The sequence below is a fragment of the Dendronephthya gigantea genome, unplaced genomic scaffold (genome assembly GCF_004324835.1).
Source record: "Dendronephthya gigantea isolate DGI-Jeju-01 unplaced genomic scaffold, DenGig_1.0 000076F, whole genome shotgun sequence".
Taxonomy (NCBI): domain Eukaryota; kingdom Metazoa; phylum Cnidaria; class Anthozoa; order Malacalcyonacea; family Nephtheidae; genus Dendronephthya; species Dendronephthya gigantea.
Genome location: NW_021163086.1, coordinates 598,639 through 670,727, shown reverse-complemented (window position 1 = coordinate 670,727; position 72,089 = coordinate 598,639). Strand labels below are relative to the sequence as shown.

Genomic DNA, 72,089 nt, shown 5'->3' with positions numbered 1-72,089 from the left:
ATAAATAAACCTGATTAAAACAGGTTCTATCTTCTACTCTTCTGGATTTAACTATATTTTTGATATAAATTATGATAGCTATATTAGTCAGCACATTCAGATCCCAAACTACAAATTTGTTCTCACACTCCAAGGTGCATATAGATCAGTGTGAAAATGGGAACTAACGTATAAAAGTTGAAGGACATTGACAAAAAAATTTTCATCCCTCTTTCGTAGGAACTTTTCATATGGCCTTTTGAAATGTAATTAATGACTGTCCATATCTCCTGTAGTTCTAACAATTGACGTATTTCATGATAAGTGTGGGTCACGCAAGTTCATCTCTTCCTCTAGCCAATTATCTATATGATCCCAAAACTCGTTCTCTCAAAATTCGAATTGAACAAAATCAGTCTAAACAGGTTTTGACTACTATGCCGCTAGGTAATTTGCAGGTCATTCGAAAATGCTGCATGACATCCTCGATTAAAATTATAGTTGATAGGGTTTGGAATTAATCTTGGATGACGGATAATTTATTGCTCTTTGCATTATCAAAAGACCCAAACAAGATAAAAAATATGTAGCTAACAAGATTTGAAAGTTAATTTCGAACGTTCCTGTTGCCGGAAATTTGGGACAAGTTGGTGGCACGCACGTCAAATTAAGATCATTGGTGGTAAATTGTTGTAGGAAATAATGAATCTCCGTAATTTAAATTCTGATCGAGCAATAATACTTGTAACTGCATGCACGTGCTCCATTTTAGGTAATACCTGAATATATATATTATAGTGCAACATTTATAACTGAAAAATCCTGTATATATTACGAGGACTTCCCTAGCTTACCATAACATTGGTCTATAGAAGCGGCTTTGTTCCTACTGTTTCCTACATGCAATATTAACTATATAAAAAGTTGGTTAATGTAGGCTCATCTTTTTGCGCGACACAAATTGTCTCGCGATGTATTCTGCATGCATGCAGCAAACAACCTAGATTTGAGCCCTGTTTACACTACACTCGATTTATTGGCACGGCACGGCTAAAATGGGTACCCGTGCCCATTTCATCTGTTCTCGGCCTTTGTTTTGGTAGCCTGAACACTATTAAAATTGAGCACGGGTACCAATTTTAGCCGTGCCGTGCCGATAAATTCAGTGTAGTGTAAACGGGGCTTTGTAAGAATCCACATTTGTCTCTAAACAGATTTTACAAGTAATGCCCATTTAAATGCATAAAAATATAACCATCATAAAATATATACATTATGTACACCCAGTTCAAAAACTGTGGTTTCGGTCGGAACGGACCTTTCCATCATATGGGAAATTTCATAAGCATGTGGATTTGCCTGTGTTAGGGTCAAGAAAGCTATAGCGGGTTCGCGGCTAATATATGCAATTTGATATAGCTAAAGCGTGCATATAGGTTTCTAAAAAAAGCGAGCCGAAACCTGATGTGCGTTGACGCACTGCGTTGAAATACCGTAATTTATTACATGCACAAACGTCCGTAACGTGAAAGAAAAAGGTTTTTGTGAGAAAATCGTATATATGTGAAAACGCGAAGGACATCAGAATTTGATCATATTGCAATAGTATATCTCAGCATTCCAGAGACTGATATTAGTCTTAAACTTGAATGAACTTCAGTGGGACAAGTGAAACCAGTGCTTGATGGGATGGCCCGCTGCCCCGCTCATTTAGAAACTGATACGTAGTCGAAAGTTTCAATTTTATATTTCTCTCTCTATTCTCTCTCTATATAGTTGATTTTTCAGGTTAAAAATTCGTCTGTGTCTATTTCGCATTCTCGCAGACTAGTTTGGAGCCGTTCGCCTGTGTTTTCTTTCAAAATGTTTTTTTATTTCAGTCTTAAAATATGTAAAATATATGTAAGACATTTTCATCCATGCAGTTACAGCATGCGGGGCCTGTTTAAAAGTAAGGGGATGGGGGGGCGGCGGTTCAGAACCATGTAAAACTCAATGCCAATAATGTGCCATGAAAGTTGTACATGTCCTAAATTCTTCAATATGTTGTTTTAGGCCTGAGTCCCAAAGGGAATTACCTGGTGATTGTGTGGGGATTTATGACGTTCAAGTGGGCTCTGCTTCTATTTTTTTCCGCGAAAAGATTTCGTAGGCAGTACAGCGAAATGGAGGGAAACGAGAGGGTGATTGCTATCAACGACGATGAATAGAAAACGGCGATCTATATATATAACTGAAGGATGTAATATTTGATTAGTTAAACAATGCGGAATATACTGTTCTAAAAAGTAGATTCAATTGCATCATTAGTAGTGAGCATGATTGCCACACCCGCGAGTCTGGTCTTTTTCTGGTTTCGGTGGGATTGTGTGAACAACTTTTTGAAGCAATCTGAGAATTTGATTATTAAAAGATGCTTATGAATGTTGTTGCTCATGAGAGATGTAATAATGGCGAAAGGACTTACTCGACCGTCAGTGTGAAGGGTAGCTATATTGCTATCAGAGTGCCGTAAAAAGAAAGTAATGTTGTCACATGATGGATCCAAACGCCTTTGCAGAGACCATTACGAGATAGATACTTCAATGAATGCCATGCTGTGAATGTCATAATATAAAGAGTAGTGTGAAGAAACAGGGTTAAGCGACTTGCAGTGAGAGGGCACATGAGTCATTTCGTCCGCTATGCTGGACGAAAAAGGCGGTAAATTAAAAAAAAATTTGTTGTAATTTTCACAAGCTATCGTGTTTTTCATGCAACATGCTCATGTGACCCTCGGTGCAATTAGCATATTTTCGAGTGTATAAGTTGTAGGAAGGCTTTTCGAAAACCTCCTCTTTTCGAAAGACATTTTGTCGCAAATTTACCTTTGTAAATCCACCATGACCTGCTGACCATGTTTCATCGCTTTGCAGTTTCTATTATTATTATTGCTGGTAATATAATGTTATTGTTAGAAAAGGTTGTATATGTATTTAGTTATTTCTAAACATGTTAATGTGAAGACGTCTTTCAACAGCGTATCAAACTTGGAAAAAACAGTAATTTAACTTTTTAAATTAAATTTAATTTTTTACAGACCATTTCTTGTTAGTTTTTTCATACATTCCTTGTTTATATCATTTACGGGCCAAAAACGGTCATGAAACATTTCGACGCTAAAGGCCTTTTCGATTACTTCTATCCTTGCAAAAACCTCTAAGTTAGATAAACTCTTGTTTCATGCGAAATGTCTAAAACAGCCTTCTTTATCTTTACTGATTGTTTCAACAGCCTAAATTTTCATTCTTTATGTTACTTTCTTCCGGCATCTTTTTCAGTATTTATACAAAAAAGCAAATCGCACTTATTAAAAAATCAAAACACACGGGTATGAAAAACAAACTGTGAATTTTAGTTTGTGGGGGCGTCTGCACGGCGCACGCACGCGGTATTATCCATTCTCCAGCCTCGTACCCAGGCGCTTTAATAGTAAAAATAATGTTGCATTCAGTTATTGTTCCTCGAAAAAAAACAAGCACCCCTGCGCGCTTGCTTTTTTTCTGCTGACCTCTATATAAGACCTGAATGCAACGTTATATATTTTACTATTAAAGCGCCTGGGTACGAGGCTGTCCATTCTCACGATGACGAATGTGCCGCCATTTTTGGGTACTTTTTTATAAATTGTGAGCGCAAGATCTGTCAGCGCGGCTGTCTTTAATTTTAAGCTTAATTTTTTTTCAAATGGTCTATGGACTCTTAAAAATGCTTCTTACATTGCTATTATTGCTTAAACGCATTTAAGAAAATTGAAAGTACCCCAAAAATGGCGGATATTCGTCATCGTGAGAAGAGCTAATTCAAGTAAACCCGTAAATTAACTCGAATATTACACATAGCAACTGAAGATTATTTCCCAAGATTATTTTCTGGAATTTGATCTCATTCGAAAAAGCACACTGTACCCTGGTAAATTACACGCAATCATCTTTGTAGTTAATAAACATTTACCATTCAAAAAATTGTCATTCGCTTTGTCAACCGACAGGGCCGGACGGTAAACAAAAATTAACTCGCTTGATGATGCCAAATTACGTGACTGGGTTTGATTACACAGCAGACTGTATGTACTCGGGTAAATTATCGGCAGTTACCTTTGCAGTTATAAAGATTTACCTTTCAAATCATTGTCATTGACTTTTTATCCCCCCTGTTAACAGTCCAGTGAACTCAGAGCTCACCGGGGTGATCTGATTGGCGGGAATTTAGCGGTTTGGCGGGAAATACGGCTGTGGTTGAACTCGAGGAATTCGAATGGTTCGAAACGGTACTTTAAACATGAAATCTGTCTATGTTTTGTTCAGTCTCGTTCTAATACACTAGTTTACTTAAGATTTCATTATGGAATCGTTTGTTCAAGGCTGGGATTTCGTTGAGACTTTGGGAGAGGGAGCATTTGGCGAGTAAGTTTGCTTTAGTGAAATATTTGTACCCAAAATATATCGATCAGTGAACAATAATAGCTCGTAATCGTTGGTTGTATTGTTTGTATTTGTTGTTTGCGTGCTTTAACATTGTACCCTTTTCAACAGAGTCAAGTTGGCCATTAATCGAGCTACGCAGGAAGCTATTGCTGTTAAAATAATCAATTTGGAGCAAGTGGCATGCCCAGGAGATATTCGTAAAGAGGTTTGCTTTCCTTGTCAAGATTTTTGAAAGTTTATATACCTTGCGCATGAATCGACCCCCCAAGGTTAACAACTTTCATCGATTGAGAGTTCGATTGTCGCTTTTTAGGAAGAATTATTATAGATTGAATGTCAAAATCCAGTTGCTCTAACACTGGGTTCATTTAATCAAAGTTAAAATAACTTGTCTGGTAAAGTCTGGATGGGGTGAAATTTTTAGTGCTATAGTTTAAATAATAGAACAAACACCTAAGTTAGGTGTTGGAAATAATATGACAAAAACAGAACCATAAGCCATATTGTGAAAATGCAACTTTGGGCATGAATTGTACTGCTGTCTGCAATTTCATCAATGCACTAACACATGTACAATAATAGAATACAAGATGTAGAGATTTTTGATATGCATATCTGGAAATGGCATGTGTTTGCTCAGGTTTCTATTTACAATAAGCAGACCATAAGCTTTACCATAATAGCAGACCATAATACAGTAAGCAGACCATTATTAGCTTTCACATAATCCTAAACAAAAATAGATATGTTTTGTATGGGTACCTTCATTTGTCTGCAAGCCATATTCTGCCAATGTTACTCATCAAGTGGGGTTAAGCAACTATCAAAAAAATATATAAAACTTCTCATCATTGGATCACAGTGTTTTTGACTAGCTCAGTCAATCCTTGTGGCGATTAGATCTAAATGTCAAGTTGCAAAACAATTCAAAATTAATTTAAATTTGTCACCATGCCATTCTTGAATTTTTTGGGAAATTTGGTTGATTATTTATTTAGACTTCACCTAATATAAATATTCATGTACTGTAAATGCATATGAAGAATTGATGGTGAGTAATTATGAAATAGTGAGCCAAGATATTATTGCTTGTTTGCCCTCACATGGCCGTCCCCCTAATTGTCTACAAATCCCTATTTTACCAGTAGCCGGGATTTTGTGGATAGAGTAACTGAATATAACTATTAAATATACACTTCCATGACCTGACAGATGAATTTGCAAAAAATGCTGCTTTTTAGTCCTTCTTGAATGGATCAAACCTGTGGTTTTTCTTCTGTTCTCTTCCTAACTGACTTACAGACCCTAGTTGGTACTTCAACTGGGGTACCGGTAACCTAATTTACAAGTTTGGGTACCCTGTCAATGGAGCAATGAAGCTCTGTAGGGGTCACCAATCACATTTGACAAAGTTCGTAAATAAATAAATAAATTAAATACTGTAGGTTGCTGGTAAAAGTGATTTAAGAACAATGCAAATATCAGGTCTCTTTACAAGGCAGTTGTGGAAAATACAGCCTCAGGTCTGTGAGGAGGAAATGAATCTGCAACAAAGCAAAAAATCATCTGCTGGATGAGTAGAAAATGTGACAAAGTGTTTTACTGACCCCTGTGCAATCTTTCAGCCTTTCTTGGAAATTGAACCTGCAACCCTGTGATTCTATTTAATATAAAAATCAAAAATACTATGTCCGTATCTGTGTATAAAAAAATTGGAGTGTCAGTGATGTTAGATGGTACTTCAACAGTATATATACAGTACCAAAATTTTTAGGCCATTTTGTAGTCACAAGATAATATATTACTTATAGACAAAAGATAGTATTATTACATGTGAAATTTCCTTACTGAACACATCTCATGTAGAAATTAAAGAAGGAAAAACCTTTACCAGTAGACAATTTGGTAAAATATAAGAAAAACATGCTGCGAAAAACATCTTGTAAACTCAAGATATAAGTTAACTGAAAAACAAGACAACAATTAAGTGTAAAGTGACCTTCTTTTAGCGACATATATATATATATATATATATATATATATATATATATATATATACATATATATACATTTTTATATATACATATATACACATATACATATATACATTATATATATAATATATATATAAATGTATATATATAAATGTATATATATATGTATATGTGTATCTATTCTCACGAATCCCCCCCCCCCATGAAGACATCGTTCTCGTCCTATTCTTTGTCCACGGTTTGTATTAATGTGATCTTGCCGGGAATGGGACTTTTGTTTTTTAATCGTCAAAATTTCGCACTTTCTTTTCTTTATCCGGGTGTAGCTACTTCAGGATTCTGGATTCGCATTTAGTTTACCTAAACTGTCTGGAGACGTCTTATTGATTTCAAAAGCAATACATTTTCTCTTGAGCATTCTTGATGCTGAAACATTTCCTAACCTTACACCAAGAGAACGAGCAAATGGAATTAATAAAGCATTTCTAAAACCTCTTGAGGAATACAGATTACGATGTCCGTTACCAAATTTTCCGTTGGAAGAAACGGCAATCTTTCCAAATATATCAGAAATAAGAGTGCAAATAGTTTTATCGAAACTCCCAACAAATAGAGCTCGTGGACCCGATAGGCAACCTAATTTGGTTTCAAAGGAATACTCGTACATCCTGGCCCTCCAATCTCAATTATCCTTAACACCTCTTACCGAGAGCAACGTGTACCTACCACTTGGAAAATGGCCAACATTACACCTCTGCCAAAGGTAAAAATTGTAAATGATCAGAAGAAAGATACAAGACCTATTTCACTTACTGCCAGTATCTCTAAAGTCGCTGAAGAATTTATTGTCGTTGATTATGTGAAACCAGCAATTTTGAAAGTCGTTGATCCAAATCAGTACGGTGCGATTCCCAGAAGTTCCACTACTATTGCATTAATCAGCATGATCCATCGCTGGTCCATTACCAACGACGGCGCTGTTGTACGAACAATCATTTTCGATTATCGCAAAGCATTTGATCCGATTTATCATTCAATTTTGATCCAAAAACTATCAGAGTAAGCAATACCAAATAGCGTCATCAATTGTATATCAGATTTTCTACCTAATAGATATCAGCGGGTAAAGTTAGCAGATACCTGTTATTCAGAATGGGGCCCAACTCCATCGGGTGTGCCACAAGGAACTAAGTTAGGTCCTTGGTTATTCATTTTACTTATAAATGACCTAACAGTAACTCAAGCAGATCTTTGGAAGTACATTGATGATTCCACGGGTCGGAAATTGTCACGAAGAATTCTATTCGTAATGCCCAAAATAATACAGATGATGTATTCAGCGTCCTTAAACGTCACGGGAAGGACACATTATCAAGTTCCTGAACCTCAGAAGAACTCTGTCCACCAGTTTCATACTCAAGAACTCTGTCCACCAGTTTGATACACAAGAGGGATGCAAAATCCACATTGCCAAAGTCTTTGCAAAGCGATTTTCGCACGGATTAGGAACGCTGCTGTGAAGCCGGTTGAACCAAATAAACGAACCACTTTACTGAAGATCTTTCTTTTCGTTAACGTTAACTTCGACTCGCGTGGTGTTGTTAAAGATGCAGCAGAATAATCACAGTAGTAGATAACCCCCCCCATATAGGGATCAAAGGGTGCCGACACAATAGGTTCACGTGAACAAAAATTACGATTCACGTGAACAAAGACCATGCGTTTGCACGTGGGCATGGGTCATGGATCATGTGAACAAAGAAGTCATGATTCACGTGGACAATGACCATGAGGTACATGTGAACAGGGATCATAAATCATGTGGGATGGAGACTTTCCATCACGTGAATAGGGATCATTGAACATGTGTACAGTAGGACGCATTTAGAGTGTAAATGAGATCATTTACAATTATTTTAATATGTTATAAAATTTAAAAGATAATTCACAAATTTCTTCTGCTTTTGCCTCGTTCACGGAGATCTATACCAGCCAAGAAGTATTTTATAATTTTAATATAGTATAAACCTTTTTTTTAAAAAACCCCGACTGTTCTTACATGGAATATTTCGGTTCACAAACACGAAAAATATAGTCCAAGAAATACTCCAAACATTTTGCTAAATTAGTTCCTTTCTGCCGAGTATACGTCCATCAATTGCAAGTATGGCAGCGCGAATATTTGTTCAAATTCTGTTTTGTGGGTTTGCTGTACTTTAGCACATCATATGCTTCGCCAACTGCTTGCCAAAGCCTAGTTTTGTTTTCCTCTGCTTTTGCCTCGTTTACGCAGATCTACCGACCAAGCGATCTGGGTTCCTTCTGCTGATTTTTTCAATTTTAATTTCCTCTGTATGAAGTTTATTAATGTTAGCCATAATCTCATCTCTGGCTAAAGTCTTCACTGTTGTTAAATCAACACCGTACATTTGTTTAAATGAATGAGTCATTTTAGCATGAGTAAATTGGTGCTAATAATTAAGAAATGTAAATGAAGGGATTTCGCACGGTTGAGCACATCAAGTTAGATCCTGTTTACACTGTACCCGATTCGCATGGTCACGACATCAGTTTACGTTGTTTTACCGTATATTTGTCCCCCAGAACTTTTTTCATTTGTCAGATCATGCTAAAGTAACCATGCCACCAAACGTTTGGAGGTGAAACTCCCGTTGACATGATTAATTTTGATGTCGTTTGATTTTAATTTTGATGTCGTTTGATCAATTAATTTTGATGACCATGCGAATCGGGACTAAGAGGCCACTTGGGGATGTAAATTAGGCGCTTGCAAAATTAAATGCTTGGGAAGAGCACGTTGTGGATGTAAATGAGACCGGCTAGCAAAATGATATGCATGGAGAGAGCACGTTGTGGATGTAAATGAGGGGCGTGCGAAATTAGACAAACGTGGGTATGCTAAAGAGGAATGTGAGACCACATGAACAGAGTGTGCAAGTGGTGTGATTAACACGTCGTCCACGCAAATGAATAATCCTTGAAAGTAATATGGGTTACAATTTTGTGGAATGAGCCGATGAGCACATGAGCATAACTGCTCATAATTGCTCGTAACTGCTCATAACTGCTCATGAGAACATGCTCAACTGCTCGTAGACATTTTTAATACCAAACTATTAAATAGTATTAATATCAGATTTGGGTAGATTTTGAAGGCAAAATGGGTTGCAATTTGGTGCAATGAGCGTATGAGCATGTGCTCATAACTGCTCATAACTGCTCGTGGACACATGCTCATAGCTGCTAATAGCTGCTCATAGCTGCTCATAGCTGCTCATAACTGCTCATAACTGCTCATAGCTGCTCAAAGCTGCTCATAGCTGCTCATAGCTGCTCATAGCTGCTCATAGCTGCTTATAGCTGCTCATAGCTGCTCATAGCTATTATTAGGCCATAAAAGTAACATACTACATAGTATTAGGCCAGAAAAGTAACATACTGGTTGAACGAAATAACAAAGACAATCATTGGAATAACGATTTTAACATTTATTTTTCTGTTATAATAATTTCTTCTAAATCGTGTTTTATCTCTTTTTGTTCGTTTTTCATGGTTTCTTTATAAGAATGGTTTAGTAAATCATTATTTCTAATCATCATCATCGCTATCTGTATTTTCTTCTTCATCCTCAACCTGGTGATTGTTTAAAAGCCTTTTAATAAGAAACTTTCTCTTATCAACAGCAGCTTCTATTGCCTCTTCTGGATCAAAATCGTCATTTTCAACAAACGCATCTTTTGTGTGCATTATTTTCTTATGTACTGGATCTTTTTTTAGTTGTCTCATCCACAGAAGCCGTTCCAAATAAATATTTTCCAATTCTTTCTGGAGTATAGGCATAATATTCGAGTAAGCTTTCTCCTTAGCAGATTGCTCATCCAGGCCAGTGTATATCTTTCATTTCTTCGAAATCTGTATTACTTTTTTGCTTTGCTTCTTCTATTAGGGGTATCCATGGATCCATTTTTTCTTCAGTTTCTGAGTCAGTCGTCATCGAACTTTCAGACTTTACAGATGAAGTGGTCGAGACATCGTCCTGCAAATCCCTTTCTTGACTGTCCGAGCCTCTTCGAGACATGCCTCTTTCTTGCTGTTTTAGTGGACAATATTCCCGTTCGTGTCTGCGCAGATTGTAACCGCGTCTAAAGTGTTTCCCGCAAAACTGGCAGCTCATTCCCTTAGGACTGATTGTGTAAAAATGGTTTGTTATTGAGCAGTAACTGAATTTTATGAGCACAGAAGCCGATTAACTCATGAGCAGCTATGAGCAGCTATGAGCAGCTATGAGCAGCTATGAGCAGCTATGAGCAGCTATGAGCAGCTATGAGCAGCTATAAGCAGCTATGAGCAGCTATGAGCAGCTATGAGCAGCTATGAGCAGCTTTGAGCAGCTATGAGCAGTTATGAGCAGTTATGAGCAGCTATGAGCAGCTATGAGCAGCTATTAGCAGCTATGAGCATGTGTCCACGAGCAGTTATGAGCAGTTATGAGCACATGCTCATACGCTCATTGCACCAAATTGCAACCCATTTTGCCTTCAAAATCTACCCAAATCTGATATTAATACTATTTAATAGTTTGGTATTAAAAATGTCTACGAGCAGTTGAGCATGTTCTCATGAGCAGTTATGAGCAGTTACGAGCAATTATGAGCAGTTATGCTCATGTGCTCATCGGCTCATTCCACAAAATTGTAACCCATATTACTTTCAAGGATTATTCATTTGCGTGGACGACGTGTTAATCACACCACTTGCACACTCTGTTCATGTGGTCTCACATTCCTCTTTAGCATACCCACGTTTGTCTAATTTCGCACGCCCCTCATTTACATCCACAACGTGCTCTCTCCATGCATATCATTTTGCTAGCCGGTCTCATTTACATCCACAACGTGCTCTTCCCAAGCATTTAATTTTGCAAGCGCCTAATTTACATCCCCCAAGTGGCCTCTTAGTCCCGATTCGCATGGTCATCAAAATTAATTGATCAAACGACATCAAAATTAAAATCAAACGACATCAAAATTAATCATGTCAACGGGAGTTTCACCTCCAAACGTTTGGTGGCATGGTTACTTTAGCATGATCTGACAAATGAAAAAAGTTCTGGGGGACAAATATACGGTAAAACGTAAACTGATGTCGTGACCATGCGAATCGGGTACAGTGTAAACAGGATCTAACTTGATGTGCTCAACCGTGCGAAATCCCTTCATTTACATTTCTTAATTATTAGCACCAATTTACTCATGCTAAAATGACTCATTCATTTAAACAAATGTACGGTGTTGATTTAACAACAGTGAAGACTTTAGCCAGAGATGAGATTATGGCTAACATTAATAAACTTCATACAGAGGAAATTAAAATTGAAAAAATCAGCAGAAGGAACCCAGATCGCTTGGTCGGTAGATCTGCGTAAACGAGGCAAAAGCAGAGGAAAACAAAACTAGGCTTTGGCAAGCAGTTGGCGAAGCATATGATGTGCTAAAGTACAGCAAACCCACAAAACAGAATTTGAACAAATATTCGCGCTGCCATACTTGCAATTGATGGACGTATACTCGGCAGAAAGGAACTAATTTAGCAAAATGTTTGGAGTATTTCTTGGACTATATTTTTCGTGTTTGTGAACCGAAATATTCCATGTAAGAACAGTCGGGGTTTTTTAAAAAAAAGGTTTATACTATATTAAAATTATAAAATACTTCTTGGCTGGTATAGATCTCCGTGAACGAGGCAAAAGCAGAAGAAATTTGTGAATTATCTTTTAAATTTTATAACATATTAAAATAATTGTAAATGATCTCATTTACACTCTAAATGCGTCCTACTGTACACATGTTCAATGATCCCTATTCACGTGATGGAAAGTCTCCATCCCACATGATTTATGATCCCTGTTCACATGTACCTCATGGTCATTGTCCACGTGAATCATGACTTCTTTGTTCACATGATCCATGACCCATGCCCACGTGCAAACGCATGGTCTTTGTTCACGTGAATCGTAATTTTTGTTCACGTGAACCTATTGTGTCGGCACCCTTTGATCCCTATATGGGGGGGGTTATCTACTAATCACTCCTCCTAAACGTGAATGTGTCTTCTCCACTGCTCTTATCAGTTAACTTGCTGTTAACTTTCTGCATGTATAGTTCTTACTGAATGTAATTCTTGCTGAAGTAATAGGAGTAATTTCTAAATGAATATGTTCAGTTTCATAAACTCCGAACTTGGGTTACTTGAGAACAAAACCCTTTTGTCGAAAATTCAGGGCACGCATGAGAATTTTGTGTTGTTTCTTTTGGTCCCTGACATATAGAAGCCAAACTTTGGTACATTTAAATGAATTCAAGAAGTAGTTTCCTATACCAAAGATATTCTACGAGTCAATATATTGCGGTGTAATCTATACCGTATTTCCTTCTTTTTAGATATGCATTCACCGCATGCTGCAAGATGTGCACATCATTCGTTTCTATGGCAGCAGGACAGAAGGCGACAAGCAATATCTGTTTCTTGAATATGCATCAGGCGGGGAACTCTTCGACAAAATAGGTGGGGTTTTGTAATTATTATACGATAAACTTTTATTATCAGTGGAGGATCTAGAGATGTTGTGCGACTATTTTACCTATTTTGTTGCTTGCTTAAAGCGCAGTTAATAACGTAATAATAATCGTTTACTACAAGACAAATGTGTTAATGTAGTAAATTTTATCGAGTTAGATGGAAACTATGACTAGCACTCTATTTGGTGTTATACAGCACCTGATTTAGTGATTTATCAAAATCCTAAGGATGTTTTACCTATTTCCATTTAATATGCAGTTGTTATCAAGTTGTTACCCCAAGAGTTTGAAGTCGAGAGCCTACTGGGAAAATTTAACTTACTATTCGCCTCTTAACGAAACTCAACGATTTTTAAGTCATTCGTGATGCATAACCAATACTAGTGTAAATAGCAAACGATTTAGCTAAGATATTTCATTCCTAAATTTTGCGATTATGTGATTCAAATCCATACTCTGTCATTAAGTTACAAGTTAAATAATTTTTTTACTGTTTGATTGTTAAATTTTTTCAAATTGACACCCGAGAATTCTGCCGCCGTTTTGAATGGTGTTAAATATCATGCCCGTCTGCATTTTATTGTGGTAATATATTACGCTAAATACTTGGTGTAATTTTGACACCCTCTCTAAGGAAACGCCGTTTTTCTTCTTCTTCTTCTTCTTGCTTTTCTTTTTCTTGTTATTTTTACACCTTCAAGTTAACTGGACGCGATAAATGCATGTGCACAGATTGTATAAAATTGTAGCTAAGAGTGAAGAGACAAGCAGTATATTGATTTCAATAATCTCATTTTAAAAGCGAAATGTCTTTTGATGCTTATTTTCTAGAACCTGATATTGGCATGTCCCAAATGCAGGCCCAAAAGTACTTCAGGCATCTGTTGGATGGTGTGGTAATTAAGATAGTTTCTAGGTTTTCAAGCTTCGCTTTACGCAACAAAGATGCATAACATATACGGCCTAGAAATGTATGCATGTTTTTCTCCGCAATATTCAGTGTGATTTTTGCTGTTTATCGTAATGGTTTATTTCCCCAGGAGTATCTTCATACAAAAGGCGTGACTCATCGGGACCTGAAGCCTGAAAATTTGATACTGGATGTTAACGGTTAGATTTTAAAACAAATTGTCTTATTTTGTCCTGTTTGCGTAGCAGAAAAGATGTATGCATGCACTTATGAAGCGTTTCTTTGTTTTTAGATAACCTGAAGATAACGGATTTTGGGCTAGCAACGGTGTTTAGGCATCAAGGCAAAGAAAGGTCACTTTGTCGATGTTGTGGTACACCTCCCTATGTTGCCCCTGAGGTATATGTCAAATTTTACATTTTTCTGACCAGAGAACGTTTTCGAGACGTTAGGCTACATATAGTAAAAGAAAACCCACCAAAGCTTCTCATGGCATGCAGCTTAGCACCATATTTAGCAGCCTTGAATCATCGCAATATGTAATTTTCCTGAGATAATATATATCGGTTTTTGAATTCTATGACTCAAAGGGCTTCATGTGGTTTGGAATTGGCGGTAATAATATGTTTCGTTGGGTTTAAAATAGGTAATATGAATATATAGCGGTAATTCGAATAATCGGGCTCGAGCTAACGTTATATCGTGCTCGAGATAAGGTTTTTTAGTTTGCAGCTGGTCAAAGCTATTTCTGGGCCACCTTTCTATAAAGCACATGTGATTCTTGCCATGACTGTAAGATTATTTATATGGCATCATTTTTTACCGACCTTCAACACTATAGATGTCCCTATTCGCAAGAGATTCATTCACAAGAGATTCACTCACATGATGCATCATGCATATCTACGCCAAAACAAACCTATATATAGGTTTTAAAATTTATACTGTAACCTTGATGTTAATGCAGGTATTTGGCAAAAAAGAGTATGCTGCAGAACCAGCTGATTTGTGGTCGTGGTATTATTTTGGTGGCGATGCTGGCGGGAGGTAACTTGAATGAAATATTGTATAAATCATTATATTGTTATGCTATTATATATACAGTATCACAGAAAAACAACAGACCTAAATTTAAGGCCAATTTAGTAATAAACATACGTACCATATAAAATTTAAGTATTTCGGGAAAACCAAGTCGTTCAACCTTTCCTCAACCACGCTCATTAGAATACCGCTTTTTTAGAATTACCATGGAACGAGCCAGCGAGCAAATGCCCGGAATACAAAGCTTGGAAATCACAAACTTATGATTTCACGCCTTGGAATAAAATCGATACTATTGCTTTTGGTAAGGCAATGTAACAGAAAGCAATTTTGTTAATGAATTATGATGAAATATATTCATGAGAGTGAATAGGTAAAGATTAAGATGCAGGTTTTCTGATCGTAAAGGCACAATTGAATTTTTCCTGTCAGGTTTGTTAGTTAAAATGCTTCGAGAAGACCCGAAAGAACGGTATACGGTGAAACAAATCAAGAATCACAAGTGGTACTTAAGAAGTTTCAGCAAGAACAAAAGTTCTCCATCAAGCTCTCCTTCTGATTCCCTCTTTAAACGAATTTGCACTGCTAATGGCAGCGACAGTTCCATCGATCAAAAGTATGTGACTGTTTATTTTAATATTTACCATAGTAAAATGTTAAATGGCGAGGTTGGCATGAGTACGCCTAGAGCATGGTTTTTACTTGAATACTTCTGTATTTCCAACAGTAACTATCGTAATATCCACTAAACCGTCCTAATATTTTATACTGTTCTTAGTGATCAGATATCCGCATCTCAGCCAGAATTTCGGCGGTTTACTAAAATTGATCTTGACAGCACTGGAGATGACGATAGAGACGGAGATGATGGAGTTAGTTGGTTTTCACAACCAGTCCATCCAGACCACATGTTATTATCCAGCCAGTCGCCAAGCACCCAGTCACCACAGGTAAAATATGTAAAGTAAATTTATAAACTAAAAGTAAGCTGCATATAGACTTCTTGCCCTCGCTATCTACCGCAAGCTACCGGTGATAAGTTCTTATCCATAATCAGCCGGCTGGGAAATTCTTACCCATCACCGAGAATCGAAGCCCCCCGGGCCTAGTGAAAAAGAAATCCATGTATAAGCCTGAAATGTTGAGAAGCCAATACATTTGTTGGCACCATGTATAGCTCATTGCCCATACTCTACCCATTTTCTACCGCGATTAACATGCAGTAAGTCCCAATGGCTGAAATAATAAAATTCATGGCTTTGCGCTGTGTTCTAAAAGGACGCGAAATGAATTCTGGTATAGATTGATTATTATTATTATTGGTATTAAGTTTGAAGGGGAAGGGGGGGAGGGGTGTGGTGCTATATGGCGGCGACTAATCCTTGCCACCCATGCTGAAATCTCATTGTTGGCTCATCTTATATTGTAAAATATCGATTGTGCTACTTCTGTGTCGCAAAACATTTAAATTATGTTTGACGGGTAAATTGGAGGTTTTTTATTAAGTACACTCGATAAAATGTTCCATTTTTTAGACACCTTTTCAGAGATTAGTGAAGCGAATGACGAGATTTAACTCGAAAGTTGACCTTGAAACAACTCTTAAAAAACTTCGCTCAGTGTTTGATGAAAGGAGATATCAATTCAAAACTAATGCGAAAGTTGTAAGTGAATTAAAGTGTTTTTCGTTGCATATCCAATGGTATAGTTGGACTAATATATTCTCAAGTAGCCGGTTGTTCGAGGTTCGATTAAAGCTAACTTTTATGGGTAAATATTACACCTTTTTTAAAATTTTAACCCACGCGTTTTTTCTACAAGATATAGGTTTGTTTCATGCTTCTATTTTAAATGGCAACGTTTTTAGAAAATCTATAAAACGTATATAAATAAAATGTGCAACCTTAAGAAAAATTAATGCGTAGCTTTGCGTCAACCCAAGATTAGGTTGACTGGCTTTGAAGAACCAGTCAACCACATCACAGATATTAGCTATATGTGCATCCTTTTGAAATAAGCTTCTTGCATGATTTTAAAGTTGAAATATTTTTAGCCGGATAATGATCTCTGTATCTTGTTGGTGTGAGGATCCCCTTAAATAACTGATGACTTTCGTTTTCATAAGTTCTTTGAGTGTTCCTTTGTAACCTTATATTCTGTATCTTTATCGTGTCTTTTTTTTAAATAGATCAGTATTTCGGCAGTTGATCGAAGAAGAAATCCCCTTTTATTCAAAGCATGCTTGTTCGAAATGAATGATTCGCTTTTGGTTGACTTCCGACTCTCAAAGGTAATGTTGAGCCACCATTTACATGATCGTATACGATTCTTACTCGTGCATGTTTGGATAAACGTAAGACAAACGTCTGATTTCAAACTTCTCCATCAGTGAGTAAACAATGAAATGGGGCAGCGGAACCTGTTTTCATTTTGTTTGAATAATGAGAATCGTATACAGGTAATTGTTGTAACGTGCAAGTGGGATCGTGTAACTAACGATGCAGTAAGAAGAATAATACCATGATTTCTACGTCGTTCACTTGTAAATAGAAAGTGCATGTGATAGCGTATGAACAATTATATAGTTAAGTATATACTACAATTAGAAAACTGGATATTTTTTTCAATATATATTATAGCATTTTGGTAAATTAAGGAGTTTTAAGCGAATTTTACATCAGTTCAGCTTCTATTGGATAGACTGACGTGGAGGGAAAATGTTTGAGTTTCATAAAAACTTTTTGGCGCGTACTTAAAAAAAATCAATTTAAAGAACGAATAATTAAGACATAGATTTCTTATGTAAAATGTTTTCATTTCACTCAAACTCTATAATAAACACCACAAAAACGCTTCAAAACCCTTTCTAAAACCTTATGTTGATCTCGAAGTCCAGGTACTGCCCGTTGTGTTGTATCGAGCTTGAAATGTTCATATTGTGTTGCTTTAACTCTTATTAAACACACAGTGTATTTCAACGTTGATTCCATATCATTCCATATCCTTCTGACCACTTTCAGATCATCTCCCTTTTCTCTTAGGGTGATGGCATTGAATTTAAGCGGCATTTCCTCGAGATTAAAAAGTCTTTGGTTGATATCGTTAAATAATGACGACGGTCGATTGGCGGGATAACAAGAAATCCTGAGAATCCTACCCGATGAAAATTGAAAAGGTATTTAAACACTTGATAAAGTATTAGTCCCAAGTATGCTGCAAAAGATAAATATTCTACAGGTATGTTGCTACTAAAGCCCTGGTCAAACGAGAATGATAGTTGATGAGAGTTGATGAGAGTTGCAACTCTCGCTTGCGTTTGACCGCGAACTCTCATACACTCTCGTGCACTCTCATCAACTCTCATCGACTTTGAACTGGTTCAAATTTTGATGAGAGTTGATGAGAGTTTAATAATAATAATCAGCTCTCGTTCTCAACTCTCATCAACTATCATTCTCGTTTGACCAGGGCTTAACGAAAGCTTTGCTTGTATTTGCACTTAGTTGAATCATTTCCGCTAGGAATGAAAATTGTAAAAATGCGCTTTAATGTGATATGCAACTCATTGAATTTTATTTGATGCGTTACATTTACGTATAATCATATATACTATAGGAAACTCTTATAGCATATATTACGTTTTATGGTATTGCAAACAGGGAGGGATTTCGTTTTAGTCCAATCAGCAAGTTTGTTTACATTTTCCGTAACCCACCATTTTACATGAAGTATTGAAAATTTAGGCATTCTGATTGGCTTTGCTTGAAAAATGTAAACAAATATGCGATTACTTCAAAACGAAATTCCGCCTAGTTGGTATTGCATCTAAATACCATGCATAAACGTTTGACGCCGAGGGCGGCGCACAAACCAAGTTCGCATACCGCCATTTGCAGTTGAATTTGCGGCTTGCATTCGAACGCGTTGTTCCATTGTTTAAAACGGTGCGTTGATTGGTTAGCAGCGCCTTGCATGGGGCTGAAATTAAATGATCAATACATTTCCTAGGTTATGTCATTTCTATAGCAATGCCATACCTAGGAAATTAATTACTGAATTTAAAAACTGTTGTGATAAAGTTTGATAAAGTTTAGCAAAGCGTCACCATATTCCAACTAGCGTATAAATAAATTCATGATGCACTCTCACTCGCCCATCAAAAGTTAATTTTAGCCCTTAGAAACAAGGCGTTGCTAACCAATCAACGCACCGTTTCAACAATGGAACAACGCGTTTGAAATGCAAGCCGCAAGCTCAACTGCAAATGACGGTACATCAATTATATACATTTGGCTCAAAATCGCAGTTTCAGCCAAACGTTACATGAGTATACCAAAAGTGGTGTTTTCATTTTTTATATGATGGAAGCACAGGTATAGCTGAGTGATACAAACGTATATATCAATTACATAGGATCGTATTTAATATGGATAATAACTTGCGTTTTGTTAAATTTTGTTTTGTTAACATGGTAACAATGTCGCCTATTGTAATGAACATACTACATGTATGCAATTGAGCGAACATTTCTGAGGTAATATAGCAGCACTTATCACAGGAAACATTAAGTATAAAATCTACAGCCATATATTAAAATATACTACTTGATATAGCTCGATATTTAAGTGGCGGCAAAACATATATGATATATATATGGTATATGTATGATAGTTTTTGGTAAATATTTAAATCATAGTCTATAATATCAAGGAGAATAAATTGGAATTGAAACAGATGAAATCGGCATGAATGATGAATTGAAACAAGTGAACTCTATGTAAACTGGAATGATACCTCGATGGCCATCTTTGAAGCCAATTTTAAGCCGTATTGGGTACCATTGCGAATCCATTTCTATATTGCTTTTGTTTTCCACCATGACATCATCCAGAATATAGGGCGCAAACCACGTAACCATATTTAATTGGTCAAATATGAGCAACCTATTAAACAATTGGTCAAAATGACCATTTGACGACCCTGGTTGCAACAAAACGAAATGGTTGTCTTAACCAACCATTTTTTACAGTGTGTACAGGATTTTTATCGCTTAACTCATATCTTATATCATAACTCACTCTTATCTAGGATTATAGATTGACCCGTTTACGCCAAGAAACGAATAATTGTGCAATTTATTTTATATTATTTTATTTTAATTCGAATACTATAAACGTATTATTTGAATCACAGAATAGTGAATTTTGAAGCTCTTCTAAGAATTTTTCGGAATCTTAGACAATTTTTTAAATTTCAGTCGGGTATTGCATAGTCGTAGGTTATTTCTGAATCCGGTTCGGGCGCATGAAAGGTCGGTTGAGGTTCTGAGTAGACAATCTCGTCAACATTGGCCTCATATAAAGTACATTCAGTTGATGCCGCGTCAACTGGTGTCTCATATTCGTCAGATTGCACTTCCTGGGATATCTTTGCTTTGCCGCTTGTGTAATAAACTGGGTTTGAAGTTTCAGCATGTTGGAGTGATACGTAGTCGTCGTCGATTTCTGTACAAAATGAAATTGTGTCAAAGCACTAAGTAATTGATTGCTGGGATTGTAAACTAATAAGTTGCTACGTAGGTTGTTGTATCAGTATTTCATTAGAATTCTTTCAAGGTGATCTGAAATTGCAGGAATGGAATGGAATGGAGCATAATATATCTTGAAATGTACTTTACTTCGGTTTCAAATTTATGTCAGAGTTATAGTTCTTTATATAACTAATTTCGCCTAGTTTCATGAAGAACGACACAGGTTAATATAATTAATCGAATAACTACAGAATGGATTTCTATTTCGACAACCGTTCTGAAAGCTATAATGGCTAAAATATCAGCGCTAGTTCAGCCGGGTTAGCGCGCTTTATCATTTAGTACAAAAGTGAATGGTCTTCCGCCAAACTTCTTGTTAACTGAAAGAGTCATCATGTCTTGTAGAGATGTACTTCAGTATAAAATATAACTCACCATTTGTAGTTTCATTCGTTTCTTTTGTTCCACGTCTATAAAAGAGTGTTCTTATGTCAATTGTCATTTTTGAAAGCTGTATAGTAAAATTTTGGCGCGTAGCCAATGACGTATATCCCATATTGCTAAACGAGCAAATTACACCCGCAATTTCCACGCCAATCCACGATTATGGAAAAATTGTGTTACTCGAAATTTTTTTATAAAAGGGAATCGAGGTTCTTGGAAGGAAGAAGGATATTTTTTCTGGCCTATTATTTCATAGTCGTTTTTCTGTTCAGTCTAGCTCTGTATTGGTGCTTTTCTACGCCCAAAATGTTTCTTTAGCGCACTTGCTTGACTCTGCCACGAAATCAAGGACGTGATTATCAAACGTGCCATATCTATCGAGTTAATCGGTGCTTATAGTATATATAGTTACCTTTTTCGTTTAAAAACAACATACAGAACGATTGCAGCCAACAGCAGCGCTGCGATAATGCAAACAACGATTACAATCACCAACGTCGATGAATCGCTTTTGCTTTGATTTTTTTCAGCGTAGGCTGACATGGTGGTTGAGGAAATATCCTTCTAAATTTACAAATGATGATATTCTGTTCTATGATTCTAAAACAAAGTTTCCCTTTCATCAACAAGTTATTAAGGGTGCCGAAAGGATGGGGAAATAATTAGCAGCACTGGAAGAGGAGAAAAGCTAGAAAATTGCGATCAACTTCCTGATTTCTTTCTGCATGTTCTATGATTCTAAAACAAAGTCTCCCTTTCATCAACAAGTTATTAAGGGTGCCGAAAACATTGGGAAATAATAGCAGCACTGGAAGAAGAGAAAAGCTAGAAAATTGTGATCAACTTCCTGATTTCCCTCTGCATGCCATGCATGTATGCGGCTATATCTCGCGATCGTTCTCTTTGAGACTGATGCTCTACACGAGTGCATAGACGTACTGTGGATAATGTAGACATCGTTTTCCCTTTTATACCTCTACTTTGTACAGTTTGACTCGTCGTTGGTGTAGTCGATAACTATTTGAAAAGTAATTAAATGTATACGAATTCGTCCACAACAAGGTTTTCTTAAACAGGAATATATAGCGGTTGTGGTTTAGTTACAGTAATATATAAGGAAGGGAAATCAGTATTATGATCGTGATTCGCTTATATCAGTGCAAAGTTAGTATAAATTTACACGCATTATACTGTTAGGTTACACATTAGGTTAATTAAATTTCTTGTTCAAAAATAATTCAATGATATATAGGTAAACAGTGCTAACATACTAACTCTAAAGCAACTACGACAGAGTTTTGATAAATCGTTCATCAATATATACATAATATATATGCGAAAAGTACTGGATTCAACAACATAAATACACATATGCGAATAAATTGCCTGGAGACAAACTACTACGATAACAAATAATACCATTGCTTGTACTTACTTTGACAGAAGAGAAATCTGAAAAGGGAAAGGGTTGAGTTACAGCAGAGATAGACTTACAGAAGACAGCCGTTATCACTTCCTTAAACAAAAACTATATAAGGAATGTCCATACCGGCCCATTTGCATAGAATATGGTTAAACTGTATGTAGTTCCTCGTGTGTGTTCTTATGAGAGATGTTCATGCACCTACGTAGAATATATATTATACGACCTGATTAAATCATTATTTTTGGCATTTTACTCGATGCAGGCAAATTCTAGAGGTTCAAAGGGTCTTAATTTCGAGTGAAATTATACACACTTCAAATTCAAGCCAGGAACAGTTGATAGAAAACTGAGTCAACTATCGGTTACCCTCACTTATTCCCGGCATTGCCATCATATGTACATTAAACACGTTTGCTTTTTTCAGCTGCATGCATCTGTAGCTCAGTGGCAAGAGCATTCCACCGGCATCGCCAAAGCGTAGGTTCGATTCCTGCCGGAGGACCGATAGTTGACTTACCTTTAAATTCCCCCGAAAACTTCACTAAAACGCAATGCGTTTCATTCCCTCCTTGTTCTGTGGGAGTCAACTGATCGGTGGAAGATCGTTCATCATTTTTACTTCTACAACCAATATATATTTTGATAATATGTCCTCGAAGATGATGCGCAGCAGTCAGATTCACCTGGTGAAAGCAGTTTCGAAATTCACTTCAGGTTAATTTTTCTGATATATTTGCTGAAAACCAATAAATTCTGTAAGCAGGCATGGCAATGATACCGTAAGTAATGAGCCTCAACCAAAATCTTCTTTTTGAAATAAACGAAACAATGACTTTGTACAGACCACTCCCATTTCTAGCAAGCTTGCAAACAATGGAACAGTATTTTAATTTTTCCAATTCCTGTTTCCTATTAATCTGTTAATATATATTGCGTTGTACGAAACTGTGCGTTTTTTGCATCTTTGTTCATACTAACATGGCCATACCGGCTGATAATTATCAGGAGGTTATAGAAAAGACTATTTGTTTCCCTATAAAAACAGAAAACTGCAATATATAATATAAAGGATTATTCCAAGGCGTCGAAAATTGTATTAAACATGCACCATGAAGATATCTGCACAAAAGCGTTGCGATTATTCTCTTTACTATGAAGACTACAGTCCACGACTACTTGAAATAAATACATGCAGCAATGATTGCTGCATGGTTATTTCAAACCCAGCAAATAATGTCCTGAGCCAGCCAGACTAACGTTAATATAATGAAATGACTCAAATGAGTTGACAGAAAACATTTCTATTATTCGGTAAGAAAATAGTAAAAGTGAAGTAAACATTGCCCGTTATTCTGCTGCATTATTAAAATTCAAATTTTACTTTAAAAACCTTTTTAAATGTTCAGTTCATGGGTATTAGCTTTTCATAAACGGATATATGTTTTTGCAAAATGACATACCAAGCTATTATTTGTGAAAATGAGCTTCATCCTTACAGCAAATACCGGAATAAACAAAATTGATACCTACCTTTTTAAAACAAATAGGCTTACGCATAAAGATTAGTTTAATTTATATCCTGAGCCAAAGAAAATTTTAATGTATACGAGATGATAACCGCTGATTCTGTCTCGAAATATTTACCTTTAGGGTGATTGTTTCCGAGTTCCGTTTCACAATCTGGAACGACCTTATGTCGAGAATTCGTTTTGGAATGTAATGCCATCGACTGTAATTAAGAAACTCCGTTTTATCCAAATCGATATAGCAATAACCATTATTTGAAACTTCTATAGGAGCTGAAATGTGTTTTTCTAGTTCGCAGTAATTTTGGAAGTATTTGCAATTGTTCAGTGTTTCTCTCTTGATTATAAACATCCTTGACCCGTCCAAGTATTTGTAGCAACCTATTTAAAACAAAAAATTAATAATGCAAATTTCCTGATGATTTTCATTGCATGATCTGTTATATTCAGGTAGCTGGTTACCAGTCTCCATTCTTTCAAATTTCGCGCATGCTCATAACTAACTAAACCACCCAACGTCCATGGCATAAAGTTTACACAGCTTTGGTTTCCGCTATGTTCTGTCACACTACCCGGATATAATTCCAAATCTCCCAGCAAAATTAGGCCTAGGTTATACGTCGCATTTTGGTCGCGTCGAATGCAATCCAAACAATAGATAATGAGATGATAAACCTCGTCAAGCTTCGTTACCACCTCATTATCTATATTGTTCAAATTGCGTTCGACGCGACCAAAATGCGATGTTTAATCTAGGCCTTAGTACCTTCGCACGCCGCTCCGGGCCGCGCCGGCTTGGAGAAGATGTTATCGTTCTGCGCCAACCAAGGTGGCGAAAATATTCTGCGCTCCTAAAGCTTGATGTAATGTAAAAACAAACAGTAAGGTTCTCCATAGAAAATTTGCGGCTAAATTAAACCAAAATTAGGGTTCAAATGGTCTGTAAATTTCAAAAAATATCTGAGTTCGCCACCCCTTAAAGCGCCCCTCATTTATGTATTAGATTATTCGACGTTTTACGAAAACAAAAACAGTGAAGTTGCCAACATGAGGTACAGCCCATAATCCTTTTGCACGGTGCTAGTATGCATTGCAAGTTGCAAGAAAAATTATACTGTGTAACACCACAGAGGAAATAATAGATACAGCCCGATAGATCTAACTAGTGTACCCACTTTTTCAGTGCGCGTGCCCGGCAAGTGCTTTTAATTACTGTGCGCAAGCTAGTTGGATCTCTGTATCTATATTACATACTCTGCCGTAACATGGACTTTAAAAATTTCGCTCTCACCGTGATATGCCGACACAGAAGAACAGAGTGGTTGTTTAGTCGAATAACGTTTCCATTGGCTGAATATGCCAGTTCCACGAAAGACAATCACATAAAAAAGGACATTCCCATAGTTGAGATACCGTGGTTGTTTTAGATATCTTAGGCGAACAAGACCTTTTTCTTTCAAGCATGTCCATACTTGTCTCGAATCGGATGCATTACATTTAGTTAGCCTCACTTTAGGATACCATTTAAAAACTGGTATATTCGAAGTTTGAAGGCATTTTAAAGTGTACACATTTAAAAGTTGTCCATGCTTAGTCCAAATCCAGTGTTGATTAGTATTGTTTAAGTCACATGTATCGGCTGTGGTAACACTTACGGCATCAAAATATGGTACCAAGCAATTATTCAGTGTGTCCATAAAACGGTTCGCTAAAAACGATTGGCTATCATCTGTGGAGGAAATTAAGACAGAGATTTAGTAAAACCTTCATGTAGAACAAGGCCTTCGCTCTTATATATAGTATGATTACCATAGAGCCTGTTTTTCCGAGTTTCCCAGAATTAATATTGATCAAAATCCCAGTATAAATATTGATCAAAATATTACGGCCACTGACGGACAATTACAGGCTAAAAATGCTTGTTGACCGATAAATTTTTCAGCTTGCTGGTCAGTTTGATTGACATCATCAATTCGCTTGGCCCAACTGTATTTACACCTAAATCCTGCATTTGAACAAGGTTACCTCAATATACGATATCCTGTGGGGAGCTAAGGCCCCGCGTCCACACGATGCCGGAAGAATTTGAAAGCGTTTTCGAATCGGGCGAAACATTCATGTTGAAAAGACATGGCTGGAAGTTCGGGCTTATAGATGGGTGGGGCCTTATAGAATCCTAAAACAGGTTGGGATTGACTATCATATTGTTTCAAAGGAAGGGAAAGTAATGGTCGTTCACCGTGACCAGTTAAAGCGCAGTTTTATCCCATTTCAAGTAGGTGAGTTCAAGGTGGTTGATGTTACACCCCAACAAGACGGAATTGACGGATTCCCACGTGTTCGACCTGCCAGACTCAGACAACACATTAATCCGTCACTAAGATACGGAATTGATTTGAAAGCATGTCCTCGGGACGAGAACATAAGGAGGAGGGTGGTATAATTACGCAATTAATATAAACAAAACCACGCGCCGGGGATTGTTACCTGTGTATAAACGTGCGCAGGAATTATTGGCATTGCGGTACCGCAATTATTGCATTGACTAGACTTGATTAGACCATAATACCAATTACCACGGCATCTTATATTACCTGCATTATATTACATGCACGTACCTGTACCAGGCTTGCCTAGCTTTGCCCTGTGTGATCGCGTATTTTGATAAGTGATCACCATTAGTATTTAGTGTAAGTAATCATCTTTGTGATTATACTGATTTTACAGTGGACATTATTAGAAATAGTTAAATTTATGTAACATCACTAGGGACCTAGCCTCAAAAGCCTAACTAGGTTTCTAGTAGGTCTCTAGCCTAACATTATTATAAAATCATATGTAATATTTAATTATAAAACTGTACATAGGGGAATAATAATAATAAAAAAATTATAAGCGGGAGATGGCGAATCGAAACTTTCATGGTGTCTGATAAACGTATAGATTCGCCGTCTATAGTTGTATTTAATTAATTTCCATAAATTAACCGAGGTGTATATGCTTGCAAAATAAAACTAAAGGTTTTGGTTCGTCGAATCGACAATACGCCCTTATTACTACGCAGCACGACTGGATATTGGTATATCGTATTTATTGTCACAAATAATATTGTGCGCAAACACAATTCGATTTCTGTGCCAATATCCTCGTGTTGATTCACATAAACAAATACAGTCACAGGTTAGCATTAACGTCTACTTTTTCTACAGTCCGGTTTAGATCCTCATGTTAGCAGTTTAACTTGTATCAATTGCCGTACTTCTAATCATGTCCATGCAGGTACCCCAATTTTAAGCCTACGTAATTAAATGTCAATCAAATGTAAATCACTAGTAATAGAATATATAAATTAGTAATCGGTCTAAAGTATGTGTTCATCACAACAGGTTTTATAGTTATCGTAAATAAAATGTAATACAGTCATTTAATTTGTATAATTATTACAAAGTAATATAGAATTTAGCCACGTATACGTATAGGTCAAGCCTGGTACAGGTACGTGCATGTAATATAATGCAGGTAATATAAGATGCCGTGGTAATTGGTATTATTGTCTAATCAAGTCTAGTCAATGCAATATTTGCAGGAAATGTCGGGCTTATAAAGACTTTTAATCAAGTATTTATAGTTATATTTTGATTTTAGGGGGTAGCCTCATGTTATGCGGCATAATACTTCCGCAATCGATGAGCATCTGGAATTACAGACAAAAACTTTTATATATGCATGCTTTATTGACTTTCTACTTCCGTATGTAAAGGAAAATGATATAGTGACATTTTGTTGAAAGCTTTTTCTACCTGTTTAACTCCTGTTAAGTTTTAAGTCTTAACGAATATCTTATTTGTACATGTGTCCTTGAACTGATGTTGACCTTTTGAAATCAAGTCCTCATTCCATGCTGGTGATTCGTCCTAACACGGATACATGTTAAATATTATTAGGCTAGAATAAACTCACCTAGCGATAACGAAAGCCTCTCATTCCTGACGCATTTAGCGCCATAAAACGTTGGGTATTTGGCATCGCAATGGCATTCAAAGCAATTATTAGCTGCTGTACAAGAAGCCCCAAAAGAGCAACTCTTTATACAAATACCGCTCTCGCAACCAGGATTCGTATATCTGTCTACGCTTCCGCGAGTTATATTAAAGTGAATTTTCCCATATGCTGAAGCCAACAATGAACTGATGTACCATGTCATAGCAAATCGTGCAGACATGGCTTTCACAGTAAATAGCATAATAGCTACCAATATTGATATTCTTATTCGAAAGGCAGCCAGCCGTCTCGTTGACTATACAAGAGCGATAGGGGTAAGAAGGGACATAGGGATACAAGGAACTGGAACTTGCAACGGTATGAGGAATATCGTATATTATGAAAACACTGCATACCGCTATAGCGATAATATTTAACGTAAGCGATTGACGAAGAAATCTTATCTAATGCCACCTTATATGACATTTCTACGCGCAAAGGCAAGTCATACATACATAGCGAATTTTTGCATGTCGGTTCTTTAGATTAAAAACACATGTAAGTATATAAGTAGCTACTATGTCTGTATCCTACACAATCAAAACTTGGACCATCAACAGTATGGTAGGTATTTAATTTAATAAATTACTTTTTCACTATCAAAAAATAAACGTATCAATTTTCAACTGTAAATTGCGGCTGTGACCTGGTCGTTGCAAGTAATTCGATATTCGAATAATACATGATTGCTTTCAATATATACAAAACGTGGTTGTTTATTATAATTTGCATGGTGTATGCAGAACTAAATTACACGGTGTAGAAATATAATAATTTATGGCTTTATGTATAATTTTTATATCTATAAATATTCGCATATATGAATTTTTACATACGTCTGGGAACACGTGATCTGATCTTATCTTCACAATCAAAGTGAACTTTTAGATTTATCCTACATTAGATATCAGTTATTATACTTTTTTAGGGTTACTTTTAAGGTATACTGTTTAAAGTTACTTCTGTGCTCAGTTTTACTCAATGCTAGGTGACGATTTGCGAAGCGAATGCTCAGCAACCTAATTCACCCTCACCAGTTCCACCAATAGCGTTCTCGCGGAAGTATTCTCAAGTAGGCTTCGTTTAAGATTGCAAACCATAGGCATATCTTATCAACCACTCGGTAAATTCGGGAAACTGAACACTTGCAAATTCGTGAATCTTAAGAAACGCCGGAAAGTATATTTGCCTCTCGCGATGCAACGAGCCCTCCACGATTGCCTGCGAGGCCTCCTCGGAAGATAGCCGAGTCCATCCATTCTTGCCAGCCACAGGGTTACCTTCGCTTGCTCTGAGTGCATTTTCAGTCTCGATTGCCCCTAGTACAGCTAAGCTTATAGACATTTCATTTTTTTCCAACGCTAAGTCTTGCCTTAATGCGTTGAAAAATCCATGAAGTGCATGCTTATTGGAGCAATAGAGAGCAAAGTAAGGATATGTCACCACGCCTAGTCCTGATGAGATAACCAGAAGACGACCGCGCGATGCCTTGAGGCTTGGTAAGAACAAGGTTGCAAGGTCTATGTAGCTTAGGACGTTGACATCAAATGCTCTCTCAATATCACTAAAGTTTCTGTTTGCTTGCCAGAGTTTTACTTCGTACACAACATGGTTTAAAACCAATACATCTACTTGCTGGAAGCGTTTTAATGATTCCTATATGAAATGAAAATTGGTTAACTTGGTTAAAAATGAAAAAGGTTAACTTTGGCCAATTTTTAATTATTTATATGGGCCGGAATATACAGTTAAAAATTAACCGACATTGTTGCACGCGGAAGATACCATATCCACTGATAACCCTATTCTATTCAGTTGTCGCACGACTTGAAATAACCCTCATTTTTATGAAAACGATAGTTGAAATTGTTGTAGTGGAGTGAACGTGGGTGGATTTTTAAATGGTTTACATGCGCGTCATCGTTTCCATATCGTTTTCAAAAGTTACTCAGCAAAGCCATCAACACGTATCTGCTTAGCCAGTGTGTTCAAATTCTTCCACTCTGAAAATCGTTTTTTAGATTCGTCTGTTATCAGTGCCGCGAAAATGCCGGATACGTGTAGACGGAATTTTAACCCTAAAATATTCCTTTTTAGATTCTTACGCATCGTGTGGGCGGGGCTAAGCTTAATTGAATTGAAATCACACTATTTCTTTTATATTATAACTTAATAAAAAGATTTTGTGCAATTTTTTTAAATCCACTCAAAATACAAATTCTCAATACACTACTTCACTTCTCCATAGTTAATACTTGTCGAATCGGTTATAGGAACACGCTTCTCGACCAATGAGCAAACGCGTAGTAGTAATGTTAATTAATGTTATTAATATAGCTATAGAAATAGAAAGGAGAATCAGAAATAATTAGTGGAAATTTTCCACGTTATTTCGAGTTCTTCCAAACTGCCACAAATGTTATGCCTTGCTACAAAGACAGGAAAAAAATTTTTCTATTTCTTTTATGAATATAACTCAATAAAAAGATTTTGTGCAAATATTATAATTCGATTAAATTACAAATTCTCATTACATCGCTTCGCTTGTCAAGATCGATGGGAAAATTCCCGTGTTTCTATACAGTTATAGAAACACGCTTCTCGACCAATCAGCGCGCGCGTACTATAAATGTTTTATTATAAAAATATTTATGCATGCCTCACGAACATCAACATTCATTTTATATTGCGTAAACTAATTTCATTGATGTAATCGATGCATTTATCATTCTTAACATTATTGCCATTAAATTGGATGATTAGTTGGGAAATCGTTTCTTCAAATTCATCATTTGTGAACTGTTAATCTGTGTCAAAACATATCAACAACTAAACGGACACTATATCACCTGCGACGTGGCTATACCATATTGTTCAAAAAGGCTGATTTACTAATAAACCGTATGTCGTGCGTAGTTTTCTGTTTTCTTTGTTTTTTTAACAGCACACATAAGTATGCTGTGACCGTATTAAGCTTATTTATAGTTAATCTAGCCATCCTAAATAATGTTTCATTCGCCCTGCCTGAAACATTTAGGGGGAAAGACGTGACTATTCGTCGAAGAAAATGATTTGGTGAAATTTTGACAATATCTCACGGAATCTGTTAATATATATATGTATAATTTTTTATCTTTACAAGCCTATAAAGCTTTTTGTTATAGTGAAGAGAGCTTTGCCGGAAGGAATTTTTCAATAAACGGAAAGCAATTGAACTAATTTGACAATCAAATTAGTACTGCAAGCTTAGGTTTATATACAAATGCTAAATGTGTTAAAGAACTGCGTATAAATCGTTTAAATAAAGAAAATTGTATTGTTGTAACTTCCCAAGTTGTGAGGTGTACGTGGATGATTTGCGTCAGTCCGTGCTTCGTTGAGTGCACTTGTAACCACAGCAAGCAGAAAATTTGAGAGGATACAAAATAAAACAAATTCCGAAAATAGACATATTGTCTTGTATATATCAGATATTTAAGTTAAAACAACTTCGGGCTCGTCAGACAACATAAAACTTTCAATTAACGACTTGTAAGTTTAATTGTTTGAAGATGTCTTTGAAATGAAGACAATATCACACACTCTGTATGTACACTCTTGTTTTATCTTAAATATGAAGAACACAAGATGTATATTTTCGCAATTTGTTTTATTTTGTATTGAGTGCACTCTGTGTAGATTTTTCGTGTGCACTTTAAATGTATTTCGATTGATAATTTATCAAAAATATTTGGTATTAGATCTTTCAGATTAGCTTCAGCAGTATATTGCTCTTTTTAGAGCAAAAATCAGCCTTAAAATAAGCAGCCCTTCTAGGTCTTAGAATTAGTTGCGGAAGTGGCAGAATTTTGTGAATTTTGTTCAAACACACCCTTGCATACTTTCATGCGGTATCACTGAAGCTACATAAAGCGGTGTATTTCAAACCATACGTGGGTAAATCAATTTTGTGTAGATCAATTCAAGATTTAGTGGTAGTCTACTCGATGTGGGATCAATTCTAAAGGGTCAAACGGTCTTAATTTCGAATGGAAATAATCCACAACTCAAATTCAAGCTAGGAACAGTCATAAAAATTTAATGTGTCAACTATCTTATCGGTCGTTCGGCATGGAGTGATCGTACCTACGCTTTTTCGATGCCGGCACAAAGCTCTTGCCACTGAGCTACAGAGGTAGTTGACAAGGACGAGCTATGATTTCCACTGGAAATAGAGCAAAGAAAAATCGCCCGAATTTTTGAATTATACAATGTGCCCGAATTTTAACTTTTACCACATTTGTAACAAAAAAAACTTGACAAAGCGCCGGATTTGCTAGAAGAAAGTGTAACAAAAAATGGCCAAATAGAATACACATATGTGATGTATATATTACAAAATTTGATTTTAGAAATTTTGTTTATATATGTAACTCTTTTTCGTTTTGCCCGAATTTTCGACTGAGCTTTGCCCGAATATCTTGATTCTCGAGATTTTGGGGAGGACCCGTTGATCCCGAATGTGAAGCGTGCGATCAATGAGTATAGCGTGCGATATAATAACTAGCGCGTGATTCGGCCTGCAGGTATTCCATGACGAAAGGGCGAGTTGGGTGGCTTTTATCTAGCATACTTACTTTGAGGAGGTCTCTACTATCAATTCCACCTCCATGTAAGTCCGCGGTCATGTAGGTAGCTGAGGCTGCTCCAAGTCGGATACAATTTTCCACCACACGTCTTAACGCCAATTCTCTCCGAGCCACAACCAAAACGTTAGCACCTTGTTCACAAAATCTGTACGCTATTTGCTCGCCAATACCGGCAGAACCACCACAGATAACGACGTTTTTTCCACGAAACGTTTCTGAAACGTCAGCACGTTTCCTAATCCAGTGCCAGGTTAATACTGCGAGAAAAAAGGACAGGAATTTCCAGCCTACTTTAATCATTGTTAGTTCAAAAAAACACGACAAACTCTTGAATTGTGGTAGCGATGTATTGCGTGTGGCACTTTATATTTTAACAGGTTGCGTGGGCGAAGTGCTGAATACGTCAGAAATTGGGTTGGCACAGCGTGCGGCTAATTTGTTTGTGAAAAGGAACGTAATTCGTCTCACGCCTTATTTCGTCTCACTAAATTAGGTTATACGAAAGGCGATTTAGGACAATACGGCCGGAATAGGTGGATATTAACTGTTTAGCGTTGTCACTATATCTTTGCATTTATTGGGAAAGGCAAGAGAAATAAAGAAAGTTTGTAAACTGGCTTTTAGAGTGTCTTATTCTCACTTTAATACTTCCCTTCTTTGTTACCATTGCTGTAACTGCTTTATGATTAAAACAACTAAACTAATTCTTGGCAATGACAATGAGTCTTTTACGCACAGTTAAAGGAAGGCAAACGTTAGAAACGACAACTGCAAGAGGTCTTTGTGTCCAAAAGAATTCCGTTTACGTAGGATATTTTACGTAAAATCGTTCTTATTTTAACCATATACACTGCTTTGATGAGAAAATACGTATTCTCAGACACCCACCAGCATCACGTTCGAACAATATATAGGACCTAACTCCACACCTTCCGTGGTACCAGTAGCTTCTTTTATTCAAGTTTCATGGGTTCAAGTAGGTTAAGTGCCTGTTTAAAACGTGTCATACTCGCTCATACTCCACGCATAATTCCACGTCAGATGTTCGCGATTCCGCGTCATAATTCGCATGGTAAATTTTTAATACTTTCTCGGCCATAATTTGTACCCGTAGTTACTTTATGGTTTAACATAATCAACAGTTTTCTAAAGAATTAAGATATCTGACACTTGTTTTGACAGTACGAAATATATCCTGCCGTTTTTTATGTACGGGTATCTGCATGTTTATAGGTTTGTTTGTATCGGAGCATATGCTATATTATATTACCCCATATTATTAAGATATTCAGTATATATATATATATATATGCAGAAAATGTTATATTAGGCGGGTATATAGGCTATCCAGAGTTGAGGATATAGCATTTTCTATATGCCACATGCTTTGTATTATTGTAAACAACTTGTCAAAGTTTCGTGTCTGTTAACCCCTATACCACAGTAAATTTTTTGGCACGGCACGGCTAAAATGGCACGTGTACCCATTTTTATACAATACAAAGGCCGGGTACAGATGAAATGGGAACGGGTACCTATTTTAGCTGTGTTGTGTCGATAAATCGAGTGTAGTGTATAAACGGGGCTTAAGGGGCGGGAACTTAAGGTACTGTGTTTATATGACTAATATATGAGAGCATTTCATCCCGCTTGCCGGGATAGAGATTATTTACAACGCCTTTAATTAATTGGCTTTGCGTTCAAAGTTAATTCATATCACATTAGTATTAGCATCTATTAAAGTACGTTGCCACCGTTGTTCGTTTTTAGCCTTGTCAAACTATAAAAGAAACGCTGAGAAACATCAAAACGTATAAAAATTGGTTCTACCTCGGCAACCGGGCCAGCCCGCTTGGAGTGTTTATATGAAAATATTTTTATCCCGCTAAGGGGGATCTCGCCAAGCGGACTAGCTTGCTTGTTCATATAAACGCACATAAGCTTTTATTAGGAATTGTATTCATAGCAAGATCTCGCTAGCTGGGCTGTCCCGCTAAAACGATCCCATGGTAGCCGTGTGCTTGTTTGGTTTCAAAAATACTTACTTTATATATGTGAACACCGTCTAAAAATATTAATAAACAACGCATACATTCAACTAACCACACTCTTCACCCTGTGGTCTCATCTTTAGATTTCTACTTCCACATTCATGCTATTGTACGTTGTAACGTCTTTTACCGATAACCCTAAACATTATGCATATTCAATTTTTTCTATCGAGTAGGCGTTTCCTGCAATTCTTAACAAAGCTGTCCACATCCGTATCCTCACGTTCTATATATCGCCTATGGTTGATGTACATGTCAGCTCGTTTTACCATTTTGGCTAGCAGAAGGTGTAGTTTACAGAGCGAATTTGTTGAATTTCAGTCCAAATGCTGTCATTCTTTGCGCGCAGTTCTTTATACGACGTTGTACTGCCTTTTTAATTAGGCTATGTAATGGCGGCGAGATCAAAATACCAAATCGTCGTTGCTGTTTTTCATTGATGGAAAATCGGATGCCTTGTGGCAATTTCGACAACGTAGGAACCATGCTGGCTTAGGTAACGCAGGCCATAATTAAATGTGTAGTTGTGGGAGGCCTATAGTAAATCGGAACTTCCTGTTAACTGAGTATAATGCGGAAAATTATGAGATTATATCAGTAGGAATTTGAAAGTATTTTATATGTAGCCTATATATGGCGCGCCAAGATATTGTAATATCATCTCTTGGTCATATAACGATTATATAGGTAATTTCAAATATATTTTTCTGGGTCGAAATTTTCATACTAAACGAAACAGTCAAGCAGAGGTACATATAGAAACAGAAATATATGACGTGAAACAATATTATAAACTGGAAGAACAAAATATAGATAAGGATGCATGGAAAATGAAAATATAAAGCTAATATTCCCAAATAAAAATGTAAGCAGCTACCTCATTTGAAGGCGTGCCATGAATGCCTATATGTGTAATAGTGCTCCTTTTCACCGGATGTGGTCAATATTTATGCCCTCTGATTGGTTAATGAAAATGTAAACAAATTTGCTGATCACGCCGCTCACGCACTAGTCGCTTATGCAAATATTAGAAGTCAATCAAGCAACAGAAGTATGCAACGTTTATCAAATCGAGAGAGAGAAAAGGTTTAACTGGTATAAACACAATGCTATTCACATGTGTGTATCATATTGTTAATATCGTTTATTATCACTATAATTGTTATAGCTATGTCCTTCGCCTTCGGCCATATTTTGAAGGTTACGCCTATTGTTATTAACTTTTGTATGTAACTGTATATTATGATATTATCTATACATAATTGACCACGTGATTATTTTAGTCATTTAATTTATAAAGCTCAGTCTAATTTCTTGAACGAATGCATGGTAGAAATGAATGTCGGAAATTTTTGAACACAAGAAGGCCGTAACTTATTTAAATCAACAAAAGGAGAGTTTCTGCTGGAATTTTGGTGCACGCTATAGATGGAATTGTAATTCGTGTTATTTAAGACGTGATGCGTGCTTGAGTTTTTTGAAGGCGGGGTGTTTTGGTGATATACGAATTTCATATAGTTTGGGTGATATACAAATCTTATGTAGGCGGGTGTATCATGTAGGCGGGCGTGGTGTGGGTGATATACAACATCTCAGGAATGCGATATTTTGGTTAGCTACACTTCTAATACATACATGCATTGCAATACACCCTTAGTTAGGGGTTGCCTCCCATATGCATGCAGGACGGTGCATTTTTTCTATGGTTAGATACTGTTAATATATATTGAACAGTTCATATATATATATATATATATATATATATATATATATATATATATATATATATATATATATATATATATATATATATATATTAATATATATATATATATCCCACAGTGACGAAATGAGTCTACATTACAGTCACAAAACGTTTATTCATTGTTGTAACATATCGTCACACTTCGATATCTTACTGTTTCCTGGGAGCCGCAATTTGACCCGGACATTTTAATTTTTTATAAATTCCGCCTCGCACGCGAATGAAAACATCCACTTCTATCATCACGTAATTTGTGCTGAATATGCCAGCTAATTTTATCTAAAATCGGAACAACCTTAGATAAAAAGACAGGTGAGCCAGTGCAGTGGGTTTTGACAATATGTATGCAGTATTGGCTCAGTCACTAAAAATCATTATTCACGCTTTAGTAGGAATATGATAAAATAGCAAGTGTAAGGAATGAAAAACAAAGTAGTTATAAGGAGGTAAGGTGGGCGTACGGGTGTGGGAAAGAGCACGCAGCGCGAAATATCCATCTCAGAATTGAATTTCTTTAGGAGGAACATGATAAAATATAGCAAGTGTAAGGAATGAAAAACAAAGTAGTTATAAGAAGGTATGGTGGGCGTACGGGCGTGGGAAAGAGCACGCAGCGCGAATTATCCATCTCGGAATTGAATTTCATCCGCATTTCAACCATATACTTTTTATCACAATATATATGGGACGACTTTCCTGTTGCACATTTCGTTACGCACATACTACACGTGTACCTCGACATCGTTTTGAGATTTCGAAATCGTGAAAACAAAGGAATGAGGAAAGATTCCGAGAAAAATTGCTTCATAAATTGTGTGTTGCAGTATCATATATATAATATATTCCATATTATAATTATAATGATAATTGTTGCGTGAGGGGTGCATGTATAATTATAATTGTTGCATGTGCTGTAAAATGTCATGTGCTGTAAAATGTCATGTGCTGTGAAATGTCATGTGCTGTGGAATGTTATGTTTGTCGTCCAATGTAAAGAATTACGAAATAATGTTAATCAATATGTCGGTACCCGCATTGGCCGGGCTGCCTATGGTTTAATTTACTAAAATTCACTTCAATTTATCGTGATAATCATTTGGCCCATATATTTCAAAATAAAAAACTAGTCAAAGTTTGCGAATAAATCTTTGGAAAAACAAAACAAAACAAATACGCTTTCGCTCGAGCATAAAATATAGGATTCCGGACCGTGGTCAGATATCGTAAAATTCCGCCCGCTGCTACAGCCAATCAGATTGCAGGAACGGCTAGGGTTCCGCCCGCTGCTGATTTGTAAAAAATAATTGTTTATTATCGGCATGTTCACCTGGAACTGTGGATTTGAGATCTTGATCAGACTGGTAGATCATTAAAATTCAGACAAGAAAGCAGAGGACCTAAAATCGATCCTTGAGGAATTCCGCATATTATTTCATTTCCGGCGGCATGATTGACCCTTTGAATGGCGGCAAAATTGGGAATGTTGTGATTGTTTTCGCAAAAATGTGGAGAACAATGTCTTTCTTATCATTTGTTTTTTCAGATATATTTGCTGAATTTTGATATGAATATGCTTTTTGTACTAAATAACCTCGCACGGCGCTTCGCACAGGCGCGGAAAATATTATATTATTATGAAGAATCATTATCATTATATTCATGTAACAATTAAAAGTAAGGAATTTTAAATTGGATACATAAGATTAGCTATGAGTAAAATAGAAAACAATATTCATTTTGTAACCATGAAAAGCAATTGGCATAATAAAAATAATGGAAGTTAAAATATAGTATATTAAACGTCATAATTAGTAAACGATATATCAAAATTATGTTATGAGGCAGTCCACCATATTGAAAACTTATTCGTTATTCAATGGCTTGACCACGCGGAATAGTAGGCTTGGATCGACCATTGCACCCGCCCTAGGAGGAAGTCTCCGATTTCCGGCTAAGTTCCAACGTTTAAGTGACATGTTTCCAGCTCCATCGCAACTCAAATACGCATCTTGATTGTCAATCTTTCTGTTTTCGCATGGAAATACAACATACGGCATATTTGGTGGATTTAATTCGTAGTATTTAAAGTGTGCCGCATCTTTATCAGGAATCTGTGTATAAAAAGAAAGATTTGTGGTTTATTTCCATCAGTAGCGTAGCCAGCCTGTCAATTTGTCCCGCTGTGCTAATATTTTTGTGTTCACTGACTGTGAAAACAATAGATTTCTGAAGGCATGAATAATTATAATAACTCAAAATTTACATAGCGGGATCGTCAGGCTGGCTATGCCACTGATTTCCATCCTTTGCAGGGGCTACTGAAGGTATATAAAATGGGAAGAGAAACGCTAGACTATTTAAAATTGTGAAAACAAGATTTGGGTAACTGGGACTGCATGGGGTTTTGGGGAACGGAAATGAGAAATAAAGCCGTAAAAAATGCGAAATTAATTTTAAATTTCGCCGACATGCACTTACAGTTCTAGGCTTGAAATCGAAGTGGCGATTGTCGAATTGGAAGTGAGCAATTTTCCTCGGGGAGTAAAAGTAAGTAAGGAAATCGCAAAAAAAATGGGTAATAAAAGAGGAATGCTTGAACACTATGTTATTATATGGATAGAATAAACACTGGCCACCCCCCCCCCCACACCTCTGGCAACTATACCTTTGCGGCCGTCACACTGCTTTCTGAAGCGTTTACACTGTACAAAGAATCTTCTTTTTCGAACTGCATTACAAAGAGTTTCTGAAAACGATTTACTTCATGGAACTTGATATTTGTTGAAGCTGGAGTGTGGAAAAACAACGGTAAATTAAGGTTAATCGCCTAATACATATTTCACAGCGGTGTACGGTCAGAGGCCTGAAGTCGTGTTCTAGGAAAAATTTCCTAAACACACTTTTTCCAGTAAAAGCAGTGGCTGCGTCATATGCCTTACGTACTATTACCAATGCTTGGAGTTTCATAATATAATTTACTAAGGCCAAACTTTGTCGCTTAATGCTTTGGTACTCTATCAGCTATACATATAGTTTTTAATGATTTTAGTGTGGGTTTATATTTTCCTAAATATTTCTATTCTGCATGTGACAGAACTGAGTCATCATGCGCCTGCAGTCATTTGTCACCGTTCTTTATAGTAATAGTATGATCGGATATTTAGCTCCGGTTCGTGGCTCCGGTTTCGCTAAGGAATACATTTAGGTTTACATCCATGTAAATCATGTAAATCATGATTTTTTTGCAGTGGACAACGTTAATAGTGTAAAGGGTGCCAAATTAAATTTGAAATTTACAATTTAGTGAGAAACGAACGCATTTCTGCATACTCAAATTTTACATGAATTACACACAATTTTCAAGTTCCAAAGTCATATGAACTGATAGAAATGATTATTCGGTGTTGTCGAGGATCCAGCTTCTGATTGACTGATTTTTGTGTAAAACTTTGTCTGATATGCAATTGGGCTAAAAAATTTACAGGGTGTCTCAAAAAAATCGAAATGGAATAAAATACACAGACTCATACGAAGGATATATTAAATTCTATGATTTAATCCTTATGTATAGTAAGAAAGAGTAGCTATTCAGCTTACCCGTTAATGATACTTTTTTCAGTTCATAACGGCATAATATATTTTTAAATTTAAATTAGTGATTGAAATCAAACTTGGCCGATTTTTAGGCGAATTTGTAACTATTTTGAGCTTTATATGAGTGTATGCGCCAATCATGTTGTCTAATAGTTCCCAGCGGTGAACGAATGTGGTTTTCGACCGGCAATTTTTAACACGATTAATTCTTCATTTCTAGCCATTATACAGGGTGTCTCAAAAAAAAGAAAACCTTTGAAATCACGTATAACAGTGTAATTGTTAGAGTTTGAATGCCTAAGCACATCCTTGGGGACCCACAGGTATGTAAATGTTTGCCACAAGCATTTTTATGCATGCATATGATGCAGTAAAATTTGCTCGTACGCGAAAATGATATTTATTAACAATATTTAAATGTGCATCTCAATCACCATGACCTTCGACATGTCCCCTTTCTCTAGCAACACAAAGCATTTAACATTTTACTGAGTTGCATTAAATCCCCACGGGCTAAAATTCGTGCACACGGCATTCAAATTTTAACAATGAGTGATTTCAATAGTTTTCGTCTTTTTTGAGACACCCTGTATATATCACATCAAAAATACTGGAAAACTAAATAACTCTTCTTATATATATAATTTATAGCAATAATCTAGCTTACGCAGCTGTTCAAGATTTGCTGCCACAATGTATCCACCATCTACAAAAACATAACAAAGAATGGTAAAAATCAAATTCTATTTTACTTGCATTTATAAAACTAACTTGATTTCTTTAATTTCATCAGTGAAAAAATTCCGTTCACGAATTTTGTTTTACGAACGACTTGTTTCACCAGTAAAAATTATCGTTTGGAATTTTGCAATCTTTTTCAAGATGCAGAAAGGACCGAAATTATTAACCATGATTAAGGGGGGTGGATGCTGTCCGACGGATCTCTTTTGTAAGAACGATGCCAATATAGAAACGAAATCCGTCGTGCAAACGAATCAAGACAATCGAGATTATCAAAATAATTTACCTTCTGGGGCATCCTCATTTGTCATGTTCATAAATCGTCCTCCCGATACACTATTGTAGGACCATAATCGAAGAACGTCTTTGTCATTAATAACTAAATCGTCTAAAAATTAGAGTAAAAATCACCAGAACATCTGCCTAATTTAACGGTCCATGAACAAGGAGTGCAGCACATGTCTTAAGTCGCACAGTCTTAAGGTGGCTCAATACAGTTGCTCGAAATTTTATTATCGTGCTTATATCATGCACAAACATCACTTTTTCATCGTAAACGTTTAATGAAAAAAATCATTTTAGTGCTTTAATAATCTACATTTAACACGAGTATTGTGTTTTATATGACGCCATAGACTCTATAGCGGTTACTAAATATCAAAACTTGGCAATTGGAGCGAGTTATAGCCTCCTCCGCAGTCCTCTCTTATGTATTTATATTATGCATTTATATTTGGCTTGGGTCAGCTGTGTCGGGGAAGGCCAAATATAAATGCCTAATATAAATACATAAGAGATGCCTGCGGAGGAGGCTAAGCGAGTTATTTGTTGTTTACTATATGCTTTGTGCTTGCTTTGTTGCAACTATGTGGAATTTCATGTTACTCGTTCACCCCTGTGCTTGGATATTCGTTGAAACATTTCAGGCTGACAAGAAAGTTTTAATTATAAAATCTAGCCATTAATACAAACCCGTATGATCGGTCATCTCGCTGTTTTTCGTGCCTTCTATTTTCTAAAGAAAACAAAATATTTATGAAGAAAATAAGAAATTTATGTAATGTGATTTTATAAATCAACTACTAAGGCCCCCAAGGGGATACGCCTTGCGGACGATGATTAAAACTCTTATGTGATGGGCTTGGTGCCCTATCTAAAAGACCGACGGGTAATGGAGTGCCCGCAACATGGGACTCAAGGTGGTCAATGCCCAGCAGCAATTTGAAAACTAACAAGACTGAATACCCAAACCATGCGCAAACGGTCAGTTTAAGCGTGACATCGCAGGAGACAGAGCTCGTTTAAAGTTGAAAGGTATTTATAGAAGTGTTGTTCTATTTGTTTTTTATATAATTATATATTATAGTAGCTACGACTACACAATGGTACCCCCCAAAGTTTCAGTCCTGGGATAATCATTTGTTCGTCGCCTACAGTGCGATCTGAAACGGAAACGGGATATTCGCATGTGCCCAAACTTTAAACTCAAAGCACAGCGAGAGTTTCTCTACACGGTATAGATTGAATAAAGACATTTGTGAATCGGTTGTTTTGAGTGCATTGATACCGACAATTAAATTGAATGGTTCAATGTACATACAATTTGACATCCTTGAAACACATCATATATATGCCATTGCATGCTTATTCCAAAGGAAGAAAAAAAACATTCTTCGGTGACCCAGCTTCCTCATAAGTAGTTTGTGATGCATTATATACTAACTTTACACCATATAATATCTTCAATATTTGTAGCTTAAATCTACAGTACTCTGTTTGTCCTTACTTCGCTTTAGTCGAAATGCTCATACAACTTGGCACGGGCATGCAGGTTATTTTAAGAGTTGTTTTGAGATTGAAAAGAAGATATGAAGAAAAAAAGTGAAGAGAACTTTCTGACAATTGAATAAACGCAGTCGTTCGTAAATCGTAATTGAGTGTTAGCTATAATGTATTCTACTGTCTGGTATATTTGATTTTTGTTAAAACCAAATGCCTCGTTCTCAGTGGATATACGACTCGTACGTGTCTTGTTGATGCTTGAAACACTTTCACCATTCCATGCAAGTCAGTGATATTTGAAACAGTTTCAGATCAATAGATTTTTGGCTTCTACAGCTGCGAGCTTCGTCAGAGTCTTGTGTAAAAGCATTGCTAACAGACTATATTGAAAGGGTAGTTCTACTTGAATGGTAGAGTGGTGTTTGTGCGAGAATTCCGTTAAGTATCGGAAATATTTCAAATCTTTTACAGAATGCATTTTATTGCTGCATGAATTCGGCAGATAGCGACTTTCATGCACTTTATTTTTTGTTCGCACTGACAAAAACCGAAAATCCGGCTACCGTCAATAATTGTTTTAAATAGTTAAATATAGGCGAAGGAGCTCTGCATGGATGTAATTTCCAGGTATATGTAAGTCGTATTTGTGTGAATGAGCTCGTTTCCAAGTTCAGGTTTGATATCATATTTTGTCTGTACAGTATTCACTGTTCATATAAATTAATATAAGTTGACACATCCTGTTAAACAAAAATACATGGTCATGGATGCTTGAAAAATATGGAATTTATTTCTCGTGTTAAGAATGATATCTCATTGATATTATTCGATATTATTCTCAACACATGCACGAAATAAATTCCATATTTTCGCGCATCCATGTATTATTCTTTATTTCCTAGGTATATAAAAAATAAACAACTGTAAAATAGCCTATTCCAGTTGTTTTGACGGGGGTTGATGGCTCTGCGAACCTCGGATTTTTGTGTTTTTCTACATAATATAAGTGCAAGAATTGAATAAAAGTTGATTTTATATGACGCTTTTAGTAGTTTCCATGTATCTACCCGATGCCTGGTTCTCCAAGTAAACCTACTTTTACCCGGAAGATATATACATTCTGTCTTCCTGTCCCTCGCTTTCGATATTGGCAATTTCTTTCGTACAATATTTCCTGTTTTGGGCTTTTCAGCAAACGCATACATACAATAACTTACAAACCAACTAACGTTTGTTGTAATTGGCAAAACATTAATTTAGTTTGCACTACTTAGGCGTAAAGAATTTTCGTGTAGAATCAAGGAGGTTATGATTTTTATAGAGTTACATGCCAACTATTTTGGTATATGCTTGTTATGTTATGCTATGCGTGAAACGGAATTACAGCGAATTTGCATATGGAATTTAGCTTGAAATTTGCCTGCTGTAGTTACATTACTAAACGGAAAACGAAAATCTAAAATCAAGAAAATTTTACTTGCTTTAATGAAAGGGTTTTCTTCGAATTCTTTCTTCATACTTTTATTATTATTATTATATAATTATTTATAATTATATTTATTCGAGAATTATTTATAATTTTGTACGCGATTTTGGCAAAAGGCTGATCGTTAGTTATGCCATATAGTATACGCGCGTCTACAGGGCATGCCCTGGAAGAACCGTACGCACAAAAGGGTACGTAAATGAATTTAGATGCATTTTAAGCGGACCATGGATCCAACAAACGCCGCCCTTCGGTGTCAAAATGTCACCATCATGCACGTCACGGTATTCGTTTCTAGTTATTTATTAGGCATCCGCCATATACTTGCATGCAATATTTAAATAACAGTTTAATCATTCACTGTTATATATATTTAGATCAAATGGTCAAATCAATTTATCGACTGTTTGCGGACAGTTGCGAAAATTGCAACATTAGGTGTAGCACCACAACCAACTATGCGTCAAACTTAACCTCGTGAAAATATAATTCGCGGTTGTAATATAATTATTTAAACATTATATTTGCTAAAAGATACGAAATGATGTCTGCAGCAAGGTACTGAAAATGATTAATTACGCTTTTAATCATAAGAAAACGAGAAAGTAATGGAGCAATGAATAATGATTGTATGTTTCAAAATGTTTTAAAATTATCGTAGCTATAATGACCATGAATAATATGTGTAGACTTACCAGGAATCGAACGGTTTTTATGTGTTCCCTGCAGGTGATAATAAGACCAACTCTAACTGTGATATCAAAATTTCACACAGACCTCTTATATAACAAATGTGGGGGGAAATACTTCCTGGAAAAAGGTGTAACGGGTGTGTAAATTATCTTCTTCCGAACAGGAAACGCGTTAGTGCGATACTTAAAATGTGACAAAAACATATCAAGGAAGTTAATAGAAATGGAAAAGTCCAATACAAGCCTGAAAGTTTGAATTTCAAGAATGTATCAAAAGTTACATGTTCCATATATCGCTTCCTATATATTTGACTTATCAGGAATCGAACGGATTTTCATATGTTTCCTGCAGGTGATAATGAGATCAACTCTAACTGTGATATCAATATTCCACACAGACCTCTTATATAACAAATGTGAGAGGGAAACACTTCCTGGAAAAAGGTGTAACGGGTGAGTAAACTATATCTTCTTCCGAACAGGAAACGCGTTAGTGCGATACTTAAAATGTGACAAAAACATATCAAGGAAGTTAATAGAAATGGAAAAGTCCAATACAAGCCGGAAAGTTTGAATTTCAAGAATGTATAAAAAATTACATATTCCACATATCGCTTCCTATATATTTGTGTGTTACAGGATGAACAGGTTCGATTCGGACTTTTTAATTTAGCTGTGCTTCCTTGCTTATATTGTCCAGCCAGTCCAGGGGCCGGTTGTATCTAGCCTGTTTAGCTTAAACGGTGGTTAAGTTCAAAATTGAGAGCAAGTCTATCGTTTTATTCAACAGGCGAACTACTGAATGTTTTTAAGCTTAATACAAAGATACGGTTTACAACTACATATTCATATACATTGCATAAATTAATGTTCTCCTATTTAAGGAGTTCTATAACTTCTATTGTACATTTATGTAGTCTCTAAAAAACCATGCATGCTCTTAGCCTGATTTTAAGATCTGGTTATGCCGTATTTCCGTGTTCATTTACTGCGAAAACTTTTAAAAGAAATTATTCAAATGAAAATTATGATGACTTCGAATTTGCACTTAATTTTTAAGATATATAGATCGTCTGGCTGGCTACAACGCTACGCAAAACAAGTATGACTTTCATCATTTAACTTCCTGTGATACAATTTGATTTGATGAGCGAATTCTGGCAAATTACTATTTTCCTAAGCCAAATTTGGCAGTCGTCTTGAATTCGCAGAATTGCAGGGTTACATCTTCTCACGTGCGCCCGCATAGTATAAATACAACAACCACCGATTGTATCAAATTTCTGCATGGCCATGGGAGAGAACTTCCCCGGGGTACGGGAAAACAATAAAAAACATTTGTTTGCCTTGGAAGAACCCGTTTTGAACACACGCTCAGCTAGTGTTGGGGAACGCTAATCAAGGAATGCCGGATTTGATTTTGGTGATTTATATAGATATTAGATAGCCTATGCCGGCTCAAAAACTATATAGTGGCTTATTTCCCACAAAAACATTGATGGAAGTCAAGTCCAGTTTGTTTACATGTTGAATTTCATATACTTTTTAAAATATGATTGTAGCTGTAATATTATTTATAAGGCTTTAGCATACCGCCATTTTCGCGGAATAAGATATTAAGGCTAAATTGTTAATTTTATAGTGTATATAGCATCTTCAGAAAAGACCAAAAAGCCCACGTCCGGCCACGTTACAAGAAAGGAATGGATCTAAAAAGCTACACGTGGTTAATTTTCGCTTTATGCTTCATTCCCGTTAGCATGGTAGGCATTATTTTTGGCATTATTTGGTATTGTCACAAAAAAAGCGAAAATTTAATGCTGATTGTTATGAAAAGCATCATCAGTAAAAGAAATATCGAAAGAAGAAGACCAACCTTCTTCGTTTGCAACAGAGAACTTCCAGCTAAGAAAAAAAAACATTTTATGCTCCATTCACTTTTAATTGTTGCCGTATGCGTCCAGATATTTTTTCTTATCGCTATCGTTGACGTAACCTATAACTGTGTCAACAGCCCAGACATTGATTGCTTCAAACAGAACGACGACGTGAAGTTAACGGAGACCCCTTATGATGAATCCCCTGTCAACTGTTCGTCAATCTCGATGAATGATTTCGTAACTTGTTATCGTATTACTGCTTTTGACCCCGACAGAGCTTTTATTGCCTCAGCGGCTGCATACCTGCTGTTCAAAATGCTTAATTTTTGCTTTCTCATCGTTTCCCACATAATGCTATGGATTGCAGCGAAATGGAAAGGGAGCACATTCAATTTGTTTAGACTGGGGTTCATTATATTTGTCATCATCCTAATATTTGTACCACTATTTCTAAGAATCTATTTGGATGAGGTAGAATTGGCATTTAGAAAGCTCTCGTACACAGTCTTGGTTCAATTGATGCTTGTTATTTTTTTCATCATCCATTATATAACACTCGTCCCGTGGGCGGAGTTCAGTGAAAGTGACGAGTATTTTCTCGACGCATCATTACCCATAAATGACGACAATCACAACGAAATGGCTATCCGTAATGAACATTTTAATCCGTAATGAACATTTTAATCCGTAAAGAACATTTTAATCCGTAATGAACATTTTTGCCCGTAATGAACATTTTAATCCGTAATTAACATTTTAGTCCGTAATGAACATTTCAATCCGTAATGAACATTTTAATCTGTAATGAACATTTTAATCCGTAATGAACATTTTAATCCGTAATGAACATTTTAGTCCGTAATGAACATTTTAATCCGTAATGAACATTTTAATCCGTAATGAACATTTTAATCCGTAATGAACATTTTAATCCGTAATGAACATTTTAGTCCGTAATGAACATTTTAATCCGTAATGAACATTTTAATCCGTAATGAACATTTCAGTCCGTAATGAACATTTTAATCCGTAATGAACATTTTAATCCGTAATGAACATTTTAGTCCGTAATGAACACTTTAATCCGTAATGAACATTTTAATCCGTAATGAACATTTTAATCCGTAATGAACACTTTAACCCGTAATGAACATTTTAGTCCGTATATAATGAACATTTTAATCCTTAATGATCATTTTAACCCGTAATGAACATTTTAATCCGTAATGAACATTTTAACCCGTAATGAACACTTTAACCCGTAATGAACATTTTAATCCGTAATGAACATTGTAATCCGTAATGAACATTTTAATCCGAATGAACATTTTAATCCGTAATGAACATTTTAATCCGTAATGAACATTTAATCCGTAATGAAAATTGTAATTTTAACTTGTAGCCTTAATAATATCATGCCGATGTAGATGAGCTGAAGAGTATTATTTTTTAATATAGAATATTTTCATTTAGCTATACACTGAACTCAAGTGCATATACTTTTTTATTGTATGTGTATAGAGATCGTAAAAATCGTATGTTTATCAAAATAATTATGCAATTTGATTGGACGCATGATGTTTTTACGTGTGAAAAATGCGATACACAGCTTTCGATTGGACGAACGATATAAAGGAGTGAGAGTCCTCATATTCAAGACATTTTCACATTCAGCACATCAAATCTTTCGAAAAGAATATCTAACTTCTATTGAACTAAAGTACAAAGAAACTGAGCGGTAATAAACATGTTTTGTTTATTGCTCGCTGCATGTGTTTTGCATATAATATATTTATTAAACTGAGCGTGTCGTTGTCAAATTGATCTCTATACATGTATAATAATTATGATCGTACGCACTCGCCAACCATGAAGTAATCTCTATGTATCAGTAAATCTGTATACTCATCACTCATGCATTCGAGCTTTTAAAAGCCTGGTTTTAACTTACGACACGAGGAAAGGAAAAAAGGGCGAAAGACTCTTGTAGTCATCTCACCGCGTCCTAGCTTTGTGCGTTTCAGGCAAGAAAATGAATAATTAACATTACCTGATTACAATACCCCATATTGTTGAAGCTTAATTTTACCTCCAGACACGCGTGTCCATGTATATATATATATATATTGTCCAGCCAGTCCAGGGGCCGGTTGTATCTAGCCTGTTTAGCTTAAACGGTGGTTAAGTTCAAAATTGAGAGCAAGTCTATCGTTTTATTCAACAGGCGAACTACTGAATGTTTTTAAGCTTAATACAAAGATACGGTTTACAACTACATATTCATATACATTGCATAAATTAATGTTCTCCTATTTAAGGAGTTCTATAACTTCTATTGTACATTTATGTAGTCTCTAAAAAACCATGCATGCTCTTAGCCTGATTTTAAGATCTGGTTATGCCGTATTTCCGTGTTCATTTACTGCGAAAACTTTTAAAAGAAATTATTCAAATGAAAATTATGATGACTTCGAATTTGCACTTAATTTTTAAGATATATAGATCGTCTGGCTGGCTACAACGCTACGCAAAACAAGTATGACTTTCATCATTTAACTTCCTGTGATACAATTTGATTTGATGAGCGAATTCTGGCAAATTACTATTTTCCTAAGCCAAATTTGGCAGTCGTCTTGAATTCGCAGAATTGCAGGGTTACATCTTCTCACGTGCGCCCGCATAGTATAAATACAACAACCACCGATTGTATCAAATTTCTGCATGGCCATGGGAGAGAACTTCCCCGGGGTACGGGAAAACAATAAAAAACATTTGTTTGCCTTGGAAGAACCCGTTTTGAACACACGCTCAGCTAGTGTTGGGGAACGCTAATCAAGGAATGCCGGATTTGATTTTGGTGATTTATATAGATATTAGATAGCCTATGCCGGCTCAAAAACTATATAGTGGCTTATTTCCCACAAAAACATTGATGGAAGTCAAGTCCAGTTTGTTTACATGTTGAATTTCATATACTTTTTAAAATATGATTGTAGCTGTAATATTATTTATAAGGCTTTAGCATACCGCCATTTTCGCGGAATAAGATATTAAGGCTAAATTGTTAATTTTATAGTGTATATAGCATCTTCAGAAAAGACCAAAAAGCCCACGTCCGGCCACGTTACAAGAAAGGAATGGATCTAAAAAGCTACACGTGGTTAATTTTCGCTTTATGCTTCATTCCCGTTAGCATGGTAGGCATTATTTTTGGCATTATTTGGTATTGTCACAAAAAAAGCGAAAATTTAATGCTGATTGTTATGAAAAGCATCATCAGTAAAAGAAATATCGAAAGAAGAAGACCAACCTTCTTCGTTTGCAACAGAGAACTTCCAGCTAAGAAAAAAAAACATTTTATGCTCCATTCACTTTTAATTGTTGCCGTATGCGTCCAGATATTTTTTCTTATCGCTATCGTTGACGTAACCTATAACTGTGTCAACAGCCCAGACATTGATTGCTTCAAACAGAACGACGACGTGAAGTTAACGGAGACCCCTTATGATGAATCCCCTGTCAACTGTTCGTCAATCTCGATGAATGATTTCGTAACTTGTTATCGTATTACTGCTTTTGACCCCGACAGAGCTTTTATTGCCTCAGCGGCTGCATACCTGCTGTTCAAAATGCTTAATTTTTGCTTTCTCATCGTTTCCCACATAATGCTATGGATTGCAGCGAAATGGAAAGGGAGCACATTCAATTTGTTTAGACTGGGGTTCATTATATTTGTCATCATCCTAATATTTGTACCACTATTTCTAAGAATCTATTTGGATGAGGTAGAATTGGCATTTAGAAAGCTCTCGTACACAGTCTTGGTTCAATTGATGCTTGTTATTTTTTTCATCATCCATTATATAACACTCGTCCCGTGGGCGGAGTTCAGTGAAAGTGACGAGTATTTTCTCGACGCATCATTACCCATAAATGACGACAATCACAACGAAATGGCTATCCGTAATGAACATTTTAATCCGTAATGAACATTTTAATCCGTAAAGAACATTTTAATCCGTAATGAACATTTTTGCCCGTAATGAACATTTTAATCCGTAATTAACATTTTAGTCCGTAATGAACATTTCAATCCGTAATGAACATTTTAATCTGTAATGAACATTTTAATCCGTAATGAACATTTTAATCCGTAATGAACATTTTAGTCCGTAATGAACATTTTAATCCGTAATGAACATTTTAATCCGTAATGAACATTTTAATCCGTAATGAACATTTTAATCCGTAATGAACATTTTAGTCCGTAATGAACATTTTAATCCGTAATGAACATTTTAATCCGTAATGAACATTTCAGTCCGTAATGAACATTTTAATCCGTAATGAACATTTTAATCCGTAATGAACATTTTAGTCCGTAATGAACACTTTAATCCGTAATGAACATTTTAATCCGTAATGAACATTTTAATCCGTAATGAACACTTTAACCCGTAATGAACATTTTAGTCCGTATATAATGAACATTTTAATCCTTAATGATCATTTTAACCCGTAATGAACATTTTAATCCGTAATGAACATTTTAACCCGTAATGAACACTTTAACCCGTAATGAACATTTTAATCCGTAATGAACATTGTAATCCGTAATGAACATTTTAATCCGAATGAACATTTTAATCCGTAATGAACATTTTAATCCGTAATGAACATTTAATCCGTAATGAAAATTGTAATTTTAACTTGTAGCCTTAATAATATCATGCCGATGTAGATGAGCTGAAGAGTATTATTTTTTAATATAGAATATTTTCATTTAGCTATACACTGAACTCAAGTGCATATACTTTTTTATTGTATGTGTATAGAGATCGTAAAAATCGTATGTTTATCAAAATAATTATGCAATTTGATTGGACGCATGATTTTTACGTGTGAAAAATGCGATACACAGCTTTCGATTGGACGAACGATATAAAGGAGTGAGAGTCCTCATATTCAAGACATTTTCACATTCAGCACATCAAATCTTTCGAAAAGAATATCTAACTTCTATTGAACTAAAGTACAAAGAAACTGAGCGGTAATAAACATGTTTTGTTTATTGCTCGCTGCATGTGTTTTGCATATAATATATTTATTAAACTGAGCGTGTCGTTGTCAAATTGATCTCTATACATGTATAATAATTATGATCGTACGCACTCGCCAACCATGAAGTAATCTCTATGTATCAGTAAATCTGTATACTCATCACTCATGCATTCGAGCTTTTAAAAGCCTGGTTTTAACTTACGACACGAGGAAAGGAAAAAAGGGCGAAAGACTCTTGTAGTCATCTCACCGCGTCCTAGCTTTGTGCGTTTCAGGCAAGAAAATGAATAATTAACATTACCTGATTACAATACCCCATATTGTTGAAGCTTAATTTTACCTCCAGACACGCGTGTCCATGTTGCGAAACACTCTCGCGAGGGCCATTTCAGGAGCGAACAAAAGAAAATTAAACTCTAATTTTGAAGCAATATAATGTTGACGTGCTGAAATTAGAAGGAAAATATAAACATGCAGTTTGTTCGAAAACGAACAGTACTTGGAAAAGGTTTGCAGGTATTCGTAAGAAAACAAAACGTTTTATGTACAACTTTTTAATTGACCCGGGCACCGCGTGAACTTCAATTAATTGCGAGTTCCCATGCAGCACTAGCTTTGTGAGCAATTCAATTGCGAGTTCTATACAAATAAATTTAACATACTCTACTCTGTAGTTTTGACGGATGTTTTCATCGCGAAAAAATGTCTTGCATGTTGATCGCTTTTTGTTGCGTAAAAAGAGTGGGCACATGCATGGATATCGATTCACATTTCGGGTCGAACGTAAGCGTCCCATCAATTTTCACCAACCAATGTGGCGCCCTGGTGAGCCTATAGGTTCCCTGCCATTACTGAAAATATTCTGCGCTCGTATAAAGTTTGGTATATTGTAACAACAAGCCGGTAGGGTGCTCCATAGAAATGAAATTGGGCTGTAGTCACTGTTCATATAAATTTATATAAGTTGACACATCTTGGCAGTCAAGAATTACATTGAAAGTTAAGACCCTGTTACACGGTGCAATTTTTCTTCCAACTTGCAATGCAATTCTACTTCTTAGAGATGTAAATTAGTGAAGAAAAGTGCATGAAGTGTATGTATAACGGATATCGGATAATGGATTAACTGTAAATATAGACCAACACTAATGGAATAAGGAAAAGTAAGTTGCACCGTTGTAAGTGCTTCCAAAATTAATATATACATATTGCAGTTGATAATAGAAAATAGCATTATAGATAATTAAAGGAAGCTAACACGCCCTATAACCAGAATATAAATAGCAAATGTAAAATATGAATAATAGAGATTGATCTAGACTTGTTGTGTGTGAAGTAAGCTCGGCTCGTTACATGTAAAAAAACAATACATCTCTCAAAAGTAGAATTGCATTGCAAGCTGCAAGGAAAATTGCACCGTGTAAGTTGTAACAGGGCCTGTAGTTGTATATGTCTGATCGATTTAGCTCAAAAGATTTTCCGCCTGACACCGGAATATATATCGATAATGATCGATATATATTCTGATATTTAGAAATCACTTGATTGTGTCTTTGATTTTATTTGCTGATTTTTCTGGCAATTAAGACATACGGTATAATATATTTGTAGTGTCTGTCAATGTGTTTTCATTTTAGATTAGCTTGTAAATACGCAATTCAGTTTTCGAGCTGCCCATGTATTTTACAATTTTTACAATTACAATTACAATTACAATTACAACAGCATGAGGATAAAAAAATGAGTATCATATAATATATAACATAAATTTCGTGGACCTTACCTTACAAATTTACGTGTTCTACTTCGACGAGATGCACGACTGTTATATATAGCAGTGAGAGAAAAAAAACTTTCGTAATTACTAAATAGGGTAGACAGGAAATGCATTTGTTTGAACACTGTTCGTGCCGTGTATTTAAGATTGTTCCACTGAGATGAAAAGTTTGAATTCCTTTTTGTTTATTCACTTTGATTTTCACTTTTTAATACCTCATGTAAAATGTTAAATAATGCATCTTTTTACCGGAAATAAAAATTTATGCATTCTGATTACGCATTCTGATTGGGTTACTGTTCTAAAACGAAATTCTCTCTTTAAAACTCGCTCTAAAACTGAAATATAGCTAATATCTGTCATCTGTGTTACGATATATCCTCAAACTATCAATGTGAAGTAAATAGTTTTTTGTCAATAGCGTTTTTAGGTAGCCTATATATGGCTATTACAAGCGGAAATTGAAGTGAAGAGAAGTGATGCGGAGCGGTCATTATCACGGTAGATTTGTCTTTTCCAAACTTAGTCTTAGCGCATGTTTAAATGGAGCGAGTTATCTCGGGTAGGCGAGGTAAAAGCGCATCACATCAAAGGCTTAACCTGATTAATTAACCTGATTTTAAATCTTTCAATATAATGCAGTTTTCACCTCCGCTAGCCGGATAACTGGCTCCATGGAAACAAGCCTTTAGGTGTAAAGTTTACACTCTGAAGGAAAATGATGTGCTGTTGCTAATTCGGAATTGTTAAAGGGACAATTTACAATTTAAAATCTACGTGCAAAATAAACGCAATTTTTTGGATTTTGAAATTCAACTTGAATTGGACATAATAAGTTAGCTACAACCCATCGACCGTTTTGAGATAAACCGAATTGTACTCTTCATCGCTATACAAAGTATAAGCAGTTTAAAACATACACTATTATGGAAAAGTATGCATGGAGTGATTTGCCAGGGGAATCTGCCCTCATTTTTAATACATGCATTAACAATTGTATTATCCGCCTTTTTTCATTGAAGCAAGACGCAATGCGTTTCTCTGCTATAATCGCATTTGCTAAGCTGGAGAGAAATTCGTTTTAAACTAATCGGCATATTGGGTTTACATTTCTTAAGCAAAGCATATCAAAATTATTTATGGTTAGGAATTGAATTATGAATTATGCTTAGGTTGCGCGGTTCGATTGCGGTTTCCTCTAGGCGGAATTTTTCGAACGAAGGAATTTTCCCCCTGATATTCTTTTAAATTGTGAGAATTCGAGCGTTTCGGATTCCCTTCACCAGTCACAATTCAAAAGAAAATCGAGCAAAAAATTTCATTCGATCGAAAAATTCCGCCTAACGGAAAACCGGCTTTAGGTCGTCCCACTGCGGTTCGACCGCGATCAGACCAAGGTTAACCGCAGTTTTTGTTAGGTTATTTCTGGAGTCTGGACAATATTGTAATCGTTTCTCGGCACCTCGAGAGGGTTTTCCTAATATTGGCAAGTCATGTATATTTTGTCCATGAACAAATACCAATAAACGGTCTTTGGAACACAATGACCGCATTTTGTGCCGAATCATAGGAATATGATAGGATCATGCATAGGATAATAGCAACGACCATTTCCATTCAATGAGTCATTTCATAATGACTTAAGTTTTAATGTAGCTAAACGTGAAGCCATACGTCTGGCTAGCCCAAAAGGTTGGAAATAATGAGGGGTGCTGCCATATGCATGTATTTCTATTTTCTAGTTCTATACTATCTTACAACTTGCGTTTAATAAACAAACTTCAGCTGCTATTATGCTGCCGTCTTGTGATGCGTTCAGAGTATATTTAAAATCGCCATTTTTTTGAAACCGCATTTTGAAGATATTCGCAAATTCATGAGTTTTGATGAACTTGATTTCCGAGGAAGCTAAATAAAAAGACAAATAACAGCATAATATTGCTTAGAAGCAGATTTCGTTGAAACAGATTCCTATAACGGTATCCAGTTTTGAGCTAGGGCACAAAAGTAGGTAGAAAGAAAAACGACATGAGGCTGAGGATACAGGTCAGCTTCTCCACGACGTTGATTTTATAATCCTCTTATTTTAAAATTGTAATATTAATGCTATAATTCTCTTATTATTACTATACTAATTTCACCACTAAATTCACCACTTGCATAATTGGCCAACGTATGTTGAGATCTAGGTAACAAGAAGGAAATAAAAAGAGCATACTGAATTTAGTATAGTTGCCAAGTTTGGCTACAAAATGTCGAGTAGTGCGGAAACGAATAGAACGAATAGGAAATAGAACGAATAGGAGTGCAATTGAAATGCCAAAATCATACTGCGAGTTACAAAATCAACCGAGCGCGTAGCAGGAGTCCAAGAGTATGATTTTGGCATTAATTTCACGACTTACTTCGTGCTATTACTTATTAATAATATATCTTCTGTAATTTTAATTTTATCACAAATGTTATCACAACAATACTTGGTAAATAGTACAATTTGAAAATCTTAAAATTTAGCATAATTTAAAATTCATATTTTGTACCTGAATGGTCATTGGCTAGTTGTATATACTACAGGGTGTATAAAAAACTGGAAATCAAACTTGGCCGATTTAAGACAAAATGAAGCTAAGCGAATTTGTAATTATTTTGAGTTTTAATGCGTGTATGCGCCAATCATGTTGTCTAATAATTCCCAGCGGTAAACGAATGTGGTTTTCGACCAGCAATTTTCAACATGATTAATTCTTCATTTCTAGCCATTATACAGGGTGTATCAAAAAAAACGCAACCACTTAATATTCATGAATATCCTCTTTGTTCTACAACACAAAAGACGTTTGGCCCCTGGAATGCGAGAAAGCTTGTAATCATATTCTAGCGGCATAATCGTCGGTAAACAATGTCAGGTGCGTAAACCAACGAGCTGAATTGAAAGTATTTAACGAGTAAAATTTTACTTACAACTTATTTTATAAGGTTGACAATAAAAACTCGTCGTCGGTTGTTAGCTGCACCATTATTAGTTTAGCTGATTTGACTATTAGCAGTTAAACTGTACGATTAGAAGCCATTTTAAAATCCCAGGGGCATAAAATCTATTGAGCTTATAAACAATATGAATTTTAGAATATTAAGTGGTTGCGTTTTTTTTGAGACACCTTGTATATATCCCATCAAAAATACTGGAAAACTAAATAACTCTTCTTATATATATAATTTATAGCAATAATCTAGCTTACGCAGCTCTTCAAGATTTGCTGCCACAATGTATTCACCATCTACAAAAACATAACAAAGAATGGTAAAAATCAAATTCTATTTTACTTGCATTTATAAAATTGATTTCTTTAATTTCATCAGTGAAAAAATTCCGTTCACGGATTTTGTTTTACGAACGACTTGTTTCACCAGTAAAAATTATCGTTTGGAATTTTGCAATCTTTTTCAAGATGCAGAAAGGACCGAAATTATTAACCATGATTAATGGGGGTGGATGCTGTCTGACGGATATCTTTTGTAAGAACAATGCCAATATAGAAACGAAATCCGTCGTGCAAACGAATTAGTAAAAATATAAGTGTTCAAGACAATCGAGATTATCAAAATAATTTACATTTTCGGGCATCCTTATCTGTCATGTTCATAAATCTACCTCCCGATGCACTATTGTAGGACCATAATCGAAGAATGTCTTGGTCATTAATGACCATAAAGGTGTAAAAAATTAAAGTGAAAATCACCAGAACATCTGCTAAATTTAACGGTCCATGAACAAGGAGTGTAGAAAAAGTCTTAAATCGCTCACTCTTAAGGTGGCTCAATACAGTTTCTCGAAATTTTTAGATGCAAATTTTAAACAGGGATATTAAGCATCTAAATGTTTCGCTAGAAGTCTAAAAGTGAATGTACTTTGCACAAAACATATCTAGAGCGGAAATCTGTTGCGAAACAGGGTTTAATCGTGTTTATATCGCAAACGAGTTCGTTGACCCCCAATATTTTTTCATCGAACGTTTACTAGAGATGCTTTATCTATAAATTTTTTTTTAAAAGATGTCTGTAATGGGCGATATTTTTCTATTTAAAAAACACACGTTATTTTAGCTTATTAAAAATTTTTCCTGTTTCAGAGTTCTTTTAATGCTTTTTTACTGATAAAGCATCTAGAGCGTAAACGTTTTATGAAAAAATCCCTTTTTATAAAATGTGCTTTAATAATCTTCATGTTTATTAACACGAGAATTTTTGCGTTTTATGTGACGCCATACACGCCATAGATAGTGGTTTACTAAATTTCAAAATTTGGCAATTGAAGTGAGTTATTTGTTTCAGTACTATATGTGTTGGCTTTGTGCTTGCATTGTTGCAACTATATGTGCAATTTCATGTTACTCGTTCATCCCTGTGCTGGATATTCGTTAAAGCATTTCAGGCTGAGAACCATGCATGCAATCCCACAAAAAAAATAAAGTTCAGTCATTAATACAAACCCTGAAAATGGGGTATCTCGCTGTTTTTCGTGCTTTCCATTTTCTAAAGAAAGTTTTCTGCCAAGTTGAATATCAGCTTTAATCACATGCATATATTAGATATATTGCGCCTTACGTTGAACTATTCATGTGCCGAATCGAATGCAAGTGAAGACTAGCTCGTTAACATTAGGTTCAGCTGTTTCGGCACATGAAAAGTGCGACGTCTTAAACAGGCCTTACTCGCATTTCCTCGATTTCAAACCAAGGGACTATTAGGTTTAACGAAAATAAACAACTTGTAAAATGAGCCTATAAATCGAATACAAGACTATAAATTTGATGAATTTTAGATATAAAATGCCTTTTTCGCAATTTCGCATGAACGAGAGAAATATATATATTTTCAAAAACAGAATTCTATTTCCTCTTGGTTCTCATTGTTAAGTTACGACTGCTGCACGAAATAGCGAAAAATATTTTCCCCGAGCCGGCGCGAAGCGCCGTGCGAGTGTACTAATCCCGCCCGGAGATTAGGAATTACACCCGGGTATTCTGACTGAACATAGGCGAATCCAAAGTTGCCCAAATTTCATGGACGTTCAATGGTCATGGTAGTTGTGCGCATGCGCGAAATTTGAACGAAGAAAGAACGGTCGTCTACAACTTGCTGATTGGCTAAGACAAAAAGAGACTGTGAACTATTTTTAAAAAATATAAAATGAAATCATGCAGTCAAATATTAAAACAATAATAAAAGATTTAAAGATCATCACAGCACAGAAACAGTTGGTGAAATAGGAACGACTGGTAGTTTATAATCTTTGAAGTGGTAGGTGTCTATATTTTGCTTATTCAGTGTTTGCTGTAAGAATGCATTGTTATTTTGACAAGTACGAGCTTGGTATGTCGTTTTACAAGTAGCTAACCGACCGTTTATGGCTTTACATCATCGCTTAAATTTTAAAAAGAGTTCTCAAAAGTGTACTTCAGAGTTTTGATAAAACAAATATCACTTTGCAGCTTATATAGTCGCTAAAATCATTGAATAAAATAAAAAATCGAAAAACAACATTCGACGAGTTTAGTGCTTGTATGGTTATTATAATTATTTGTGCTGTTTTGATGTTTTGAAGGTTTAGTTATAGAAATGTTTAACACTAACTTAAACTGCAACGTAATGCAGCAGTCTTGATTTCTGTTCACCTTTACGACTGTCTTTGTTTCCGAAAAATTTGCACGAGTTATTTCATAATATTAGCGTAGAAAGTTAGGTCTGGGTAGCGCACAAAATATTTTGCTTTGTTTAAAATGGCGAGGGGTTGCTGCATGCATGTATTTCTAGTCTTTATCTTCATTGTTTTGGCCAGAGATACGTGATATTGCTCCACGAATTGCTCCACGAGTTATGCTTTTCAACTATATGCGTATTTCACTATTTTTTGCTTCCGAGTAAATTTTGTTTATCACCTTGTGAATTTAGTGTACTTGTATCTGCGCTCGCGGATAATACAATTGTACTAACGTTATATTTTAGCCCTGTTTACATGCACTACACTTATTTTATTGGCACACCATAGCTTAAGTCCGTATATCACTATATTTATATACCCAATTTTATCTATGCTGAGGCTACAATACAAAGGCCGCGAGCATGCCGATTTTGTGCAAAATGGTTAGCAAATTTCAAGAATTGTATACAAAAGTTATATACAAGCAATGCTACAGATAATTTCTTCATCTTGTTACACACGAAATAAATCTCTGTATGTGTACACGACAATACAAATCGTATTCGCAGCTGTTTGCGTACTAATGAACTGCAAATGAGCGGGAAATTTTGCGAAATTATTTTGCTTTCGAAATTGCTTTCGTTTGCTTCGCTTTATCACTTGATCGAACCGTTGAAAGTATTTCTTTGGGTATTTTAGTGAATTATAGTTTGTGGAGTCAACTGATCGAACCGCGGCAATAGGCTAAATTCTTGTTTCTTTTGATCAGTCTTTGCATCTAACATTTTTCTTGCAGAATGAATATTGAATAGTAGATGACTTATCGCAGAATATCACAATTATTTAGACCTGGGTATAACACTAACCTTTTTTCGGAACAACCCTAACGCCCTGCTCATCGTCAACCAACAATTCTTTGATAAATACAGGTGTTGAAGCGGCGTATTTTTCCGTTTAAAACTCTGTGGGACTCACCAGCTAAACATGGCGAAGAGTATAAATAAATAAAACAATTAGACTCTTCCAACAGGAACCACATGCGTGCGATAGCTCAAGTGCGACATTTCACTAAACAAGACGCTTACTCTGAAATCATATACTTTGCTCATACTGCAACTATAAAGTTGCAGCTCCATTAACAGCAAATGAAGTCTGCGGAGGAGATCAGCTCCGAAGTAAAAAATATGAAATATGGTTCTCCCTCATTTATCATTTTGCATGCTGGCACAAACAACGTTCCAGTTGATATACCAAGTGTTTGTGTTAAAAAGATGAAAAATGTGGCATTAAGTATTGGCAAAAAGTTTCCTAATTCCTCAATTGGCATTTCCAGTATTACGTTAAGGCATGTCACAAAAGTCAACGATGGGCTAGAAGAAATCTGCAAGAAATATGAGTTTAATTTCATCAACAACCGGAACCTGGATAGTTCATGCTTAAATGGAAGTCAATTACATAAGTAAATGCTAAAGGTTCTGCATATTTAGCTACCAACTTCATCCATTTCTTACGTGGAAAAGTCTCCCCTGGTCCTGACCCTATTGCTCGCCAAAGACAAGGTCACAGCCAGGATTTTTTCAACAAGTCGGCTCGACTGAGCCTCCTGGAAGATATTTTGAGCGTTATGCTGAGCCCTCAACGACCGAACAACCGCCCAAGGAGGACATGACAGACATAAGGAGTGACCCAAATGAGATAAGTAATGACGGTTATTGTGAATTCTCTCTCTCGCCGACTTTAATAAACTGAAAGGGTTAAAAATTGCTTGCTTAAATATTAATAGTCTGCTAAAGCACATTGATGAACTTCGAGTATTTATATTAAACAACCCTATAGATATCCTAGCGATCAACGAAACAAAATTAATGAGTTGGTCTCGGATGATGAAATTAGTCTACATGGCTTTAACCTTATTCGTAAGGATCGCAATAGATACGGAGGCGGCGTATTAATTTATATCCGTGAGACTATCTCGTTTAGCGAACGGAATGACTTACTTACACGACCCTTGGAAATGATTTGTATAGAAATTAACAGACCGTGCAGTAGGCCAGTTTAGTAACTACATGGTATAGACCTCCTACAATTCAGATGTTCACTCGTTTGATGATTTTGAATCTTTTCTAAGTAGATGTGACTTAGAAGACAAAGAATTATTACTATTAGGCGATCTAAATTGCAATTTTTGCAAGTCTCCTCCTGATCCTTTCGTGCGTAGACTGCATTTTCTTTCTTGCGTTTATCAGCTTGATCAGCTAATTAATGAACCCACAAGGGTAACGAGAACGTCAGCAACCTTGATTGATTTGATTTTTACTAATAGAAAACAGTATATTGTAAAATCCGGTGTTTTTCATCTCGGCATTTCCGATCATAGCTTGATTTTTGCCGTCCGAAAATTTTTTACTCCAAAATTTAGTCGAAACGTGAGATATGTCCGTAATTTTAAACACTTTAATGCCTCGGACTTTCTCAATGATCTTTCCCCTGGGAAAATGTGGCACAATATGAAAATCCTAACGTTTGTTGGCAACTATGGAAATCTCTATATATATGCAAATTCTTGATCTACATGCCCCATTTAGAATCATGAGAACCCGAGGAAATTCCCTCCCTTGGATCACATCAAATATCAAAAATCTAATGAGAACTAGAGATTTTCATAAAAAGAAAGCTGTAAAATTTAACTCCCAATTTCACTGGGCAAAGTATAAAGAAATCCGTAACCAGGTTAACTCTGAACTGCATAAAGCTAAAAAGAATTTTTTCTGTGATAAATTTAAGGATTGTGCCCAGACTAATGATATTAAACAAAGTTGGCATAACAATAACCATCTTCTGGGTAAAAAACACAATTCTGATATCATTTCCCATCTAAAAACTGGTAACATCATTACTTCTGATAAGTCAATGATAGCAGAAGCCTTTAATGACTTTTTTGTCAGCATTGGGCCAAAACTATCCGCCGAAATTGACCCCGTCTCCCAGAACTCGTCAGCCAACCCCATTTCTGATCTGGACCGACGACCCTTTTCACACTGACTGAAATTAGCGAACAAGAAGTGTTTCTTCGTCTAACTAATCTCGAAACTTCAAAATCATCTGGCCTTGACTCTATCCCTGCCAAGGCACTTAAAATATCTGCTGAAATTATTACTCCCTCTCTTACCTGGATTTTCAATCGTTGTCCCCAAACGGGGATTTTTATTGATGACTGGAAAAAGGCTTGGGTCGTCCCTATTTATAAATCTGAGGATAGAAAAAGATGTGAAAATTATCGCCCTATTTCAATCCTACCGGTTATTAGTAAATTTTTGAGAGGTCAATTTTCAACCAACTGTACGAATACTTGAATTCTAACTCTTTACTTTTCAGATATCAATTCGGGTTTCGTCCTAAAAATTCAACCCTAGCTGCACTAATTCAAATGTGTGATGCACTGTACGAGAACATGGATAATGGTGAATTAAATGGGGTCGTTTTTGTTGATATCCGAAAAGCCTTTGATTCGATTAACCACGAAATTCTTTTGAAAAAAAGAAAGTGCAATTTGGAATTTCTAAATTAGAACTAAAATTGTTTGAATCATACCTTTCTGATAGGTCACAAGTGACGATTATCGATGGGGCAATGTCAACACCCAAAAGAATTGTTTGTGGGGTCCCCCAAGGTTCTATATTAGGCCCCCTATTGTTTTTACTCTACATAAATGATTTGCCTGATTGCCTTGAGAAATCAACCCCATGCTTATATGCTGACGATACACAGATCTTCTCTTCCGCGAAAGACTCTGTTGAACTTAACTTGAATTTAAATCATGATCTAAATAACATTACTCAATGGCTGGTTACTAACAAACTCCAGCACCACTCAACAAAAATCAAATTAATGTATGTCGGATCTAATCGTAACCTTTCTAAAATTATTAATGAGCCTCCCGTCATGATTGCCGATCAACCGATTCCTAGAGTACACTCAATATCGTGCTCGGGAGTCAAACTTGATGAAAAAATGAAGTGGAATGAACACATCGAAATGATTTGCAATAAAGTTGGAATGGGTCTTGGAATATTAAAGCGAACCAAACACTATGTTCCTGTTAATATTCTGATTTCCATTTAAAACGCTTTAATACAGCCTTACTTTGATTACTGTTCTCCCCTTTGGGGAGTTTGTAATAAAACACTTATAGTGACGATTTACAGGAACTACAAAATCGCGCTGCTAGAATTATTGTCAGTTTTGAGACTAGATCTGCTGACGTTCTTCGAACCCTTGATTGGGAAAATCTGGAAACTAGAAGGCTCTTATCCAAGGCAATATTCCTCTATAAAATACTGAACAATACTGCTGCTACGGCCTTGAAAACCTCATTCATAAGTAGGAATACTATACAAAGTAACTTCAACCCCAGAAATTCTCGATCTGATTTAGCTCTTCCAAAACCAAAAAGAGAGTTTCTTAGAAGAAGTTTTAAGTATAGTGCCGCCAGCCGTTGGAACAATCTTCCGTCTGAAGCCAAGCTAGCTTACTCAATATTTACGTTCAAGAATCTTATAAAACGAAATATTCGATGTTAGTAATTAGAATATGAATTATTATTCTCACTTCCTTAGCTCCTGGGTTACTCCACCAGAAACTTCTGTATCTTTGATACCCCTCTTGATTTTATAATTATATAATATAGTGTTTTTTTACCATTTGTAACTTTATGCTGACGCCCCCCGTGGAAATCAGTTGTAGTAGCTGTCGGGGCCAGCGTCATTAAATAAATGTTAATATATAATGCGGTTAGGGGGGATCAATATAACCAGGGAGCATCTCGGGGAGCACCAGGGAGCTCGGCAGCATCTTCATAGTCCAACAACGACTGACCATGGAAGGTCGTCAGGCAGCTCTGATCAATACGTCGAAGATTTTGCAATTGAATGGGATTGTGATGATATTTGTAGCCATATTACCTCTGGAGATATTGTTTATGACAAGAAAAGATTGTCTTGGGGAAAAACTCTGATAAACTGAAGGAATTCGTTGAAAATACCCTCAAGCAATTTGGCAAATGGCGAACACATGGCGGCAGCGCTCGAAGATTTGATATAGTGAAGACCTTAAATTCATTGTTACATCAGTGGTATCCCGGTAAGCTGAATAGTTTAGTTTTTAATGGACAAATCGGTGAACATGCCAAAGTTATGTTCAAAAACCTATGCGAAGCTATATCTATATCTAGAGATCCGATAAACGAATGTTGGAAGCAAACTCTAGCTCATTCGAGCATGGAGAACGTCGTTCTTAACATCGAAATTTTGCAAAATAGAGTAGACGCTATGCAATCGTTGATCAGTTCACAGAATGATTTCTTGCTGGGGGCCCATGATTTGATGAATGAAGTATCTAAAATGCGCTCGGAACTTGATGAAGGAAAAATCAAAAATCGAAAGCTCGAACAACAAGTAAAAGTCCTTAACGATAAAATCATGCAAACAAGTTCAAATCACCAATGCGAATCACCAAAGCCCTCTATTGTTGAAGCGAGCATTCCAACCAATGTTCAATTAATCGATCATCGTGAAAAACAAAAATATAAGCATTCAAAAGTGCAATACACTCCACCCGTCCAATTATATAAAGAGAGCCTTAATAATAGTACCAGTTCCGCCCATGGACAGTCCTACCAGATGTCGACTAGTTTGCTGCAGTGTATAATCTTGCCGATTCCCTTCCCACGCAAATTGAATAATATCGTAAAATGCAAAATAATAATATAAATATGCAATCTGAGTCACCATTAATTTGCAGAAGCGACCTAGTAACCCCTGCCAAGGAAACGAAACAGTCAAAAATCCGTTTAACAAGCCGATATAGAAATCCAAACATTAAAAAAGTGCCATCACTCCAATTCGAGAGCGGGAAACCCAAGTATCGTAGGCGTAGAGGCATGCAGAATAGCGGTCGAGGGTCAATGAATACCGTTAACGAAAATACGAGTAATCAACCAAATAACACGCTCAATGATTCCATCGTAATAATCGATAAGCCCGCCCTAAAAGAAGCGTACAAACCTTGGCCTAGAGCAAACAGAATTCAATCTCAGAAAACCAATGACCAAAATAATCAAATTTCCAGGCATAGGCAAACAAACCCTTTCAAGAATTTTAGAAAAGATCACTATCCACCCCATCACAAGAAGACACAGAATCCAGGAACAACTATGCACAATCCCCAAGAAATATCGAACTCGATGCCGACGTATATAGCGAAACTTTTCCAATTAAGGTCAGAATTTCAGCTCGAAAACACCGAGTCCTGGGAAGCTTATCTACAGTCAGTCAACCATACTTTAAATCAATTTGGAACACTTGTCTAGGTCAGACAAAACGACCGAGGCCAAATTTAACCCCATTTCCACTGAGCGCCCAAAGAAAGAAATCCCAGTGCTCATAAGACAACGAAGCCAAACTAACCATAATCGTGGATGTTTTCGAAGATCACCAATTTTCCGGCAGTTAAGATCTATAAAACGTACTCCAATTGCTTACGGAAATGAAGTTCCTATATCAAAATACTTCGTTCCATCCATCTTACTCTCAAATGTGATGTCGTTGATCCCAAAAATTGACGAAGTAGCATGTGTCGTGAAGCAAAATCAATGTGAGATGGTTGCTATAACTGAAACTTGGTTAAAGGATTCAATTCCTGATTGTTCGATCAATATAGAAGGATACCAATTACTTAGAAGGAACCGTAAACAAAGAGATCACAGGGGCGTTTGTCTCTATAAAAAATAATATTAAGTGTAAATTCCTAGCTGATCTCCTACCATGACGATCATGTGTGTGAGTAATGTTACAGCCAAAACGACTTCCCCGTGGTTTTTCGAGGATAATTGTTGGCGTCTTTTATCACCCTCCAAATGCTAACAATAGTGAAATGCTCGAATTATACAAGCTGTGGAATAATTTTGCTGGGTGATTTTAACAAACTTGGTTTTAAACACGCTGCTAAAAGTTTTCAACTAAAGCCTATTATCATGCAACTTTCCTACCAGAGGGCCGAATATACTCGATCAAATTTTTACCAACTTGAAAGCTTATTATAGTTCGCCAGTTGCTGGCCCTCCTTGTCTGACCACATTACTATCACCGCATTTCCCGAATTACAAAAAGCGGTGGAAACACAAAAGAAAATGATTAAATTTCGTGATAAGAGAGCTAGTAATGTTGCTTGTTTAGGGCGTTTTCTAAGAAATGTCCCATGGGATTCCCTGCTGGCATGTTATCACTCCAGTGAAGATAAACTCTAAGTTTTTACACAAGTTATAAATTACTGTTTAAATACAATCATGCCAGAACGAAAGACAAAAGTACAAGTCAACGATCGCCCATGGATGACGCAGGAACTTAAACGTTTGACCCTGAAAAGGCAAAAAGCTTTTACCTCTGGAGATACATTTCTTTTCAGGCTGCTACTAAATAAGGTAATTAGGGAAAGAAAAAAGTGTCGAAAACGTTATTATAAAGCCAAAATGCAAAAACTATCCGACTGCAAACATAGTGATTGGTGGCATAAAGTGAAGTGTTATAAGATTCTTTACATGATACGCGAGGTACGAGATCTTTACAATGGTTTTAACTAAAGTTCACTAATGTTCTCTTCTTTCTCCGTTCTTCTCTTCTCTTCTGATTATTCGTCCTTTCGGATCTCGTTGTTTTCTGTTCTTGTCTTCTTCGTCAGTTCTGTCGTTGAGCTTCCTAACGTTTCATAAGTTAATCTTTACTCCGCTAGTCCACTGAAGGTTGGGCTGTTGTGCACGCCCTTTTATAATGAGGGTTCAGTGACTCTTGCATACGTCATCAACCATAGTGGGCTGATCCTTATCCAGCCAATCAGCGTTGTACATGTAACCAGTGGGTTGGTCTTAGAAGCTCGTTCCAGCTCTCATATCTTGTTTATTTAAGGCGTTGTCGCACTAGTCGAGTTGGTCTTCTGCTCAATCGATCAATACTTAAAAATGTTCACAACTTAAAATGTTTATCATCAACAACTAGTAAAATTTACAAACAATACGTCTGTGAACAATATCTTTCAACTTAAACTATTTTCACTCTTATTTTATCGAATTGAACTTTTGATGACGTAATCTATTACATGCTTGACCGAGCAACATTTTTAACACAATTGATTGACATATGAACTTGAATGGCCTACAGCACGCACACTTTTTTAAAGAATGCGACCATTTAGATAAGTGAAGACTTAAGACTGTTTATCCAAGTATTTGTTCTGAGAGGATTATAAATATTTTCCTCTTATTACTTATTTAACCCCACGATATGTCATACATGAAAGGGAAAGGCGATCAATATTTGCTAATGGCCGAAAATTATATTTACTCAGGCGTCTTGTGGCAAAAATCATTCACTAATCCCTGTCATGCTCTTGATATTTCTATTTTTGCAGCTATTTTTATATGCATATCTCTAAACACAATAAAGCTTTGCGTAACAGAAGGTTAAACTATCCGGTCTAAAACCTAACCGGAAAAATCAAGAAAATAATAATCAATAATCAGTCAATCATAAGAACTATTTCCCATAATAACGATCCCAATAACGGTCAAAAATTAGCAAATAGAATTAACGAGGCATTCATTGGCGTAATGAAGGATTACTCACCCTTACCCGTGGACCTGCGTTTCCCTTATGATACTGATGAATGTATTCAAGTTACTGTGGAGTCAGTAGTAGAAAAACTTCTGCGAATCAACAAGTCTAAAGCAAGCGGTCCGGACAATCTACCTGCTTGGTTATTGAAAACATATGCTGATGTAATTGCCCATGCAGGTGTAACAGATGTTCTTAATTCTTCATTTATTGAATGCAAAGAGCCGAGTGTATGGAAAATCGCAGATATTTCTCCACTTCCAAAAGCTCAAAATATCGAAGACTTTAACAAAGACCTAATACCGATATCTTTGACGTCAACTTTCTCCAAAATTGCTGAAGGTTTTGTTATCCAACACGAATTAAAACCTAATCTTTTAAATATTATTTACCCTAAACAATTTGGATTTATTCCGGAATCATGTACAAAACTTGCCCTAATTTTAACGCTCCAAAAATGGTTGTCCGCTACTGATGGAACAGGCTCCGCGGTTAGAATGATTTTGTGAGATATAAAAAGGCTTTCGATATGGTTGATCATAACCTTCTGGTTGCCAAACTGTATGACTATGGCATAAAACCAGCAATTATAAATTGAATTGTAGATTCTTTACGGAATCGGTTTCAAAGAGTGAGAATTGACTCGGATTGTTTCTCAAATTTTTTACGCGTTCCAGCAGGTGTCCCTCAAGGAACAAAACTCGCGCCCTGGCTCTTTCTTGCTATGATTAACGACCTCCGACTTTCCGGCGAGCCCTCAGAAGATATGTGGAAATATGCAGATGACACTGCAATTTCCAAAGTCATTCCGATACATGCAGCAATAGCGCACTGCAGCCAGTTGTTGATAAAATTGTTAATTGGTCTGAACAGAATGAATTACATCTACACCCCGAAAAATGTAAAGAGATGAGGATTCAATTTGCCAAGCACGAAGGTATGTTTGATCCAATTACTATGAATGGACGACATCTTGAAATTGTAAAATCAGCGAACGTTCTGGGATTAATCCTAACAGATGAATCCAAACACATACAAGCGGTGGTTGCTAAAGCTTCAAAATGACTTTATCTTCTAAAACAACTGCGACGAGCTGATGTGGAAGAACAATATTTAATTCATATTTATAATGCATGTGTTCGATCAGTGTTAGAATACGCCTGTGAAGTCTTCCATTCGAATCTTCCTACATATCTATCTGATGATCTGGAACGAATACAACGACGTGCAATGAGGATTATTTTTCCTAGTATGAAGTACAAAGAGGCCTTGTAACGGGGACATCTGGAGTCACTCTATGATAGACGAGAATACTTATGTAAACGGCTTTTTGATCAAATAGAACATAATCAGAATCATAAATTAAACAATCTTTTACCAAGTGTAAAATCGGGTGTTTATAATAATATTCGAACTATAAGAAAGTATGAACTCCCTCTAATTAAGACAGATCGTTTTAGGAAATATTTTTCCCTTCTCAAGCAATGAAAGTGACATTTTAAAGTAGTAGATTTTAGATTGTATACGTTTTATGACCGTTATTCCAAATCAAATGTATCTATCTATCTATCTATCTATCAAACAACTTAGCATCCAATGTGGTATAACAACTGGCTAAAATAGACAAAACACTTCTCGTTTGATGCTAAGTGGTTAGGAAGAATATATGTTGCCTTTAAAGCAAAGTTCTCATAAGCATATAGTTTTTAGTTTATAAATCGCAATCATCGGTGATGGCCATTGTTGGTGATACATTTCTTTATTACACGTGAACCTATGTTGGTATGTAAAGGTACACTTATCAATATAGAACAAAAAGCAGAACATAGAGAAAATAAATCAAGATACAATAAGAAAAATAACATATTCCATCAGGTGATCGCCATTCTACAGTCAGCTGTTATATTATTTTTGCGGGCATCAAATACATATATGAATGCGTTGAAACTGATAATTTTATAAAATCACTATTATAATGAAGAAATAATAATGAAGCAGTTATATAAAGTATTTGTTTTATCTTAAATAATGGACTATTTATATATTATAATATAAATTGAGGCAGCTAGGATTTCACCCGAAGTTGAAATATTGTGTATTGACAAATTGAAGCCCTGGACGATCGACACACTGCGTTTTGCTGCATGGTTCTCGATAAACTTAGAAATTTTTCTAATTTAACAAGACGCCTGCATGCTCTGCCATTAACTGCGACGCCGGGTAAGGTAACTGTATTTAGCCACGGTGAATTCATCAGGAAATACAAATGTACAATTGATAAATAATACAACTGACAATTATCCATAACGCAATCAATTTTACAAATATAATAATATACTAAAACCTGCTTTATATACATGAGTGCGCCGTGCATAATGTCAAAAAATTTAAAAAAGAAAATTTATTACCGAGAAGAGAAAAAATTTCTACAACCAGACCAAAAGGTATTAAGAGAATTAGCTTGTCTGAACTCAGAATAGGAAGATTATTTCATGTAGTGGCACCACTATAACTGAACGAATTACATAATTCGAAAAAGGAATAGCAAGTTTGCCAACTGTGTCTCGAAGAGAAAAGCTTGAAACAGAGCTGCGTTCAACAAATTTTGAACGAAGATATTCTTGAGCCAAACCATAAATCAATTTATATATATACCATATAATAGCCTTTTGAATATGGCGCTGTATTTCAAGATTTTCCCACCAAAGGTCTTCAAGAAGACTATCAGCATCAGTAGCGTAGCCAGCCTGTCGATTGGTCCCGCTATGCTAATATTTTGGTGTTCACTGACTGTGAAAACAATATATTTCTAAAGATATGAATGATTATCATCAAAATTTACATAGCGTCAGGCTGGCTACGCCACTGCATGATCAGCATTAGCTTCATAGCTGTGCGATTTTGTAATTTTTATTAACTCGCCCATACTCATTTAGCTACTTTAATATGCTACCACGTTGTTCCACCTTCAGAAGCCCATCGTACTTTAAAAAGTATAGACTTTCACTTTGTCTTACACTTTGGAATTCGCGCTTATATTAAAAGCTTTTGTTCATATGATACTCTACAAGTATTAAAAATGTAATTAAACCTTAACTTAATCGAAAAGCATCAAAAGAACGTTTTATTCGTGCCACGTGGAGGAATTTCCGTATCAGCCGCATGTTCACCTAGAACTGGGCATGGATTTGAGATGTTGATCAGATTGTAGTTCATTAAAAATCAGATTAGTCTATTTATTGACGGCAAAATTGGGAATATTGTGATTGTTTTCAAAAAAATATGGACGACAATGACTTCCTTATAATTTTTTTGCGGATATATTTGCTGAATGTTAATATGAATATGCTTTTTGTAATTCAAATTTTCGGCCGGACAATTAAATAACCTCGCACGGCGCTTCGCCATATTGAAACCATGAAAAGGGATTGGAATAATAAAAAATAAAAGTTAAAATATTTTATATTAAACGTCATGATTAGTATACGATATATCAAAATTATGTCAGGCAGTCCACCATATTGAAAACTTATTCGTTATTCAATGGCTTGACCACGCGGAATAATAGGCTTGGATCGACCATTGCACCCGCCTTAGGAGGAAGTCTCCGATTTCCGGCTAAGTTCCAACGTTTAAGTGACATGTTTCCAGCTCCATCGCAACTCAAATACGCATCATGATTGTCAATCTTTCTGTTTAAGCATGGAAATACAAAATACGGCTTATTTGGTGGATCAAGCTCGTAGTATGTAAAGTGTGCCGCATCTTTATCAGGAATCTGTATATAAAAAGAAAGATTTGTGGTTTATTTCCGTCCTTTGCAGCGGCTCCTGAAGGTATATAAAATGGGAAGAGAAACGCTAGACTGTATATATTTAAAATTGTGAAAATGAGACTTAGGTAACTGGGACTGCATAGGGTTCTGGCGAATGGAAATGAGAGATAAAGTCCTCAAAAATGCGACATTAATTTTAAATTTCGCCGACATGCACTTACAGTTCTAGGCTTGAAATCGGAGTGGCGATTGTTGATTTGGAAGTGGGCAATTTTCCTCGGAAAAGTAAAAGTAGGTATAAGGAAATCGCAAAAAAATGCTTGACCTAAATCAGCAGTAAATCAGACCATGTTATTTTGGATAGAATACCTTTATAATATGATATACACTGGCAAACAACCATACCTTTGCTGCCGTCACACTGCTTTCTGAAGCATCTACCTTGTAGAATGAATCTTCTTTTTCGAACTTGATTACAAAGAGTTTCTCAAAAGGATCTACTTCATGGAACTCGATATTTGTTGAAGCTGAGGT

At 36.0% G+C, this 72,089-nt stretch overlaps 5 protein-coding genes and 1 long non-coding RNA gene across 11 annotated transcripts in view; 1 reads left to right on the top strand and 5 right to left on the bottom strand.

The window, feature by feature from the left end:
• The first annotated feature begins 4,253 nt into the window (after positions 1–4,253).
• Positions 4,254–18,408, top strand: LOC114531963 (serine/threonine-protein kinase Chk1-like). Its single transcript, XM_028553557.1, is given in 14 exon segments — positions 4,254–4,424; positions 4,554–4,650; positions 12,901–13,024; positions 13,870–13,934; positions 14,079–14,148; positions 14,241–14,347; positions 14,916–14,962; positions 14,964–14,995; positions 15,192–15,296; positions 15,425–15,608; positions 15,771–15,942; positions 16,528–16,656; positions 17,181–17,282; positions 18,034–18,408. Coding segments are annotated over 14 exon segments (1,365 nt in total). The 5' UTR covers positions 4,254–4,362; the 3' UTR covers positions 18,103–18,408.
• A 1,747-nt stretch (positions 18,409–20,155) lies between these two features.
• Positions 20,156–28,210, bottom strand: LOC114531928. Of its 6 annotated transcripts, none has more exons than XM_028553523.1 (9): positions 27,879–28,210; positions 25,210–25,647; positions 24,037–24,299; positions 22,910–23,075; positions 22,402–22,418; positions 21,906–21,983; positions 21,379–21,530; positions 20,958–20,992; positions 20,156–20,496 (listed from the first exon to the last, which is right to left on the bottom strand). In XM_028553523.1, exons 1-9 carry the CDS (start codon positions 28,159–28,161, stop codon positions 20,246–20,248), a joined length of 1,683 nt encoding a protein of 560 aa, XP_028409324.1. In that variant the 5' UTR covers positions 28,162–28,210; the 3' UTR covers positions 20,156–20,245. The 6 variants fall into 6 exon arrangements, 5 of the variants coding, with proteins under 5 accessions (XP_028409324.1, XP_028409326.1, XP_028409325.1 ...); XM_028553527.1 differs by lacking the exon at positions 27,879–28,210 and adding an exon at positions 24,685–24,775 and having other exon boundaries at positions 20,158–20,496; positions 25,210–25,265; XM_028553525.1 differs by lacking the exon at positions 25,210–25,647.
• Positions 28,211–28,294: 84 nt separating this feature from the next.
• Positions 28,295–33,299, bottom strand: LOC114531929 (hydroxysteroid 11-beta-dehydrogenase 1-like protein B). The gene is made up of 2 exons (XM_028553528.1): positions 32,576–33,299; positions 28,295–29,615 (listed from the first exon to the last, which is right to left on the bottom strand). The coding sequence occupies exons 1-2, from the start codon at positions 32,885–32,887 to the stop codon at positions 29,043–29,045; spliced, it is 885 nt and encodes a 294-aa protein (XP_028409329.1). The 5' UTR covers positions 32,888–33,299; the 3' UTR covers positions 28,295–29,042.
• Positions 33,300–38,038: 4,739 nt separating this feature from the next.
• On the bottom strand, positions 38,039–44,763 carry LOC114531951. Its single transcript, XM_028553546.1, has 6 exons — positions 44,702–44,763; positions 41,711–41,753; positions 41,025–41,126; positions 40,665–40,703; positions 39,069–39,190; positions 38,039–38,514 (listed from the first exon to the last, which is right to left on the bottom strand). The coding sequence occupies exons 2-6, from the start codon at positions 41,724–41,726 to the stop codon at positions 38,266–38,268; spliced, it is 528 nt and encodes a 175-aa protein (XP_028409347.1). The 5' UTR covers positions 41,727–41,753; positions 44,702–44,763; the 3' UTR covers positions 38,039–38,265.
• A 15,226-nt stretch (positions 44,764–59,989) lies between these two features.
• Positions 59,990–67,893, bottom strand: LOC114531952. The gene is made up of 4 exons (XR_003687902.1): positions 67,799–67,893; positions 66,555–66,585; positions 65,850–65,892; positions 59,990–60,095 (listed from the first exon to the last, which is right to left on the bottom strand). It is a non-coding gene; the product is annotated as an uncharacterized LOC114531952 (long non-coding RNA).
• A 3,403-nt stretch (positions 67,894–71,296) lies between these two features.
• The window catches only part of LOC114531907, a 3,973-nt gene continuing 3,180 nt past the window's right edge, over positions 71,297–72,089 (bottom strand). Inside the window, exons 4-5 of the mRNA XM_028553507.1 lie at positions 71,961–72,082; positions 71,297–71,558 (exon numbers count right to left, since the gene is read on the bottom strand). Coding sequence (XP_028409308.1) covers positions 71,310–71,558; positions 71,961–72,082 — 371 coding nt within the window. The 3' untranslated portion in view covers positions 71,297–71,309. The remainder of the gene's footprint in view (positions 71,559–71,960; positions 72,083–72,089) is intronic.

What these genes read in the sequence shown, in the direction of transcription:
- LOC114531928 (XM_028553523.1), bottom strand. Translation starts at nt 28,161, where the DNA reads ATGCTATTTACTGTGAAAGCCATGTCTGCACGATTTGCTATGACATGG. An exon ending in GAGGCTTTCGTTATCGCTAG is followed by an intron (nt 25,648 to 27,878) that starts GTGAGTTTATTC and finishes TTTCCTCCACAG; the next exon opens with ATGATAGCCAATCGTTTTTA. An exon ending in CGGAAACAATCACCCTAAAG is followed by an intron (nt 23,076 to 24,036) that starts GTAAATATTTCG and finishes TGCTTTCACCAG; the next exon opens with GTGAATCTGACTGCTGCGCA.
- LOC114531929 (XM_028553528.1), bottom strand. Translation starts at nt 32,887, where the DNA reads ATGATTAAAGTAGGCTGGAAATTCCTGTCCTTTTTTCTCGCAGTATTA. An exon ending in ATAGTAGAGACCTCCTCAAA is followed by an intron (nt 29,616 to 32,575) that starts GTAAGTATGCTA and finishes CATTTCATATAG; the next exon opens with GAATCATTAAAACGCTTCCA.
- LOC114531951 (XM_028553546.1), bottom strand. An exon ending in AGCAAATCTTGAACAGCTGC is followed by an intron (nt 39,191 to 40,664) that starts GTAAGCTAGATT and finishes TCCACACTCCAG; the next exon opens with CTTCAACAAATATCAAGTTC. An exon ending in GCAGTGTGACGGCCGCAAAG is followed by an intron (nt 38,515 to 39,068) that starts GTATAGTTGCCA and finishes TTTTATACACAG; the next exon opens with ATTCCTGATAAAGATGCGGC.